The sequence below is a fragment of the Lactuca saligna genome, chromosome 4, assembly GCF_052625555.1.
Source record: "Lactuca saligna cultivar CGN05327 chromosome 4, ASM5262555v1, whole genome shotgun sequence".
NCBI classification, from domain to species: domain Eukaryota; kingdom Viridiplantae; phylum Streptophyta; class Magnoliopsida; order Asterales; family Asteraceae; genus Lactuca; species Lactuca saligna.
This window is the reverse complement of record NC_136420.1, coordinates 123,572,891-123,644,979: the sequence shown is the minus strand read 5'-3', so window position 1 is coordinate 123,644,979 and position 72,089 is coordinate 123,572,891. Positions and strand designations below refer to the sequence as shown.

General features: G+C 35.7%; 4 protein-coding genes across 5 annotated transcripts in view; all 4 read right to left on the bottom strand.

Moving 5' to 3' along the window:
• LOC145042733 (V-type proton ATPase catalytic subunit A) overlaps positions 1–5,234 on the bottom strand; it is a 5,339-nt gene extending 105 nt beyond the window's left edge. The window contains exons 1-20 of the mRNA XM_078991202.1: positions 4,851–5,234; positions 3,640–3,766; positions 3,468–3,523; positions 3,322–3,378; positions 3,075–3,186; positions 2,949–2,986; positions 2,744–2,845; positions 2,588–2,644; positions 2,407–2,478; positions 2,225–2,326; positions 2,054–2,116; positions 1,811–1,943; positions 1,637–1,743; positions 1,362–1,556; positions 1,190–1,276; positions 986–1,090; positions 813–910; positions 479–557; positions 311–399; positions 1–208 (exon numbers count right to left, since the gene is read on the bottom strand). The exon at positions 1–208 is cut by the window's left edge and continues 105 nt beyond it. Coding sequence (XP_078847328.1) covers positions 94–208; positions 311–399; positions 479–557; positions 813–910; positions 986–1,090; positions 1,190–1,276; positions 1,362–1,556; positions 1,637–1,743; positions 1,811–1,943; positions 2,054–2,116; positions 2,225–2,326; positions 2,407–2,478; positions 2,588–2,644; positions 2,744–2,845; positions 2,949–2,986; positions 3,075–3,186; positions 3,322–3,378; positions 3,468–3,523; positions 3,640–3,766; positions 4,851–4,928 — 1,872 coding nt within the window. The 5' untranslated portion in view covers positions 4,929–5,234 and the 3' untranslated portion in view covers positions 1–93. The remainder of the gene's footprint in view (positions 209–310; positions 400–478; positions 558–812; positions 911–985; positions 1,091–1,189; positions 1,277–1,361; positions 1,557–1,636; positions 1,744–1,810; positions 1,944–2,053; positions 2,117–2,224; positions 2,327–2,406; positions 2,479–2,587; positions 2,645–2,743; positions 2,846–2,948; positions 2,987–3,074; positions 3,187–3,321; positions 3,379–3,467; positions 3,524–3,639; positions 3,767–4,850) is intronic.
• Positions 5,235–25,246: 20,012 nt separating this feature from the next.
• LOC145042732 (uncharacterized) lies at positions 25,247–27,298 on the bottom strand. Its single transcript, XM_078991201.1, has 8 exons — positions 27,009–27,298; positions 26,430–26,542; positions 26,265–26,336; positions 26,123–26,158; positions 25,975–26,020; positions 25,806–25,893; positions 25,597–25,654; positions 25,247–25,455 (listed from the first exon to the last, which is right to left on the bottom strand). The coding sequence occupies exons 1-8, from the start codon at positions 27,085–27,087 to the stop codon at positions 25,405–25,407; spliced, it is 543 nt and encodes a 180-aa protein (XP_078847327.1). The 5' UTR covers positions 27,088–27,298; the 3' UTR covers positions 25,247–25,404.
• Positions 27,299–33,409: 6,111 nt separating this feature from the next.
• On the bottom strand, positions 33,410–35,635 carry LOC145042731 (uncharacterized). Its single transcript, XM_078991200.1, has 8 exons — positions 35,387–35,635; positions 34,548–34,660; positions 34,383–34,454; positions 34,241–34,276; positions 34,114–34,159; positions 33,944–34,031; positions 33,772–33,829; positions 33,410–33,613 (listed from the first exon to the last, which is right to left on the bottom strand). The coding sequence occupies exons 1-8, from the start codon at positions 35,463–35,465 to the stop codon at positions 33,563–33,565; spliced, it is 543 nt and encodes a 180-aa protein (XP_078847326.1). The 5' UTR covers positions 35,466–35,635; the 3' UTR covers positions 33,410–33,562.
• A 4,967-nt stretch (positions 35,636–40,602) lies between these two features.
• LOC145042730 (DEAD-box ATP-dependent RNA helicase 15-like) lies at positions 40,603–44,486 on the bottom strand. Of its 2 annotated transcripts, XM_078991198.1 has the most exons (12): positions 44,305–44,486; positions 44,079–44,204; positions 43,087–43,187; positions 42,658–42,830; positions 42,339–42,570; positions 42,114–42,232; positions 41,937–41,993; positions 41,561–41,745; positions 41,320–41,464; positions 41,132–41,215; positions 40,968–41,031; positions 40,603–40,860 (listed from the first exon to the last, which is right to left on the bottom strand). In XM_078991198.1, the coding sequence occupies exons 2-12, from the start codon at positions 44,192–44,194 to the stop codon at positions 40,850–40,852; spliced, it is 1,287 nt and encodes a 428-aa protein (XP_078847324.1). In that variant the 5' UTR covers positions 44,195–44,204; positions 44,305–44,486; the 3' UTR covers positions 40,603–40,849. The 2 variants fall into 2 exon arrangements, with proteins under 2 accessions (XP_078847324.1, XP_078847325.1); XM_078991199.1 differs by lacking the exons at positions 44,079–44,204; positions 44,305–44,486 and having other exon boundaries at positions 42,658–42,945.
• Between the last annotated feature and the right edge of the window lie 27,603 nt (positions 44,487–72,089).

Here is a 72,089-nt window from a genome sequence, read left to right as displayed (position 1 = left end):
CTTATTTCAACACAACCCCACTCCCATGCCGCTTTACTGTGCACATAACTTAAATTCTGTGTTGTGTGTGTTTGTGTCTGTGTATGTGTCGGTTTACCGGGTCTCATCCTCCAAGTTGCGGAAACCAGCAGTCAAATCCTCATATAGCTTCTTAAATTTCCCAACCAGCACATCCTCTCCTTCAGCCGGATCCTCAAACTTCTGAGACCTGTTTATTCAATATGATTAAACCCACCATTAAGTTTTAACAAACAAAATATATTATTAAAAAAAATAATAATAAACCCATTAGGAGGAGGAGGAGACTTACACTAAACGATAAAACAAATCACCCAACCGATGCTTAATCAGCGTATATGTGATCTTCTGCCCATCCATACCAGCTCCTCTCTCCACCGACTGTATTGTATATTTGTATAATATCATATATTTTATGTGAAATAATTATTATAACACTAGACACTAGTAGTAGATATACCTGATTGGCCAGATTATAGAAATGGATTATGTTGCGCATCATCCACACAGACTTGTAGAACGGGCAGAATTTATCATATCTGTCATCACCAAAACAATCTCATTCTATAACACTTACGTACTCTTTCATATCTGCTAACCTAAAGGAACCAGAAAAAAAAAACTATGTTTGCTTGCCAGGGCTGATTTTCATTCATTCCACTGAGAAACTGTTTTTTTCATGCCTTCATGGAATCGAATCATATATCATAATGTCATTTTGTTTTATAACAAACATGTTTGAATGACTAATTACATTCCATACCAAACAAACAAATGAAAGGTACAGTACTTACGGTGTAAAAGCATTCTGAGCAAGATAGTCTTCCCTCAAAAGTTTAGCAGTTTCCAAGGTTATTTTATCCGTTTCAGCCAATGCATCTTTACCCACCAGCTACAATCACCATCATCACCATCATCATCATCATATACATATATTCATATAATAAAAGTACCAACATAGTCATACCTGGACAATCTCATTCAGGTCATCTTCTCTCTGCAACACCTCACGAGCTTTTGTCCTAATGTTGATGAAATCCGAATCAAATTTCTCATAGAACGATTCCAGAGCCTAAACAAGAAACAGTTTTTTTATTTGCAGATATAAAAACAAACAAGACACAACTAACCTTTAAAAAAAACCAACAATATTTTCAGATAAGTTGCTTACCGTTGAGTATTTTGAATAGGAGATAAGCCAGTTAACAGAAGGAAAATGTTTCCTCTGGGCAAGTTTCTTATCAAGACCCCAGAAAACCTGACAAAATATTCAGTCACCTTAGCATTACATATTTATTTATTTATTTATTTAAAAAAAAAAAAAAAAAGGATCTAGAAAGTACCTGAACAATGCTGAGGGTGGCAGATGTAACAGGATCAGAGAAATCTCCTCCAGGAGGCGACACAGCACCAACAATTGTGACACTGCCAGTACGTTCGGGCCCACCAAGACATTTTACTTTGCCAGCACGTTCATAAAAGGATGCCAGACGTGCTGCCAGGTAAGCAGGATACCCACTGTCAGCAGGCATTTCTGCCTAAAAATAAAATCAATATTATTATTAATATTAATTTATTTCTCATAAAAATTGTGTCATATCATTATCTGAACACTTACCAATCGACCAGAAATCTCACGCAGTGCTTCTGCCCAACGAGAGGTGGAATCTGCCATCATACTCACATTGTAACCCATGTCTCTGAAGTATTCGGCTATGGTAATTCCTGAAAGCAACATCAAATTAATTAGAAACATAAACACCAAATCTGTTACTCTAACAATTCATTTTACCTGTATAGATTGAAGCCTCACGAGCAGCCACAGGCATGTTAGAGGTGTTGGCCACAAGTGTTGTACGTTTCATCACAGACTCTTCACGCCCATCAGGTAATGTCATTGTCAATTGAGGAAAGTCCATCAGAACCTACACAGTTTGTATAATAATAAAAATCCTCAACATCATTAACCATATATATATGTATGTATATATACAACACTAAAAAAGAAAAATAATAATGGAAATGGAAATTATACTTCTGCCATTTCATTTCCTCTTTCTCCACAACCAACATAGACAACAGTGTCCGAATTTGAGTACTGCATAACAATTAATGGTGGGAGTGAATATAATAATAATAATAATAATAATAATAATAATAGTTTCAGAACATAATATTTAAAATCAGCAATTGAAAAATAATATACCTTGGATAGAGCTTGACTGATAACAGTTTTCCCACAGCCAAAGGCACCAGGAATGGCACATGTGCCACCAAGCACCGAAGGGAAAAGGGCATCAAGGACTCGCTGACATAAAAAAAATAAAAAATTAGAAAAACATGCAACCAGGGACTAATATGCGATAACATAAAAGATTTGAAACTTACCTGTCCAGTGAGAAGAGGGGTATCAGCAGCAAGCTTGGAAGCAACAGGCCTTGGAGTACGTACAGGCCAAGTCTGCAAATCAAAAGTGCATCAAGTATAGAAAAACAGGGCAACTGATATTAAAGAATTGTTAATCATTAGAAAAAAAAAAAAAAAAAAAAGAGAGAGAGAAATAGAAAACCTGGAGCATAGTGAATTGCTTTTTGACACCTTGGAATTCAAGTTCCAAAACAGTGTCCTGAACAAGTTATGTGTTAGTTGAAACAAGTCTCAAGATGACAACTTTATAGAATTTGGATGACAAATCAAATCATGTTATTTTTTGTGAAGTATAGACCTTTAATGAATAATGACCAGCTGGAGCAACGTAGGTTATCTTTCCCATAGCATCGGGAGGTAAAGCAATGTGATGTTCCACTAGACTGTTCTCAAATACAGTCTGCATATAAATAAATAAGAAGAAACTAAAAACCAAATGATTTGATTATGTATAAAAGTACTCTAGCATTTCTATAAACAATCAAGAATATTGAATGACTTACAGCATATAGATCACCACCTGTCACAAGGTCTCCCTCACCTGACACCAAAACATCAAATTATAACTAATAAATATCTGCATGATCATGAAGATGAAACCTCTGGGAAACTTTATAACTGTAAATCACCTATTTTCCTGGGTTGAAATTCCCAAAGGATGTCCTTGTCAAGTGCTGGGACAGATACACCACGTGGGATGTACACATCATTTGATATTTTTGCAATAGTCTTCAGGGGCCTCTGAAGAAATGAGTTCATAAAAGGTATATATGAGTAGAGTTAGAACTTAGAAGCTGTTAGAAAGATTAAAGATTTGTTGTGCAGTAAGTGTAACAACTTTCAAATCATCAAAAAGAGCAAACAAATATTACAAACCTGAATACCATCAAATATGTTCCCCAAGATTCCAGGACCCAACTCCACTGACAGAGGCTGAAGGTAAGTGAATAAGTGAAGAGGTTAGTGCAGTTGATTTCCAGATTATCAACATCTTAAAGCAAGTTACAATATGCAATAATTACCTTGTGTGTCCGTAAAACAGGATCATTCACAGTCAATCCAGCTGTCTCTTCATAAACTGAAATACAATGGACACTTTATTCTCAATGTGTAGACACTTAAAGATCCTTCATGCTGTGTGTGTGTGTGTGTGTGAGAGAGAGAGAGAGAGAGAGAGAGAGAAGACCAAAAAACCTTGGATTGTAGCAGAATCTCCTTCCAAACGAATTATCTCTCCAATAAGGTTGTCATGTCCAACACGGACAAGTTCATACATAGCAGCACCAGCCATTCCATCTGCAATGACAACTGGTCCTGATACCTGTCACATTGCAACCAGCTTAAGATTAAGATTATCAGATACTCCTGAAAGCACATGACATGGACAATCTTTGTTCATGGTAATAGCATTGTTTTTGAAGTAAGAAGCACTGTGCATAAAGAACATAACCATGCCCATTGACCATTTCACACTCTTCCAAAAATCAGATATGACAAGGAAAACACAGGCAACTTGACACAACAAAGTTGATGAATGGGGCAACACTAATAAGGACATAAATAAGAGTAGAACAACTATCACTGGAGAACACTGAGGGTGACAATTTAAATAAATTTAATAATCAACGAGAGTAGAGGAAGGGGGAACAAGAAAAATGTAGACTTTGAATCAATGGATTGCTCAAGGGGAGGGGCAAGAAAGACATAAGCTCTTGAATTCAATGAAACTTGTTGCTGGAATACCTTAAAGCTCACCAGAATGATCCTAACTGACGAAAGGTAGCCTTGAATTGTAAAGATTTACTGGTATGTGAAACTATTTTGTTTTAGGATATGGTAGTTCGTGTAAGCCTGGGTGGATTATCTTCGGGCATACAACCAAATTGAAACATGTAACTACTAAATTTGCTCGAGAAAGAAATAGCTTTCCAGAAACTAAGTGTTGGTTTGCATTTTTTTTTTCTTTCAAAAAGTCGTCTAGGAAAACACAATCGAGCTACAGAATCCTTACTAAGTTATCTTTTAGGTATGTAGTTCTTTGCAAATACAGTTACTAATAAGAACCACTCGGGATAAAAGAATAATAACAAAAAAGTACTAAATTATCATGTCAAGTGAGGCAGCAGATGATCCTGAGGCATGGAGTAGATGATTAACTGTCTGAAGGGTTAGATTTTAAAATAGAAAATTAGAATTCAGATAGTGCTTGAACGCGAATTGTGAAGAAGAATCGGAGTACATATAAGTTAGCGAACAATCAAATCCACATCAAGTAACTGAGCAGATAAAAAATGGTAAGGAAAAAAGCATGTCAATCCGATCGAAGTGGAAAAGACTAATAAATGGTTAGACCACAATTAACTAAATGGAAGATGGGGAAACATAACAGATCAACGAAGGCTCACCTTGCGGACGTAACCACACTCGCTCTCCTTCTCAGAATCTTCGAAGGTTGTCAACCGAGCTCCATACGCCGATGGCATCTTTGATCGTGGTTGCGATCACAGATGAGGGAAACTATGATTGGTTGAATGCAGGGATATAATCCAAATCTTTGACGACAAATCCAATCAGGTAGAAAAACGCACTAGGGATAGAGAGAGGGGGTTCAGGTATGCGAAGCAGCAAAGAAGACGACGAACAACGTGATGAACGTGTCGTGTGATTTGTGAACAGATATGAATCTGCTCTGTTTGCTTGGGCCTCTGGGTTTGGGGTAGTTACCATATGAGATCTGTAGCGATTAAATCGCTGCCGCATGGAGCATATTTTCGAATGACGTAATTGCTGAATCACTGATAATTAATAATCACCCCCTATAGTTTTGTAAGATCGTCTCGTTCTAACCTTATTAATATTTTAAACGGTTAAGAAACTAAAAACATGACGGGGTTGGTTTGATTATTAATATATTGCCTTAATGAGTAAGGTAAGGTCGCCAACCTTTTAGATTAAGGGGTGTTTGAAAAGGAAAAAAGAGATTGTGTTTATTGCTTATTGTTTATTTTCATCTTAATAAAATAAATTTAAATGTTTAGATAAAATCCTTAAAAATCAGTTTATTGTGTTAGAAATAAGCTAAATAAACTAATTTTAATAAGCATCTCTCATGTTGTTTATTGCTTATTGTTTATTTTCACTTCAAATAAGCTAATAAGCTGATCCAAACCCCCCCTGAATCATTAAAATGTTTGTATTTGTAAAATAGAAACAAATTTTTAAAAGAAAAAAAAATCAAATATAAAAATGATATAATATGCCATTTTAAATTTTAAGGGAAAAATGACGCAACGGCCCTACTATATATTCCGACTTTACCATTTCAATCATCAATGTTATTTTCTTGTTCTTTAAGGGAACAAAGTTGATATCGATCTGTTTTTTTTTATTAGTGAGACTTAATATACCATGTTACCTTAATTCTTCATTAGAATCCTAAGTTTTTAGGATTTTCTCAGTTGATGAGTACTTGGTATTCTTGGTTCATATTTCACTCAAATCTAACTTTATAAAATCGGTTGAATATGGTTTTATGCCCTAAAATTGTTTTCTATTTTTTATAGTTTAATCAGTTTTGTGTATTTCCTATCGAAATTGTTTTAGGATAAAATTTATGAATCAATGATACACTTTGAAATTTCACACATTCCACACACATAGAAGTCGCACATATACACACAAAAGTTGGAGGACTGGCAAATTCATCGTAATGTAGGAAGGAGGGTCGACATCTATGGTGACAGAGGAAGGTAGCGGCAGCGGAGGAAGGATGGGGAAGTCGTCGAACACGGTGGCTGATCAACAAAGTTGTGTTATTCTTAGAAACAAAGTCCACTGCCATCGTCGTTCCCTTCGTACACAGCTTGTCATCTTCATCTTTCCTTAGCCCATCACATCTCAATTTTGTCGTCACTACCACCTCTCTGAATCTCAAACAGTGCTCCGGCAACCATGTAACACTGTAAATTTTCAACTAAAATTTTCATTAACAAAATCACATAATTCCAATTATCACATTTCAAAAGAAACACAATTGTTTAAAATTATCAAAACACAAAGTCACAAACCAATAACTGTTTAATAATCCAAGATCCTCTAAAAACATAAACTTCATCTCGTGTGTACAATCAAGTCGGCGCCTTTCCGTGATCCTAAGAAGTATCTGAAACATATAACACATAACACGGTAAGCACAAAGCTTAGTAAATTCCCCAAAATACCACACACATCTCATTAGCCTCTCATGGCTATATATCGACAGAGACCCTCCGATCAATGTGTCTCAGTGGGGACCTGTAACACTCCGTTATTTTCTACCTGTAAGGTTAAATTAAATTTTATTCTATCTTAATTAAGTTGGAATAATGTTTTATAAGTTTTTACACCTTGTATTCAAAGTGTTATTGGTTCAAGAAGGGAGTCATTTAGAATCGAGAAGCTTCATATTCTTTTTCTTTCTTTTCCCTTTGGTTGACAGCCTCACAACCGTGAACAGGATCGAGAACTCTCGGACCGTGAACGAGGCTGTGATCAGGCTTCAAGCCGCAAACACAACAAGCCTTATCGCCTCGGAAAACGAGCCTTATCGCTTTGGAAATCGAACCTTATCATCTTGGATTGTGTTCTCGGCCGCGAACCGCCTTTGACTGTGAACCCTTCGGACCGTGAACCCTCGCACATATATACATTTCAGTCGATTTTATTTCATTTTCTACACTTTTACACAAAATTCCAACCTTTTTCTCTCAAGTATCATCAACCAAGAACAACCTCTCTCCTCAAGAACATGCTAAATCCATCCTTTCTCATCATATTCAAGTGATAATCATTACTTATTCTTAAGATCTAACATGTATCATTTCTTGATCTTGTTATCATGTCAAGAACATCCTTTAATCTTCTTATACTTAGCTAAAAACCCGGTAATTTCACTAGTTTACGCGAAGAACACACAAAAAACACGAAGAACACCCGATTGAAAACCTTTGAATCTTCTTAGAAAGTTGCTTAGGATCTTCAAGTGTTCTTCACTCATCAAGAACACAGGGTCGTGAACTCAAGAACATCGAGTGTTCTTGGGCCGTGAACACCCCCTCCTGGTCGTGAACCCATTTTAGCTTCAATTTTAGCTTCTAACACTTCTATTTGTAAGTTATACTTACAAATTAGTCCAATGTCCAATCATTCCTATGATTGTTTTAGCTAATTGGTTGCATATATACTATACAAATTGCTATATAGGACTTGTTTTGCTGCGGGATTTCACTTGTGGAAATAAACAACCTATATCAAATCATCGTTTGAATCACCCTCTAAAAGTTGAGTTCATACCCCCCGTATTTTCTAAGTTTTTACAATTTTAAGGTGTGTGTGTGTGTGTGGGGGGGGGGGGGTCATCATTTGAATCACCATCTAAAAGGTGAGTTCATACCCCCATATTTTCATAGTTTTTACAGTTTTAGGGTGGGAAGGGGGGGGGGATACAAGTCTAACACAAGAATTTTATGTTACCAACAAATGGTTTCAGAATATATCACAAAAAAATGGATTTCAATTAACTTCAAATCAAATGGTTTCAAATTGTGTTAAAAATGACATCAAGTCGCTAAAAGTATTTCAAAATATTAAATTCTTCAAAATATTTTATAAATTTATATTTTTACCCAAAAATTATATATATATATATATATATATATATATATATATATATATATATATATATATATATAAGATTTAAAGGGCTTAGGACTGATAACTCACTTTATTTCCTTTTCCTTGTTTGGATGTGGACTTAGGGTAACGGTTATTTGTCTGAATGTCGTTCAAATTTTACTTATATATAATTGTATATGTATATAAATATAAAGATTATTTCATTCAGTTTCAATACCCTTTGTAACATGTCAAGCAATGAGTTACATTTATGAACAATTAGTATCAATACAGAAAGTACATATAAATTATAACAGGTATAATTTATGATTCAAGAACACTAACTCACGAGTCAAGTATACTAGAGTACACTATTATACAAGAACATGGGTTAATACTATTATACAATAACATGAGTTTACACTATTATACAAACATGGGTGTCACACCCCCAAACCAAGGATGGCGGAAACGCTCGGGGGTGGAGGGCTTCATGAATAGTGTCACAACCACAATGGCATTAGTAATTCAAGCAAACACAACCAACATATATATATATATATATATATATATATATATATATATATATATATAATTGAAAGAGTTACATCATTGTATGAATTACATGTATCCAAATCAATTACAATATGTTGACAAAATATGAAATGTTGACGCCTTAACATCCCATCTTCAAAATGCACTTTGTTACCTATTTAGTGATTTTCTGAAAATACAAGTTGTTTGAAAAGTGTCAACACAAAGATTGGTGAGTTCATAAGCTTTTGTTTTAAACTTGATAAAAGCCTTTCTCTTGTAAATGTCGTTTTTGTTCCAGAAAAATCCGATATTTTCCTTAAAATGTGTAATGTAGTCTTATATCCGAAGACCGAAATGTATAAGTAAACTTCTTACTTATAGAAAATAATGTAAGTTTAAATCGACATAAACACGTTTGAATTCAATGAAATTCCCGTAAATTATTATGTTTGTTAGTACTTTATGTGAGTTATTATAACCATGCTATGACCTAGTTGGCCTGAAACGACGTTCTTCAAACGTCGAAAATGTTATGACATTTGTCACCCAGACCTGCCGGTCTAACTGTTGCATGCAGTTAAGGTGTGGGTTTGTCAATCCCAATATAGATCTATATACAACTATCACGCTCTCCCTCCAGGAGACTCTGGTTACAATACAAGACTTATTGGTAAATGTGAAGCGAATGTCTTACAAAGTCATTAACGAATTTACGTGTAACGTAGTGAAAATCCCTTTTTGTATAAATGTACCCTTTTTGTATGAGTGTGTTATGTAATGTATCACAAACTATTGTAATATCCCAAAATTCAAGTCCAAAAAATTTTCATTTTTAATTAATTAACTCATAAAACATTCACTATAAAATATTGTATAAACACATCATCTCATAAAATCAAATATCATGTTTGAAACCCACAACATAAACAAATATCATATCAGAGTACAATCCCAGAAATCGTTGTGCGGAAAATCAGATGTGTGTGTGTGTGATGCCATGCTACGCTGTTGGCTCTTTCCCCTTAGACGAAGAGGTACCTGAAACCCAAAACTGAAATCGTAAGCACAAAGCTTAGTGAGTTCCCCCATCATACCACATACCATACAATACCATCGGTATCTTTCAACCGGTAATCATCATCGGTATCTTTCAACCGGTAATCGTCATCGGTATCTTTCAACCGGTAATCATCATCGGTATCTTTCAACCGGTCACTGGGGACTATTCCACCCCTTACCACTAGCATACAATAACAAGATATAAGCATACAGTCAAGCATATTCGGGTACTAATCTATCCCTTGGTCCTAAGGACCACTATCCCTATCATGCACGTAACATATCATACAGATATAACTCATAACCAAGCACATACCAGACAAAGATAATTATCACAAAGACAATCATCTTCTAAATACTCCTCATTGGTGGGTCGGTATTGTGGCCTTAGTCCCACCACTACTGGAAGGTAACTCACCTCATACATGTAGCTGCTGATAATCAGTGCGGGAAACCTCCGTCCGCTGCTGCTCCGGAAATCCTCCGGCTACCAACCCCACAAATACTCGGTTAGAAACTAATTTCTATACTCTTAGGGTAAAATGACCATTTTACCCTCAACCAAGTCAAGTCAAAGTTAAAGTCAACTTCCAGTTGACCCGACTCGCCGAGTTGGGACAACAACTCGCCGAGTCCTTCACTCTCTACTCGTCCTCATCCGCGACCCTACTCGACGAGTTCTTCTCTCATCCGAACGCCCCATGAAAACTCATCCGACTCGCCGAGTTGATGAACAACTCATCGAGTTGGCCTTCATCTGGAAAGCAGCAAGGTTAAATTGGTTGCGTGTACCTTTGCTGATAGAGCCCTAGCATGGTGGAACGACTATGTTAAGTCACTGACTCTGGTAGTGGCTAACTCGATAAGTTGGGAGAACGTAAAGTCAATGCTGATCCGGGAATACTATTCGCAGGGTGAAATACAGAAGCTCGAACAGGACCTCTAGGGTCTTACTATGGTTGGTTCAGATATAACAACCTATACTAATAGGTTCAGCTTGTTACGCGTATGGGTCATGTGGTTTCAGTAGTACGGGCCCATACTACCTTCCACACCTACCCATATTTGTATCAAGTATCGTCACACCACCCTAACAATATACATAAACATGGCGAGTGCTTAATCCTCACTCCTAGAGGAATGCTAAATATCTCATACTGGCCTACCAACCTCGCACAACCCACCCATGGAACTTCCACCAACCTTGCAGCACTCGTGTATTCTAGTCATACATAACGCTGGACCCTATAAAAATTCGAATACTCGATCCTATTCTATGCCCACAACCAGAAAAGGAACAGAAAATAAAGCTAAAACAAATATTCTCATGCTATAAGATCTTAATTATGTACAACCTGTGATGCATACACTAAGCAACTACATAATTATGTCAATTTCATATAAGGGAAAACCCTAGGCTATCAGGCATCATATAATCAAGCAATTATATCATGCAATTTCTGAAGATCCCTATCCTAGTACCAGCATGTTGTTCTAACATATCACAAAATAAAATAATTCGTAAGGTATTTTGGGGTTTATTCACGAGCTCCGGCTGATCGTACACTTGCATCCTCCTTTAGTATTTGAAAGCCATTTAAAAAAAATATTGTAAAATCTTGTCCCTAGTTTGAGACTGAAGACACGCAAGTGTTTCCTCCAATTCACTCAAACCAAGACTCTGATACCAACTTGTAACACCCATGAAAATCAAGCAAATTTAAATCATTCAAAAACCGATAATTATTAAAAAGATTGTTTCCAAAATGGTTTAAAGTTAAAGTATCCCAGAATCAAATCATAAAAACATACGGAGGTGCACGATCACGTCTTCGCCTTCCTACGATCATCAGAAGTACCTGAAACAAAATCAACAACTGTAAGCCTGAAGCTTAATGAGTTTCCCCAAAATACCAGCGCCATACAATCATAATCATATCATATAAACAAACAACATACATAATGAGCCATCAGTCTGACTGGACCGCCTCGCAGGCCTGCAGTCTATCTGGACAACTTTCCAAGCCTTCGGCACGTCTGGAACGCCTCTTAGGCCCTTCAGCCTATCCGGACCGCTCACCGGGCCTTCAACCTGACTAATATGCCCTTTCGGGTCTGTAGTCTATCTGGTCCGCTCAGGGTATGTTGGCCTTCAGCACAAAGCAGGTCCGCCTCAACCCAAACCCAATCAAAAAATCATGTGCACATAAATATCATACACTAGCATGTATATAACAATCAAATCGATCTCACATATCACTAATCACAGCAACATCCTATAACCAGGATACCGACCTAACCGGTCACTAACATAGCATTATCCTATATACTAGGATACTGACCTAACCGGTCACTAACATAACATTATCCTATTTACCAGGATACCAACCTAACTAGGTCACTAAGCATATCACCATCCTAACTACCAGGATGTAAATCAATAATCATATCATGCAATAAACCCGAATACAAATCCAAAAAGGGCCGACATTGGTGCCTTCGACACTGTTAGTATAGTGAGGACAACTCACCTCACAAGTAGCTCGGAATGATAATGTCAAACTCCTCCCAATACATCTCCAACTCTAACACCTACAACCACCAATGATCCACTTCTATAAATTCCTAAATTACTAAAATACCTCTAGAAGTCAAACTGGTCAACCCTTGGTCAAAGTCAAAGTCAACGATCAAGGTTAATAGTCCATGTTGACCCAACTTGTCGAGTGCGATTTACTGGCTCGTCGATTTCTTATAGAACTTGAGAAATTGTGAAAACCCTGATTCACCCGTCGAGTTTCCAGACAACTCGTCAAGTCCATGTGTGTCTAAATGTCGAGAAAACCTTAACTGACTCGTCGAGTCACCTTACCTGATGGGTTTTAGCCATAAGAACTTTCCTATGTGCGCATGCAAAACCCTAATGCTTGGATCTAGGCTTTCTAATTAAACATGCTTTGAATCCAAGACTTCTAATGGCTAATTAGGTTAAATAACAACATTGAAACAGATCTAGAATCATACCTTTGAGTTCCTCGTTGATCTTGTTGTCTTGGAGCTTCTAGAGTCACAAATGTCACTCCTCTAATGGCTTACAAACACCAATAGCAAGCAAGATGATTTAGGAGAGAGGAGAGGGGAAGAATTCAGCCAGAGTATCTCTACTTCAGATGGTGTGTCGAATTCCCTCACCCCTAGGGTCTATTTATACTTGTAGACTCCTTAAGGGTTACGACCTAAACCCTAATTGGATAACTTAGACTTTAAGGTGATCCATATCCTTTCCTTGATAACCCTATGGACGATTTTGGCTTATCCAAGCCCTAGAAATTGTCTATCCTATCTAGGATAAGGATTTATAGTCTAAAGTGTAACTATCAAACAATTGACAGTTTATACCCTCTTATTTAATTAATCTCTTTAAGTCACCAAATTAATTCCAATTAATCTATGACTTATATTAATCAAATAACCATATATTATTCCTTATAATATTTACTCTCTCTTAACAAATCATCCATCAAGTTGCTATGGTGAAGGCAACCCAAAAGGACCATGCACAACCGGATCAAATACTTGCCTAATATAGTTGCAGCCTTAGACACTATTCCAACAGTCTCCCACTTGGATAAGTCTAGTAACTATACAAGTACAATTCGGTTTGCAATCGTAGCTCTCAAAGACGCTGTCAACTCTGATCTAATCAATCTTGTCCTTTAGATAAGGGATCTTACAGTCCTCTGTTAGATATCATGCTGACAATCCTATGGAATGGTTAGTCTAGCATTCGATTTCTCGATCTTCGATTTATTTGACATAGAACTTAATCAAACACATCAATTCAGTTCTGACCGGGCCCGGCACATAAGTCAAATCAAATCATCGAGTGGCCAAGATATCTCTTCTACCCTCTTAGGATAAAATTTACAGATAAACTTCGACTCATATGCATTTACTTATTCATTAACCAACTATACACAACAATGCGTTTTATAACACCGAATTACTGATGCGTTTTCGCATTAGCAATGTACAATCAATTAACAAATAATAAACCATATATCTAGGTTTTAAGACTATATGATATTATCGTCTTGCGATCACCTTTTATATCGTATTCCATAAGGTGATTCCAGCAAGCGCGGGTTTATTCCAATGCTCAAAACTAGTTCATAAGCACTCATGAACGTTGCAGCAACCCTTGCTATGTCTAACACCATTTAGACATTCTACACACCAATTCATGACAATCTTCATTCATATCTACTCCCAACATATGAACGATTGTGGACCATTTGAATAATTCGATTATTCCTAATAAACTCAATTATTCTGGAAGTCAAAACATGCAAAGTGAAACAATAGTTAAACAATTAACATGTGACAGTAACTTTACTCATAAATAAAACTTCTTTATTTAATCATCAAATGTTAATTACATTTATCTATTATACGTTTCTAATACTATCTAATCTATACCAATATCATCCTTCAGCCCAATACTCCTAGCATGCTGCAAGTGCTTAACCCTACTCAGTCCCTTCGTAAGCGGATCTGCTGGGTTATCTTCGGATGATATCCTCTTCACTACGAGTTGTCCTTCTTCTACACGATGTCTAATGAAGTGATATTTTCTATCGATATGTCGAGATCTACCATGATCCCTCGGTTCCTTGGTCAAGGCAACCGCACCTTCGTTATCACAGAAAATCTCCATGGGCTCCTTTATGGCTGGCACAACTCCAAGATCACCAATGAAGTTCTTTAGCCATATTGCCTCCTTCGACGCTTCTCTCGCTGCAATGTACTCTGATTCGCACGTTGAATCAGCTACGGTTTCCTGCTTGGAACTTTTCCATGTCACTGCTCCTCCATTTAAGGTAAAGACCCAGCCCGACTGCGAACGATAGTTGTCCCTGTCGGTCTGAAAACTGGCGTCACTATACCCTTGCACCTTCAAGTCATCACTCCCTCCAAGGACTAAGAACCATTCTTTCATCCTCCGAAGGTACTTAAGGATGTTCTTCACCGCAATCCAATGTGCTTTACCAGGGTTCCCTTGATATCTGCTAACCATGCTCAAGGTGAAGGCTACATCAGGGCGAGTACAAGTCATAGCGTACATGATTGAGCCAACTGCGGAAGCGTATGGTACTCGGCTCATTTCTGCTATCTCAGCTTCGGTACTCGGACTTTGAGTCTTACTCAACTTGGCATTTCCTTGTATCGGTAGTTTTCCCTTCTTTGAGTTTTCCATACTAAAACGTTTTAGTACCTTCTCTAAGTAAGTATTCTGATTAAGTCCAATTAGTCTCTTACTTCTTTCTCTTACTATCCTTATTCCCAAAATGTAAGAAGCCTCTCCGAGGTCCTTCATAGTGAAGCACTTCCCGAGCCAGGACTTAACCTCCTGCAGAGTCGGGATGTCGTTCCCTATGAGTAATATGTCATCGATATATAGAACGAGAAAGCTTACTATACTCCCACTGGCTTTGACATATACACAAGATTCGTCTTCGCTTCGTTCAAATCCAAACTCTTTGACTTTCTCATCGAAGCAAAGATTCCATCCGCGAGACGCTTGCTTAAGTCCATAAATGGACTTCTCAAGCTTACACACTCTATTCGGATGCTTCGGATCCACAAACCCCTCTGGCTGAGCCATGTAAACATCCTCAGCCAACTTTCCGTTAAGGAAAGCGGTCTTGACATCCATTTGCCAAATCTCATAATCATGAAATGCGGCAATTGCTAGCATCACTCTAATAGATTTAATCTTCGCAACTGGTGAGAAGGTCTCATCATAGTCAACTCCGGGAGTTTGAGTAAAGCCCTTCGCGACCAATCGCGCTTTATATGTGTGTACGTTCCCATCCACGTCGGTCTTCTTCTTGAAGATCCATTTGCACCCAACGGTCTTACGTTCGGGCACATAATCAACCAAATTCCAAACTTGGTTATCGTACATGGATTGGATCTTGCTATCCATTGCCTCTTTCCATTTCGCAGACTCCGGGCCTGCCATGGCTTCCTTATAGCTATTAGGTTCATCAAGATTTACTAGTGTACCATCACTAATATACGTGTCCCCTTCGGTAGTAATATGAAAACCATAAAACTGGGGTTGAACTCTAAATCTATCGGAACGTCTGAGAGGTAAGGATTCGTCAATCGGTTCAACCGGAGTTTCCTCCTCGGGTTGAATGCCAGCGGTAGAGGTTCCTTCATCTATCGACTCTTGAATCTCTTCAAGTTCGATTTGCCTCCCACTGTCTCCTTGGCTTATGAGTTCTCGCTCTCGGAAAACTCCTCTCCTCGCAACAAAGACAACATTGTCTTTCGGTCTATAGAAGAGATATCCAAAGGATGTTTGCGGGTAGCCGATGAAAATACATCGCTCACTTCGAGGTTCAAGCTTGTCGTGAGTATCTCGTCTTACGAAAGCCTCGCAACCCCAAACCTTGATATGTGCCAACGAGGGAGCTTTCCCCGTCCACATCTCGTGAGGTGTTTTGGCAACCTTCTTAGTAGGGACTCGGTTAAGGATATGGGCGGTAGTCTCTAAGGCATACCCCCAAAAGAAGATAGGTAGTGAAGCACGACTCATCATAGAGCGAACCATATCCAATAAGGTCCGATTACGCCTTTCTGCCACACCATTCAACTGCGGTGTCCTAGGAGGCGTCAATTGCGAAACTATTCCACACTCCTTGAGATAATCGTGGAATTCAAGACTTAGGTACTCTCCTCCTCGATCGGATCGAAGCATCTTGATTTTCCTGCCCAATTGATTCTCCACTTCATTCTTGAACTCTTTGAACTTTTCAAAGGTGTCTGACTTTTGCTTGATTAAGTAGATATATCCATATCTACTATAGTCATCGGTAAAAGTTACATAGAAGCGGTTCCCATCCTTCGTGGTTGATCTAAAGGGTCCACATACATCGGTATGTATTAGGTCCAATAGCCCCTCACCCCTTTCACAAGTACTCGTGAAGGGTGATTTAGTCATCTTTCCAAGTAAACAAGACTCGCATGTGTCATCTTCCCTAAGGTCGAATGACTCCAACACTCCATCCTTTTGGAGTTGGGCTATGCGTTTCTTGTTGACATGTCCAAGACGGCAATGCCACAAGGATGATTTATCCATACTAGTGGAAGAATCAATATTCAAAACATCATTTCCTAAGTTATCAACAATCATAACAGTTTCATATATTCCATTACATGGTATAGCTTCAAAGTAAAAGACACCATTTAGATAAGTCAAAATAGAACCATTCTCATTATTAAAAGAAAATCTAAATCCTTGTCTATATAAACCATGAAATGAAATGATGTTTCTAGCCATTTCTGGCGAATAGCAACAATTGTTCAACTCTAAAACCAAACTATTCCTAAGCACTAAAGAATACACTCCAATCTTGGTCACAGGCGACGATCTTCTGTTCCCCATGATTAGATTGATCCTTCCTTGCTCTACATCCCTACTTCTTCTTAGTCCCTGCACATTAGAACAAATGTGATAACCACAACCGGTATCAAGAACCCAAGAAATAGCATGATTAGAATCGTTAGATTTGATTGTGTATATACCTGCGAAAGATGGCTTGATCTTTCCTTCTTTGATTGCTTGCAGGTAATCCGGGCAGCTTCTCTTCCAATGTCCTATCTTGTGGCAGTGGTGGCACTCTGCCTCCTTTGGGTTGGAGCAGGGTTTAGCGGGATCAACTTTTGTCCCACTAGAAGAGGCACCATCTCGGGCTTTCACCTTGCGATAGTTATTCGATGAAGCTTTCCTCTTCTTTCCCTTCCCTTGACCAATAGCCAAGACAGGAGCAGCGGACGGATTGGGAGTTGGTGCAACAGACTTGTCCTTGAAGTTGCTCTCAGCGACCCTCAAGAGACCTTGGAGTTTGCTTAGGGTGACCTCTTCTTTGTTCATGTGGTAGGTCATCCTAAATTGGTTGTACATCGGAGGCAAAGAGTGAAGCACCATATCGATCGCCAAGTCTTCACCGAAGTCAACATTTAACTTGCGAAGGCGGTCGACATACCTTTGCATCTTTTGCAGGTGCACGATAAGAGATTCTCTATGACCCATCTTAGCGGAGATCATGTTAGTGAAAATCTCATAACGCTCTTGTCTCGCGTTTTGGTGGTATCTCTCCAACAAGTCTTGATGCATCTCGTATGGATACATGTCCTCGTAGGACTTTTGGAATTCGGAGTTCATGGTGGCGATCATGATGCAATGTACCTTCGTTGCATCTCGCTCATGAGTTTCAAAGGCGGTGATTTCTTCGGGAGTAGCAACTTCGGGGTTGATTTTCTCGAGCTTCTCATCGAGGACATACTCTTTATCCTCATAGCGAGCAATGGTGCGAATGTATCTTATCCATTCGCTAAAGTTCGCTCCATCGAAGGTGACCTTTTGGCAAAGGCTCATCAACGTGAAAGAACTAGCAACAACGTTGTTTGCGTTCGACATCTTCAATTAGAAAAGGACAAAGATAGATTAGAATAAGAATCCCTAATTATCACCCAATAAGAAAAATTAGGGCTAGGATCGAACAATAACATTTACATACTAGAAAAGGGATGCCGTAATCTAACATGCAAATAAATTGAAGGTAAGTGAATGACGAGAATTCCTAGGTTCGGATGAGATTCATTGAACTATTTGTCCTAAGTGTTTTTTGAGAATTCCTAGGTTCGGATGAGATTCATTGAACTATTCAATGACATGTTTAAATCTCGATATGCCCCTCTCGTTTGTGACTGGGATGCTGAGGATCACAAAGCGGGTGTGAATTACCATGCAAATTCACATGGTGCCTTCATTGTAACGATCACCTATTCGATGTGCCGGTAAACCACACACGCTCCATCGAACTATGATAAACAATGAATCACCCTTTGCCACCTTCGCTTAGAACCAATTAGTGTGCCGGTAAACCACACACGCTCCACTAACTTCTTAGCAAGGTGCAAAGTGTAATTTCATGGGATTGCATCAATTCACTTTTCCTAAAGTAACTAAGATTGGGAAAAAAAATTAAAACGTGTAGTTACTTTGTATTTCTTATTATACTTTTAATGAGAAGATGAGGTTGCCCTATCCTACCCGTTCGGCTAACGACCCTCCACCAATCAAGCAAGCGGTGGGTGTGAGTGTACACCCATTAAGCGCCATTTTATAGGCCGCAACCTTATACCCACCTTATAGATCGGCTTCGTGAATGAGGCCAACTAACGGTAAGACTAGCATTTAGTTATACATATATATATTATTCTAGTAATATCATATTAGTATAGGGTTGTATTTTAAAACCTTTTAAAATCTAGGGTTTGAAATTTAAGTTGTCTAAATTAAAACTTTTAATCACAAATATAAATTTCAAAACTTTAGGGTAGGTTTTAAACATTTAAAACATGAAGGATCAAATAACAAATAATTCCGATTAACAATTAATATCCTGATTATCTTTATTTGATTTATCCAAGATTTCTTTTAAGATAATTATCAAAATAATTAATCATTTATCACATAAGGAAATTAAATATTTTATTAGATGATAAATATCTTTAATTAGATCAAGATAATAGTCATATATATCAAAAAATCGAATTAGGGTTGATCTAATATGATTAAGGTAAGTTTCCATAAGATAAACATGAAAAAATCCTGGTTTTGCCTAATCCAGACGCTCGGACTCGCCGAGTACAGGACTACTCGCCGAGTCCACTTTGGAACTCGCCGAGTACATGACTCATAAACCCAAAATCGAATTTTGCAGGTTTGTTTCAGTTAATCAAGCAACAATTTAAAGAAAACCAAGCTAGGCTCTGATACCACTGATGGGTTTTAGCCATAAGAACTTTCCTATGTGCGCATGCAAAACCCTAATGCTTGGATCTAGGCTTTCTAATTAAACATGCTTTGAATCCAAGACTTCTAATGGCTAATTAGGTTAAATAACAACATTGAAACAGATCTAGAATCATACCTTTGAGTTCCTCGTTGATCTTGTTGTCTTGGAGCTTCTAGAGTCACAAATGTCACTCCTCTAATGGCTTACAAACACCAATAGCAAGCAAGATGATTTAGGAGAGAGGAGAGGGGAAGAATTCGGCCAGAGTATCTCTACTTCAGATGGTGTGTCGAATTCCCTCACCCCTAGGGTCTATTTATACTTGTAGACTCCTTAAGGGTTACAACCTAAACCCTAATTGGATAACTTAGACTTTAAGTTGATCCATATCCTTTCCTTGATAACCCTATGGACGATTTTGGCTTATCCAAGCCCTAGAAATCGTCCATCCTATCTAGGATAAGGATTTATAGTCTAAAGTGTAACTATCAAACAATTGACAGTTTATACCCTCTTATTTAATTAATCTCTTTAAGTCACCAAATTAATTCCAATTAATCTATGACTTATATTAATCAAATAACCATATATTATTCCTTATAATATTTACTCTCTCTTAACAAATCATCCATCAAGTTGCTATGGTGAAGGCAACCCAAAAGGACCATGCACAACCGGATCAAATACTTGCCTAATATAGTTGCAGCCTTAGACACTATTCCAACATTACTGACTCGCTGGGTCCATGTAGAAACCCACCACAATCAATCTTCACCTGAATCGTCGAGTTTACCATGCAACTCGTCGAGTCCCTTCACTCCATTTCTCATTCAGACGTTTTTAAGCTACCCTAAAGCTCCAAAATGCAGATCTAACCTCATAGGGCATGATTTCCACGTAAAGTTGCAAACTTTACGTACATGCATGGTCCTAGATGCCAAAACCAAGTTAAGGGAAAGGTTTAACCCAAAGAGAAGGTCCTAATCTTGCTAAATCTAGTAACTTTATGGCTATAGGGACTTATATGAGTCAAGATCTGAAGTTGCAACTTCAGATCATGCCTAATACCTGAAACAATCCTCAACCCAATAGAAAATGGCCCTAAGCGTTTGTATGAAGAGATATAGCCAAAGATAAGTGAAGGTAACGACTTGTTATCTTCAAAATGATGTCAAGCTGAAGTAGAGTCAAATCCATAAGCTTCTCTTTACTCCAAGCTCCTTAGAATTCAAGCCTTCTTCACAAAAACCACTTTCCAAGCTTCTTTACACACAAAAATGGAGAGTATTCAAGATTAGGCTTTTCTGATCTCAAAAGGAACGATAAGGGAGGTTGATAACCCTTTAAATACGGTGCAAAACCCTGGAAATTAGGGTTTCATTTCCCAGCTCCTACTCGTCGAGTTGAGGTCCTCCAACTCGTCGAGTAGACCCCTTAAATGCGCGAGGTCTGAATCGTTTCTACATGACGATTTGGGGCATCCAACTCGTCGAGTAAGTCCAAGAACATGACTAAAAACTTTAAACTTTATACCTGGGAGTCGGGATGTTACATAATTAAAGGAAATTTTTATGTGTAGGAGTCTAAGAGAGTTTAATTTCAGAGCAAGAGTCTTTGCAGCTATACCCAATTATCGAGGTGAGTTACCTTCCAGTAGAAGTGGGTCAAAGGCACCAACGCCGACCTACTAGTAGTTGTTATATTTGAGATGATTGTCTTTGTGATAATTGTCTAGTAAACCACTATTTGTTATGCTTTATGTGCTAGGATGCTATAATATTATGTGATAATGGTAGGAGGGGTGGAATAGTCCCCGATTACCAGTTGAAAGAGACCAAAGGGGTAGATAGTACCAATAGATGTCTAGCAATATGTTTATGATATGTTATTATGTGGTAATGGTAGGGGTGAAATAGTCCCTGTAAACGGTTAAGATAAATTGGAGGGTCGGTTGGATACCCAAATATGCCTAATAGGGGTAGGTCGGAGACCCCGATATGTCTGACAGAGGTAGGTTGGGCACCCTGGTATGCCTAACAGGGGTAGCTTGAGCACACTGATATGCTCACCAGGGCAGGTCGGGCACCCTAATATGCCTGATAGTATGTTTATTGAATAGCATGTGGTATGATGGGGGATCTCACTAAGCTTTGTGCTTACGGTTTTCAGCTTTTGTTTCAGGTACTTCTTCTTTGAAGAGAAAAGAGCCAACATGATTGCAGCGCATCACACCACTATTTTTAGCACTATGATGTTCTTGGGATTTGTACTCTGTCATTATTACGACTTGTTTTGAGACATATGGCTTATGGTTTTTATGATATGTGATAACTCAATGATGTTTTCAACAATCTGTTTTATGAATTATTAAATTAAAAATGAAATTTTTGGTCTTGGATTTTGGGATGTTACATGTGGTATGTGGTATTTTGGGGAAACTCATTAAGCTTCGTGCTTACGATTTTCAGTTTATGTTTTAGGTACTTCTGGTGCAAAAGGGAAGAGTTCAGGGTGATTGCAGTGCACACACAGTAGTATTCCACATTTCATGATAACTCTAATATTTTATGATGTTTTGATACATTTGTTCCACTTGGGATTTATGGTGATGTTTTGGGATATTGTTTTATTAATTGAAAAATGAAATTTTTCGATCTTATTTTTGGGACGTTACAACAACCTAGAAGAGGGTACCCCATTAACCCTTACATATAATCGATGCCCCAGATGTCCATCTGTACTGCCACTGACATCTATCACCCTTTATGCCACCCCATTTCGACCTTATAGCGAGACGATAAACTCTAACCCCATCCCACTGCCACTATCAATGCCAACATCACACCATTCACAGGTACCACTAACCCTCAATTTCATCCATCATTGCTACCAAACCTCACACACACTAACAAGAAAAAATCCCCCATCGTAAGTCGATTCTCACTTTCCCTTTCTCATATACTACAATTACACCAACAACCAACACCACTCATTTTCCTCCATTACACCACATCTCCTAATACGAACCCCAACACGATTTGCCATCACTGGATTAAAAGTAAACAAATACCTTCGAAGGTACTCCATGTAACATTAATTGTTTAGTAAATTTACATTTTTTACCCTAAAGTGAAATTTTCTTGCAAATTAGTCCCATTGCTCCCTTATATGGTATGCATGTTTTTACATGTATGCGAGGCATACTCATGCATACACCGATGTACGTAGTTGATGTCCAAACCCTCAATCGCCGCTTGCAAACCCTAATCCTTTGTGTGAGCCTTTTTGAGCTTGAGAGTGTATTTTTTTTGTGTTCTTGGAGGAAGGAGAAGGAAGTGGAATCATCTTGGAAGCTCAAGGAAACCTAGATCCAGGAGTATCTCACCCTCAAGCATCATTTGGAGGTATACAGCTTGGAACTTGATGAGGTATTTGCTTAGATCTTGCTAGTCTAGAGTTTGTGTACATTTTTGTTCCCATAGTTTTGATATAACGGAGTATGAGCTACTCCATGTCCTTGAAATATAGTTTTCTGTAGTTTTGGAATTTTCAAGCAAGTTGAAAACTTGTTAGGTCATATCCATAATTTTTTACAAACCATGATGATCTATTTTACAATTTTGTCTATAAATTTATACTTACCGGGTCTATCATATGTAGACGCATTCACATCACTAATATTAAAACAAATATAAAGATATATGTATACTATTTAATGTTATTAAATTTTTTATTTAATTATATAATTTCTTTGATCCAATATAACATGCCATCAATACTAACGATTTTATGGTGCAATTTTAATTTTGAATTTTGAATTATGATGTTTATTTTATTATTTTAAAATATTTTTATTTAAAATTGTATGTTTGTTTCATAAAGTATGAATATATGTAATATATTAATAACTATATTTCATTCACCAAAAGCATATTAAATCGTTTTCATTGCATACACATTTGGATAGATTCATTTGGTGTAGATTGGTTTTTTTGTTTTTACATTTTGATTTGTTTTATAAATATATATTTATGCATTTTTTAAAAGCAAATATTTTATAAATTACTTTAAAGAAATCCAAACTGTATGATAACATGTTACAATGTTGATGCATTTCTAAAAAAAAGAAATGACTTACAAGTCCAACGAAGTTTTCAAACCGTTCAAAAAACTTCAATTATGTTTTGTCTGTTAAAAAAACCCAACAAACTTAACATTTTGTCTAAAAAGCCTAACCAAGTTACACTTTCCTGAAAGTCAAATAAGAGAAACAGATGATGTGACTTATTACCGTATCGGAAAAATGACTTGTTAGACCAACGGAGTTTCCAAAACGTTTAAAAAACTTCAATCATGTTTTGACTGTTCAAAAAAACCCCGATGAACTTAAACAAAACAAAATTGGGACTTTTTGAACGGTTTGGAACTCTGTTGAACTTTTTAAACAAAATGTTAAGTTCGTTGGGTTTTTTTTAAATAGATAAAATATAATTGGGGTTTTTTGAATGGTTTGGAAACTTCATTGGCTTTTTAAGTTATTTTCCCTTCTAAAAATCCAGATTAGGAAGCTTCATATGTATTACTTTTTACTTTTTATAATTTGATTTAAAATAACTAGTCACATGTAGTAATGACTTGATATGAGTTTATTTTTTTTTAACATTTTGATATTTTGTATTCTTCGATATGTAAATAGGTTATGACGTATTGTTTATTTGCAAGTCATTTTTTATGTACCATTATTTTTAAATTCGATGGTAAAATGAACATTTATTTAAATATTGACAATTGTGTTCATTATAGACATTGTCACAAACCTTCACAAATGTGTGTGTGGGTGGGGGGATGCTTATTGCTTATTGTGGAAGGAATAAATTAAATAAACTAATCAAACACATTTTAAAAAACTGTTTATTCTCACCACAATAAACTAATAAGCTAAAAACATATTTATCCAAACACCCCCTAAAATGGTGGAGTAACATGTAAATATTTAGAAGATTATCAAACAAAAACAGAATGTCACAAACCTTCACAAATGGTTAAACCTTTTCAAATGTTTTTTTCCCGGTAAATTAACTTATTCTCATTATCTATTTAAATGTTTTATAAAGTTTCTCAAATAATTTGTCATTTTATACATACGAAAAATAATATTAATTGGCATTAATATCTAAATAAATGTAAAAATGGATGTAGCACAATGTTTTTTTAATCTTTCATATTTGTGTTAGTTTGAAAGTTATGACAAGTACATTTTAATTATATAACTTTTTATAAATATTTTTTATTTTTAGTTTGTTCATTTACTTAAATAGATTAGCTAATACAAATAATTTAGTATCGAGTTATAAGTAAGGTGGAAAATGAAATGTTATTAAATGTAAAAGCCAAAATAGATACTTTACCAAACGGTATAACCTATTAAAAAAAAGCTTTCATTTTCAATGGTTAAAAACTATCTAAAAACTTTTTCAAATAGTAAAAAGTTTTGCCAAAAGCTACCACTAAAAGTAGTCTTAGAATATAGAACCTCGCTTCTTACATGTGTTTTGAACAAACTATAATGCCAAGTGGAATTGTTTTTGAATAAAAATATTTGATTGTTAACTAAAACTTTAAAAAATCTTTATAAAGGACACGTAAAACCCAACAAATTTAGCTTTCTTCAACTTGAATGAAAAAATGGACAGCTATAACATAACATCCAACCTCAAATGACTGGTTTTATTTTGTTGATGTTAAGATTGAATCTATTCAGAACAACTATTCTCAACTACCAATTAACCTCTGATAAATATGTGTAAAGAACTGGAAACTTCTGGAATCTTGGTTATCAATCTTTAGATGTAAGAGCCAGAAAACCCAAAGCACTGATAAGAACATACTGCAAGATGCCAACATCAATCAGAATTGACTAAATGCAAGAAATAGTAATGTACTTTCTGTTTTCTATGTTTTATAGCATTATTACTTAATTTTTTATTATTACAACTTTATACTTTCAAAAATCAGAAAGTATACATACCTTTATAATGGGTTTTTCAGTCATTACGATTGTAATATAACCAACATAAGGTAAAAACCTGCAAATAAATGGTGTTTTTAGATCTTGAAACAAAGTAGATATCTTGGAAATAGTATAAAAAGCCAAAAAGATAGTTGACTGGTTGACTTTTTAGTATGACTTCCAAATATTACTGAATCTAAAGCATGTGACAGATGTTTTGCTCATACCCAACAGCTCTACCCATGATATGCTGCCTTTGAAGCCATTGCTGACCTGGCGCATATAGACCTCGGTCATTCGTAGGATTATTATCCCCTGAGAGAGAGAGAGAGAGATTGTCATAAAAGAGCACTTAACTGAGAATTGGTCTAAATTTATAAAAAAAAAAAATAATACCTTTTGTAAGAATATCAATATCTGATGTATCATTACGTTGATGAACCTGTAAAAAGAACCAATAATATATACACTTTAAATTAGCAGATGAATAAAAAGAAATTCCATGTTACTTGGTGGAAACTCAAGGGTTATAAAAATGTAATACCTTGATCACACGATGAACAATGGGAATCTCACGACGCTGAATGAAATTTATTAAAAAAAAATGAAAAAGTTTAGAGATTAAACAGAAAAGTGATAAAGAGTCATAAAGGATTAGGGTAACAAAAAGAAATTGGAAGTCTTACATCAATGTTGAACACAACAATTTCACCTGCTCGAATAGGGTCTTCACCCATTCGTAAGAACAGAATATCTCCCTGATGATATAAAATATAATTGGGCATCGGTTTCAAGAAAATATATGAAGAAGAAATTAAAGAATTCTTACAAAGTTAATTGGACAAACTTACCCTTTGGAATGCAGGCTCCATGCTTTCAGAAAGAACAACTACAACAGGTGATTCACTACCAGTCACACACATCAGAAATTTCCATAGAATTAGTGCAGATGAAACAATCATACCTGAAGTCAAAACCAAAATGTATCTTGACTTAAGTAATCTGATAAAAAAAATAAATGTATCAAGGCGCATTTTACATTGGCATGTCACCATTAAGCTTGAATCTAGATTGTTGTCTACACCATTAAAAAATTAACAATCATTCGTTATTGAGTTGTTTTAACAAACAATCTTGATTAGAACCAGAGCTTCATTCACAGATATAAAAACTTAAAATTATGAGTTATACAAGAGTGTTGATGCTTTCTCTTCCTAATTTTATACAATAAGAATGCTCTGAAACTTCTCCTTCAATGCAAATTTAGGTTTTCTCCATAAGTATAAAAAATCTGAGAACAGAAGAATCGAAATACATGAAAATTTTAATTCCCAAATTCTCGGATCATATGCAGAAATCAGAAATCAGAAATGAATGAGTGAAGGTATACATCTAGGTTACATGTTGTAGAAAGAGATAGGATACCGTACCCAGGGTGATGGCCTGCTCTAATGCTTGTCTGACATTAATGGACTTCAACGAACCGATCGAATCTCCGATGAAACCCATCGTTTTTAAAGTTTCGATCTTTCTAAATTATAATCTGCTTCCGACTTCACTTTGACTCCGATTTCATAAATCAAACTTTAACAGGGGTTGGGTGATTGAACGTCTATGGAATTCTTAACAATTCTTTTTAATATTAATATTTAGATTACACATTATATAAGTATAAAAGTCACTAAAGTTTTGTCTAAGATTTCATAACAATTTCCATTTGCTTCCGTTTTCAACCTTAATCGGGCTGCCATCCAGTTGCATCATTCAGCAAGTCATCTCTTGCCACGTGTATGTACTGCTCACGGGATTGCCCACTAGGCATCCCACTTCGCCGATTTTTAAAAATAATGTGCTATATTATTTAGAATTCGTATTTTTTAAATTTGACCCTTTAACTATTATTAGTTTGGTATATTGTCAAACTCAATATTAATAATTAAGTAACCATTAGTTGTCTATTTCTAATTAATGATTATTACTAGTATTATTTTTATTTTTTCATTAATAGTTACTTGCTATTTGTTTAAAAAGAGATGTAAGATCTTATGCAAAACATGTTGACGAGAGCTAAAGAATAGGAGTGGTTGTTGTATTCCTTATTAATAGGTTGTAGATAAAAGAGTTAGTTGTTAATACTTGTATAAATGTATGTACTCATTTTCAAGATCAATTTAATTGAAAAACGCAGGAATTATTCATCCATACGAATTCTGCTAAATCTCTACATGGTATCAGAGCGAAGCAAAATCTGATCCTTCGAAATATTGAAGCAATATGGGGTCTGGTGACGCAGATACAGGATCCTCTACCCCTGTTATCGTCCAGAATGTTCAGGACGCCCCTTTCCCCACCGGAATCATCCTCGATGACACAAATTTCCCGCTGTGGTCCCAATTAATGGAAATGCGAATTGGTGCTCGCAACAAATTAGGGTTCCTCACTGGTACAACGAAGAAACCCACAACGAATGAAAAGGCGATTGAAGTATGGACGACAGATAACAATCGAGTGAAGAGTTGGTTGATTGACTCCATGAGTCCAACCCTAATGCGCAGGTTTATTAGATTAAAGACGGCAGCAGAAATCTGGAATGCAGTTTCGAAAACGTTTTATGATGGAACCGATGAAACTCAACTCTTTGAGTTGAATCGAAAATCGTTCAACACCCGCCAAAACGGACGTCCACTTCCAACTTACTACAATGAATTAGTGAGCCTTTTCCAGGAAATTGATACACGATTGGAGGGAGACGAAGAGACAGTTGATGAAACGGTTGTGGCTAGCAAGATGTTGTCAAGGTTCCGTGTCCACATCTTCTTAGCTGGATTGGATTCTGAATTCAACCAGGCAAGAAGCAAATGCTTAAGGAAAGACCCACCACTCAGTCTTGAAGCATGCTATGCTTACATCAGGAAAGACTCCAGTCAGCGACAAGCCATGGAAGACACACCGGTTGAATCAGATAGTGTGGTTCATGTTGCAACACGAAACCGAACTGCGAAAGGAAAGGGTTCTAATGGAAAAGGAGGAGGAGGAAACACCTTCAAATGCACTCACTGTGGAGAAGAAGGACACTCTAAAGCCAAGTGTTATGAGATAATTGGCTACCCAGATTGGTGGGATTTTTCAAAAAGGCCAAGAAAGAAAGTCGGACAAGCTTCAGTGGCAACCTCGACCTCGGAGACTCAAGAACTAACCCCTCCTATGGCAGCACACACCTCCACTAGTTCTGGTAAGTCTCAATATAAAAATACTCATAGTAATGAGTGGATAATCGATACTGGAGCCTCAGATCATATGACAAATAACCTTGACAACTTAACTGCATCACATACCCCTAAACAAATGAACATCTATACAGCTAGTGGTGAAGTCGAAAATGTCACAGCTGAAGGCACTGTAAAAGTATCTAGCTCTATGGAGCTTAACAAAGTCTTAGTAGTTCCCTCGTTGTCTTCAAATTTACTATCAGTTAGTCAGATTACCGAAGCTCTAAACTGCTATGTTACTTTTTGGCCGAATAATTGTGTATTTCAGGACATTATGACACACCAGATTCGTGGCTATGGTACTAGGAGAGGGAGGCTATACTATCTGGAAGAAGACTATCGAAGTCAAGCAAATCATGTAGGAGTAACTCACGCGAATAAAGCCATGGCCATGTTATGGCATCGTAGACTTGGGCATTTATCCTTTAGTTATCTTAGAAAAATGAAACCAAATTTGTTTTTGAATGTATCAGATGATGAATTTAGTTGTAGGATATGTGAGTTATCGAAAAATAAAAGAATATCTTACTCTCCTAGTGATACTAAAAATTTGGTACCATTCATGACAATTCACTCTGATGTATGGGGTCCGGCACCAATCCAGACCCCGAGTGGTGCTCGTTACTTTGTTACGTTTACAGATGAATGCACACGCATGATTTGGATATCTCTCCTCAAAAACAAAGGAGAAGTATTCAAAGCCTTTACAGAATTACATAAGTTCATAAAAACTGAGTATAGGAGAGAAATTCATACTCTACAATCGGATAACGGGGGTGAGTATGTTAGTTGGGAGATGAAAAACTTTTGTAAAGAAAATTTGATACGACATCAAACTTCTTGTTCACAAACCCCACAACAGAACAGACTTGCTGAACGTCGAAATAGATCAATCCTCGAAATTGTTCGCGCTTCCCTCTTTGATATGACAGTACCACGCAAGTATTGGGGGTAAGCAGTTCGATCCGCTGCCTATATCATGAATCGTACACCTTCAAGGGTCATTGAATTCAAGACTCCTCTACAAAAACTACATGACCTCATAGAGATTGCACCAAATCAGAATCTTGAACCTCGAATTTTTGGGTGCACGGCCTATGTTCATCAAAATATAGGTAAACTTGAACCAAGAGCCATTCGATGCTTCTTTATAGGGTATGCGGACTATAAGAAGGGTTACCGGTGTCTTGATCCCCAAAGTGGAAAGGTATATGCCACTCGTGATGTGTCGTTCCATGAAACTATTCCATACTTTGACCATAAGGATCCGCTTCAGGGGGAGAGATGTCATGAAGAAAATAAAAATGAACAAAGTCCCAACCAGAATGAGTTTTTTGAAATCTTTGAAAGACAGCAAGATGGTAACACCAACCTAGAAATCGAAGATGCTGATGAACAACAACAAGCTGGTGACACCAACCTAGAAATGGAAGAGGTAGATACTCACGAAACCGAAGTCACCGAAGAACCGGTTATCGAACAGGAGCATAATCAAGTGATTGAAGATACTAATGAAACTGGTAATACTATGCCAGATGTGTCTGTTTTGCAGGAAAATGAACAGGGAAATGATGATATCTCAAACCTTGAAGAAGAAGATACTGATCTTGAAACAGGAGGTGTACAGAGATACCCTATAAGAAGCAACCGGGGGAAACCAAAGAAACAGTATCAACCAGATGTGAAGGCAAGAGGAAAATATGCAATCATTAATTATGTTTCGCAACATAGGTTGGCAAAACCACATGCACTCCTGGTAGAAAATTTAACCACCACATCAATTCCAAATAATGTACAAGAAGCCTTGAGTGACGAAAGGTGGAAGAATGCAATGAATGAGGAAATGAAGGCACTTCAAAAGAATGAGACGTGGGAACTTGTGAGACTTCCTAGTGGACATAAGACTGTGGGGTGTAGGTGGATTTACACTATCAAACTGGACTCAAATGGGAACATTAACAGGTATAAGGCCAGATTAGTAGCAAAGGGGTACACACAAAAGTATGGAATAGACTATGGTGACACGTTTGCCCCGGTGGCGAAGATCAATACCATTAGAATTCGTGTTTCAATTGCTGCAAACAAAGACTGGCCTCTTAAGCAATTTGATGTAAAAAATGCGTTCCTCAACGGATACCTGGAAGAAGAAGTTTATATGGATCCCCCACCAGGTATTAAATGTGAAGGGAAAGTGTGCAAGCTAAAGAAAGCCCTGTATGGACTGAAACAATCCCCACGTGCATGGTTTGGAAGGTTTTCGACATTTATGAAGAAGATTGGATATAAGCAAAGTGATGTTGATCACACTTTGTTTGTGAAAGCAAAAAATGGGAAGGTGACTGCCTGAATTGTTTATGTTGATGACATGGTAGTGACAGGAAATGATAATGTTGAAATGAAGAATCTCCAAAGAGCATTGGCCACTGAATTCGAGTTGAAAGATCTAGGAAGTTTGAAATACTTCTTAGGGATTGAGGTGGCAAGATCAAAGGCAGGAATATCAATGAATCAACGAAAATATGTGCTAGATCTCTTAGCAGAGACTGGGATGTTGAACTGTAAACCGGTAGATACCCCTATCGAAACAAATCACTATTTGGAGATACTTCCCAATCAAATTCCAGCAAATAAAGATCGGTATCAGAAGTTAGTAGGAAAATTGATCTACCTATCTCACACAAGACCAGACATAGCTTATGATGTGTCTGTGGTCAGCCGGTTCATGCATGCGCCAAGTGAAATTCATATGAATGCAGTATACCGGATCTTGAGATATCTTAAATCATCTCCAGGAAAGGGCATATTTTTTGGAAAAAATCAAGATCACCATGTTAGTGGCTTTACTGATGCGGATTGGGGTGGAGATCGAAATGATGGAAAGTCCACTTCAGGTTATTTCACCTTTGTTGGTGGTAACTTAGTCACATGGAGAAGCAAGAAACAAAAGGTGGTCTCAAGGTCAAGCGCGGAAGCTGAGTATAGAGGAATGGTTCATGGCATTTGTGAACTGTTATGGATAAAGCGGATTCTAAGAGATCTAGGGGTCTCATTAAGATCACCCATGCAGCTATATTGTGATAATGAATCAGCAGTGAAGATTGCTAATAATCCTGTACAACATGACAGGACAAAGCACATGGAGATTGACCGACATTTTATTAAAGATCACTTAGAAAGAAATATTGTGGAGCTTCCACATGTAAGCTCTGAGGATCAACTTGCAGATATGCTAACGATGGCAGTGTGTGGGAGAGTATTTCATAGCTCTCTTGACAAGCTGGGAATGAAGGATATACATTCTCCACCTTGAGGGGGAGTGTTGACGAGAGCTAAAGAATAGGAGTGGTTGTTGTATTCCTTATTAATAGGTTGTAGATAAAAGAGTTAGTTGTTAATACTTGTATAAATGTATGTACTCATTTTCAAGATCAATTTAATTGAAAAACGCAGGAATTATTCCTCCATACGAATTCTACTAAATCTCTACAAAACAAGGGTTTTAAACATGTATGTTGGCGTGGAAGTTTATAAATTCTACTGGTACAAAAAGTTATTTTTTACTAAATAATTAATACTAAATATTATTTCCTACAAAGATTAAAGATATACAATTTTTATATTTCCTTGCTATTATCTATAGACCATTTTTGTAATTTTATTTATACTATTTCAACATAATGTAGACTATTGGAGGTCGAAATGAACATCTCAACCATAATAAAGGATTATGGTCACCAATACAGTAAGTGAAGTTTATCGATTTTTCAATGACCATATTCATTCCCCTTTTGATCGTAACCATTAATTTTTTACTAGTTTTACTGCAAGTGATAGAATCTAGGGGTGTTCGTTTGGATGAATTAGTTCGATCCAATCCAATCAAGTCAATTTGGTTGGATCGGTTTTTATTATTCGGTTTTTAAAAACTAAAACATTTTTAAACGAAATATAATTATAAATATTATCGAATTTTACACAAGAAGAAAAAATAAATTATTTAGTTACGATTTGAAATTTATAAACAACTATTAAGAATATATATTATATTTTAATAATTTATAGATAATAACTTTTAAGAGAAAACACATATTAATATTTTTTACTAGATGAAACTTTTTGAGCCTATTTCAAAAAATAAATTACAAATTAATAAATAATTATAGATATATATTAAAAATAAATAGATTAAAAACTGTTATTTGTTTTTTTTGGACTATTCGGTTTTTATTTTATAAACCATAACCAATCCGAAATCCAAAATAATAATTCAGTTTTGTCGAAAACCAATCCAAAAATTTGAATATCCGAACCAAATTGTCCAATCCAAATTGTCCAATTGAACAGTTCGGTTTTATCCAAATACTGATGGAACCCACTATACTTGTTTGTTACTATGGGTTCTTCTACACACATACATAGTGTGTGTGTGTGTCTATATATATATATATATATATATATATATATATATATATATATATATATATATATATATATATATATATATATATATATATATATATATATATATATATATATATATATATATAATGTCCAAAATCAAATGGCTGCAATTGTGATTTTCATGATGCTAGGATTGAATCTATTCCGAACCACTATTCTCAATTGACAATTAACCTCTGATAAATATGGGTATGGAAAAGAAAAAGGTGTGAATAAAAGGAATTGTTTCTGGAAACTTCCGGAATCTTGGTTTATCAATCTTTGGATGTAAGCGCAAGTAAACCCAAAGCGCCAATAAGAACATACTGCAAGAAGCCAACATTCATCAGCATTGGGTCTAAAACCAAGAAATATCAATGGACTTTCTATTTTCTCCATATTTTATAGCATTGTAATTATACAATCGTTTTTTACTATAACAAGTCACAACATTATACTTTCAAAAATCAGAAAGTATACATACCTTTATAATCGGGTTTTCAGTCATTATTATTGTTACATAACCAACATAAGGTAAAAACCTGCAAATAAATGGTGCTTTTAGATCTTGAAACAAAATAGATAGTTGACTGGTTGACTTTATAGTATGACTTCCAAATAAAATATATTACTGAATCTAAACGTGTTGATCTTACCCAATGGCTCTACCCATGATATGCTGCCTTTGAAGCCATTGCTGACCTGGCGCATATAGAACTCGGTCATCCTGATCATTATTATCCCCTGAGAAAGATTCAGAAAGAAATTGTCATAAAAGAAGACTTGCGTTGTGTGAGAATTGGTATAAATTTATACAAAATAATACCTTTTGTAAGTACATCAATATCTGCTGTATCATTACGTTCATGAACCTGTAAAAAGAAGCAATAATATACAGTTAAAGAAACATCATGTTACTTGGTGGAAACTCAAGGGTTATAAAAATGTAATACCTTGATCACACGATGAACAATGGGAATCTCGCGACGCTGAATGAAATTTATTAAAAAAAAATGAAAAAGTTTAGAGATTAAACAGAAAAGTGATAAAGAGTCATAAAGGATTAGGGTAACAAAAAGAAATTGGAAGTCTTACATCAATGTTGAACACAACAATTTCACCTGCTCGAATAGGGTCTTCACCCATTCGTAAGAACAGAATATCTCCCTGATGATATAAAATATAATTGGGCATCGGTTTCAAGAAAATATATGAAGAAGAAATTAAAGAATTCTTACAAAGTTAATTGGACAAACTTACCCTTTGGAATGCAGGCTCCATGCTTTCAGAAAGAACAACTACAACAGGTGATTCACTACCAGTCACACACATCAGAAATTTCCATAAAATTAGTGCAGATGAAACAATCATACCTGAAGTCGAAACCAAAATGCATCTTAACTTAAGTAATCTGATAATCAATGTATCAAGTCACATTTTTTACTTTACTTTGGCGTGTCTTACACCATGTTAATAAAAACAACTAATAGTAATTCAAGTTATTTCAAGAAACAATCTTGATTGGAGCTAGAATCCCACTCGCAAATATAAAAACTTAAAGTTGTGAGTTATACACTAAAGAGTGCTCTGAAACTGCTACGTTAATGCAAATTTAGGTTTTCTCCATAAGTTTGAAAACCAAAGAGCTCAAACCAGATGATGTCAATACAATAAATTCAATGAAATTAGTCGATGAAACCAAAGTTTGGTTTCTTGACTTCTAATGTCGATTGCTTGTAAGGATTTTCATTTCACAGATATATATATAAGATACTACGGTTGATTGCATTTCCCGATTCAAACGCAAAAAACAAATTAAAATCCTTTCCTCTTGATGCATTCTTTCTGTTTTCATCCACGTTCCCTTTCATATTAACCTTGCACATTTTCGGGAAGATAAGAACCAGCCCTAATTCGGAAGCAACATTCTACTCCGATACAACAAAGGGTATAAAAAAAATCTGATCGAGATATTGAGAACGGAAGAATCCAGATAATGAAAATGGGGATAACAGAATTCTCATATCATATGCAGCAGAGATCAAACAGTAAAGCTATACATCTAGGTTACATTTTATGGACAGAGATAGGTAGCTTACCCAGAGTGATGGCCTGCTCTAAGGCTTGTCTGACTTTAATGGATTTCAACGAAGCGATCGAATCTCCGATGAAACCCATCGTCCTAAAGTTTCGATCTTTCTAATCTACTTGCGACTTCACTTTGACTCCGATTTCAAAAATCAACCTTTTAACTAGGGGACTGAGCGTGATTGAACGTTTATCGAATTCTCAACAAAACTTCCAACAGTTCTTTCCTTATATCTTGCTATATTTTGGGAAAAAATAATATTTGTGGGGCTGTTTGTTTCTAACATCTCTTTTGCATTTAATCCTAATATTTAGATGTCAGTTTCTAAAAAAGATTTCCAAATTAAAAAAGAAAAATATTGACATCGTTAACTACTTTCACTTTTTTTGTTGTCTTTTAACCAAAATTAAAGTAACATTTAAACTAAACTTATTAAAAGTCGGTTACTGATTATTTGGTTTATAATCAATATATATATATATATATATATATATATATATATATATATATATATATATATATATATATATATATATATATATATATATATATACTATCTTATAAAAGAAATCTAACTATTTCTAAAAATAGATTGATTATAATAATAATATTTTTTTAAGACGTTCAAATGATAAAGCTGATAGTACAAGTAACAATTAATAAAATAATATTAAATTTTAACCACATTTTGATTTCAAAAATTTATCATCAAATCTCCTTATATTTCTCAACAATTTGATATGGTTCCTTCAAATCCCGAATTCATTTAAATTTTGAACCCTTTTAGATATTCTTAAATTTAGCATGTTGATTCAAATATCCCTCTAATCGCATATACTTCTTTGTTCCCTCGTCTGCTATAAAGCCCACCGTCCATGAACAAAAAATGACTTCATCTCCCAAATAACACCATAGTTTGATTATTTTGTCATCGATATGTACTTTCTTTTGTAACATAACATTTTTGTAGAGGAAACATATCACCGAAAGAATTTACACGCCCCGCCGCTTTGCGCGGGTACACTGCTAGTATATATATATGGAAAAATGAATATACCCTGAAGGGTATATAAGCTTAGGTACTCAAACCTACTTTAATTAGTTGTTTTGTTTGATATATTCATTATAATGTTATTAAACTTCAACCTTAACTTGATTTATTTTGAAGATTTTTGAAATTTTACTATTGTTTTCCTCTTATATCACATCTTTTTTCAGAACACCTATTAGGTTATATATATTAGAGTTGAAAATGAAAATTATGTAAGAGGAAGATAAATGTGAAATTTATAAAAAATTTATAAGTAAATCAAGTTAGAAGTTGAATTATAAGAATATTAGACAATTACAATGTATACATATTATACAAACAACATAGTATGATGACTTTGGGTACCTAAGCTTATATACTCTTAAGGGTATATTCACTTTTCCCATATATATATATATATATATATATATATATATATATATATATATATATATATATATATACTTAAGGAAAATTATTTTATTTAAATCTTAGTGTTAGAAAAACTTTTTTAAATTCAAAAAAAATTAGTTTATTCGAACAACTTGCAAACTATAAAAAACTGATATTTTTTTTCTTGTTGACTGTAAAAGTTTAATCTGCATATGTCTACAAATATAATCTACAAACTCCAAATATTTTACCTCTTAGATAATAAACAACACATTAGTATAAGTCTCAAATTCATGACATCTAAGAATTAATAATTATGGGGAAAAAAAGGGGAAAAGGAAAAATGTATAATTTTATTTATTACATTCAACCCTTAAAATTATACTTACCGCCATCTCATTTTTTGGTTTTTTGGTTTCTCAACAAATGTATCACTATATATGTATAATTTTATTTACATGTCCTGAGTTTGAGAATTACACTAGGTATTTTTACTGCATTGTAAGATATATGTAAACATTAAATGCAACAAAGATGATAATACAAAGAAAAAGAGCTAATGGCTTACTAACTAAAATGTTGCGCAACTCAAAAAGTTGTACTTTCGAATCTTATATTCAATGCCTTTTTTTTTCCCTTTTTTTTTTACTTTAAGCATTACGTTTTAAAAAATCTATGGCTAAAATGATTTTTTTTAAAGATAATGGCAAATGCCAGATAGGAAACAAAAATATATTCAGGCAAAACACAAACTGAGACATAAAAGTTGAGATCAAATGAAAAAAGAACGGATAAACTAACATGTCATCATAACAAACAACAATGATATAACAATAAAAAAATCAAAATTACAATGATACAAAAAATAGAAGTTAAAACAAAATAAGACATATAAATAATGTTTTTTTTTGTTTTAACTATTTAATGTGATATTCAAGGATTAATAAAATAAAAAAGTTTTTTGTCTCAGATTTCACAAAATCTCAATTCTCAACTCTCCATTTGCATCCAATTGCATTATTTAGTAAGTCATCTTTTGCCACATGAAGATACCCCCAATGTGGCTTGCCGATTAGCATCCCATCTCTGTGATATATATATATATATATATATATATATATATATATATATATATATATATATATATATATATATATATATATATATATATATATATATATATATATATATATAAAAGCAATCACCATCATCTTTCACGTAATAATAAAGCATCTTCTAAAGTCTTTTGTCTTCATATCATATTATCTTCATATTATCATTGATAATGTCATGCATGCATTTGATAATAATTTTGATAATATTTGTTTATACTCTATACATATATATATATATATATATATATATATATATATATATATATATATATATATATATATATATATATATTATGTCCTTGTTAAACATCTAAATATCATACTTGCTCTTCTTAATGTTTTTTAATATCATATATACCCAAATACATTTATTTGATAATTTTTGTTGATTTATAATTATTTTACTTTTTTAAAATTGTTAAAACTAAAAACAACAACCAAATGGACAAATGGACAATATTGTCCTTAGTTCTAAATTGTAGGACTATATCACGTGTTTGAATTTAATTACGATCACAAAGGTTTCTTCCCTATCGCAACCTGCCTTCTTCCAAATCGTAATCTCTTAATACTTACGTGTAGCCTCCTATTCCCCCTTCTGATCTAGTTGACATCATCCACACACACATCCAACGCAAACATACTCTTCATTCAGGTGTAACACTAGTTTGTGAGCCACAATCTAATCTAAGGTCCTCTTCTTCGTTTCATAGCATTGATTGAGGGGTAAATCGGTTTTGCTTCTTGGAAGTGTTCATCTGAAAGTGATATTTGGGGTAAATCAATTTGGATTTTTGGGGTAAATTAATTGGATTTTGGAGGGTAAATCGATTTGAAATTTTGGTTATCATCATAAAAAATGTTGGTTTTGATGTTGGCTTATTCTTGAAAGTAGATGGATAAATATGGTTTGCTCTTTAAAGTTCAATTCTAATGTTTGTTTTTGTTGGATCAAAATGAATTAATGCAAGAAACTTAAGGAACCTTTGAACAATAAAAAAAAGAGGTTTTTATGTGTAGTAAATGCAAACTTTATTAACCATCTATCATTTTTTTTACAAAGAAACTTTACTAAGTCATATATACACCATGAACCATCACAATGTTTACTATAGCATTGCAAAGTTTCATGCACTAATCGACTATTATACCCAGTTGCCCCTATTAACCATAATTAACTACCAAAAGATCTTTTGTCTAACGGTAAGGAGTGATACTCTCAAATGAAATGTCATAGATTCAAGTCTTTTAGGAGATATAAGTGATATTTAGAAGTAGGTTTAGATAGTTTGTCGTTTCAAAATAATAATAATAATAGCTAACTAACTTTAATATCTAACTTAACTAATTGATTATAACTTCCATCAACCAATAACTTAACTAAGCCATATATACATGATGAAGCATCACTTAGTAAACATTGCAAAGTTTCATGCACTAATTGACTATTATACCCAGTTGCCCCTATTAAGCATAATTAACTTGACTGTTATACCAAGGTTCTAAAAAGTTCGCCATGGCTCCGTGATGGCGCGCCACGACTCCAAGGCTTGCACCTGCCGCCAAGCTTTACCAAAATACCGCTTTAACTCATATATGTGTATAAAAATAAATAATAGTTGAAAATACACATAAAAATATTAATTATAGAAAATTGCCGCCTTAACTCATGTCTTACAAACGTTAAGGCTTAACGTTGCCGCCAAGTCATGTCTTACGTTATTTAGAACCTTGGTTATACCCAATTGCCCCTATTAAGCGTAATTAACTAAACGTTATTTAGAACCTTGGTTATACCCAATTGCCCCTATTAAGCATAATTAACTAACTTTAATATCTAACTTAAGATTATAACTTCCATCAACCAATAACTTGAAATGCCTAGAGTACCCTTCAACAGTTTCAACTCATTGCTATGTGTTTTACTTTTGAAGTTATGGAGCTTTGGCTGGTTTTGTTTCCGAAAATTCAAGCCTATATTGGATGATGTAATTAAATGTCCGAAAATTCAAGCTTATATTGGATGATGTAATTAAATGTATTAAGAGGCTGCAACTGGTAAGAATGCAGGCTACAATGGGAAAGAAGCCCCTGCAACCGTAATTAACTTCAAACACACACACACACACACACACATATATATATATATATATATATATATATATATATATATATATATATATATATATATATATATAATAAAAAACATTTGGTGTAATTACAATATTAAGAGTTCAGGTTGGACAAACACAACATTTAGTTGTTTAGCAAGAGTATATATGAAATTTTGCCTATACATATGGTTTTCAATTCCCTACAAATAGAACATAATATTGATATATTCTTATATATTTTTGAATATTAAAAAAAATAAGATGATGTGGTAAGACCATTTCTTATCAATTTTGTGTAGTGAAAGAAAGATATTGAAAATGATGTAGTGCCGACGTGACATAAAAAAATGTGGTATCACACACCGGTTTAAGAAAAATCAAATATCTTTTTACTTTTTCTTCCTACTAACTAAATCGAGATAAGTTTCAAAATCAAAATAATAATTTAAGAGACCTAATGGATTCTACACGTGATCAACCATAAATTAAAGAATTTTTTCTTATATTTTACAAGTCATACCAACCAAAAGATAAACTCACATGTGATCAACCATTTGTTTTTACCCCATAAACAAAGATGCAAAGTTGATGTCCCCATTTTAAAATTCAATTACCAATTAATACCACTTGTACAAGAGAAAGAGAAAGAGAAAGAGAAAGCACAAACAACTAACTAACTTCCAAAATCTCAACTGCTTTTAAAATTCCAATCCAAAAACTCAAAGTCTGCAAGAAAATATTAAATACCATTCGTTCAGACAATGTGAAATTTTGCTCATAATCATATCATCCATCCATCCGCAAACTCAACCAACCACTTCTTATGCCGGCACTGTTACAAAACAAGGATTCAGAAACAGAGCTTGTCTAGAATATAATCACCAAAACAATAACAATTAAAAATAATAATAATCATGAATACTGCAAAAAAGGCCATACTGTATGTTGAAGTATCAATTTGTTCCGGAAGCTCCTTTATGTCAACCTCAAACCTTTCCTGAACCTGCAAGCAACATAAAAATTAAAATTATGATATAAAATCAGACAGATATTAAAAAAATGTACTTTTTATGTTAGGGTGCAAAAGTGCAACAGATAAATACCTGGTTAAGAACATCAGAGTCTGAAGCAGATGATACAAAAGTGATAGCAAGACCTTTTGTTCCAAATCTGCCAGCTCTTCCCACCTGTACCAAAACAAAGCATCACCAATTAAGAAATCAGTTTACATTAATTTAAATAATAATAGTCTTTACTTGTTTTTATATAAAACTAAATGAAAGAAACAAACCCTGTGGAGATATGTATCAGCAGAATCTGGCATATCATAATTAATGACAATATTAACACGCTCAATGTCTATCCCTCTTCCAACTAAATCAGTTGCCACCAGGATTCTTTTCAGCCCTTCCTTGAACCCCTTGTAGCGTGTCAATCTAATACAATTAAAAAAAAAAAAAAAAAAAAGTCAACTCCAACAGAAAATGATAAAAGCATATTATGAAAACCAGTGAGTTGGTTTAGTTGGTTGCCTTTCTTCTTGAGACATTCCAGAATGGATGCATATAGATGGGAAGTTGCATTCCACAAGTAATTTGTTAAGCTCTGCTGCTCTACTCACACTCTTGACAAAAATCACAACTTGGTTGAAATCCAAGGCATCTAGAAGGTCATTCAGCTTCCGATTCTTCTCCATCTCACCCAATTTTATGTAATGCTGACATCACATCACATCACATCACAGGAAATAAAAGATTGACAGGAATGAGGTTTGGTTGAATAATTTTTCATATGAAATCTTTTTTACATTTTCATGTAAATACATACAGTCATCTCATTTTCAGGAAATAAAAGTAAGTGAAAAAGTTAAAACAGGAGTTAACTTGGCTTCTTCTTAGAGTTGAATACCTGGACCAATCCATGAAGAGTTAACTTGGCTTCATCATCAACATAAATTTCCATCGGCTGAAAATGGTAAAAAAACAGGAGTCAAGAAACTGTTAAGCAAATTACAAGACACAAAGAGTTCAATTACACAAGAAACAATCAACAAAAAAGTATTTGTATTGTATTACTATTACATACATCTTGCATAAACTTCTTGCAAACAGGTCGAATCTCCTTGCTTAGTGTTGCAGAGAACATCATCACTTGTTTGTCATGAGGGGTCATTTTGAAAATATCCTGCACATCTTTTCTCATATCTGTACACAAGTAAAACATAATTAAACATACATGCCAAAAACTAAAGCATACACTATAAGTAATAAGACAACCATTAAAAAAAAAAAAAAAAAAAAAAAAACATACCAAGTGACTCAAGCATTTTGTCACACTCATCAAGGATAAAATGCCTCACATTCTTCAATCCAAGATCCTTATCTCTAGCAAGCCCTAGTATTCTTCCAGGTGTTCCAACAACAATATGAGGACATTCATTCTTTAGCAGCTCCTTATGGGTCCTTATGTTGACTCCTCCATAAAAGACAGCAACTTTGAGATCAGGCAAGTATCTACTGAACCTTTCAAACTCATGACAGATCTATATGACCACAAACACAAAAAGAGTAAGACATGGGTGAAAATTAACATTTTCAAATTGTTGGAGGGTTACAAATGAAAATCTGACCTGATAAGCTAGTTCCCTGGTGTGGCAAAGAACAAGTGCAGCAACTTGACCTGCTACAGGCTCGATTTGCTGAAGTGTAGAGAGAACAAAAACAGCAGTTTTCCCCATTCCAGACTTGGCTTGACAGATGACATCCATTCCTAAAATAGCCTGTGGTATGCACTCATGTTGCACTGATGAAGCGAATGAAATCCTTCGTAAGTAAAAATCACGGCTTCTTCCCGAAAATGGAAAGGTTTACCAAACCAGATATCTGGCTGAAATGATGAGCATGGAAGTAATATTTACCTGGAAAGAAGGAAATAATAATAAAAGAAGTATAATTAGTTGAAATACACATGTATAAAGGAAAAAAGCTTGGGAGAAAAAGTAACAGATACAATCTATAACTAATACTGAATGAAAACAAACAGAAGTATAAGACTTTGCCTTCTGAAGGGTGTTCAAACCCAGAATCTACAATGGCTCTAAGAAGCTCTGGTTTCAGCAAGAAGTCTCGGAACCCGGAACTGTGAATTCCAACATAGCCCCTGCAATATCAAGTGAATAACATATTATAAGTTTAGGTGTGACACAAAGATGAATTCAAGAACCTAAAATCAGAGTCACGTGTGAAAAATAAAATCTAACAAGTCTAATGTTTATAGCAATGATGCATATTTGCAGGTAATATAACTAACTTCCTGATACAGAGTGTATAACAAACTCAAATCATTCTTTTTCTTGCTTTTTGTTCAGCAGCACAAGTAACAATAAGAAAAACTAATGTACCACCATAATACCACATATAGGAAGGTGACATCAAACAGAAGGAGGTTAAAGCCTTATTGAAATAGTATAAAATCTCAACACTGTTGAGCATGTATAGATAAGAAGAGAATAGACGTGTTCTGGTTCTCTTTGTTTGAACAAGTGAGAGTGATACGTTTAAGTTTCATAATGAAAGTTTCTTGGTGGTAGCTAGATCCACAATCAAGTGATGAATAGTTTCTTTGATGCAAGGATCTAAGTTAACGGAAGTGTATCTTGTGTTCAACTATGTAGTAGATTAATACCAATTTTTATACTTTTGCCAATAAAACTCACTTGTAAATAACTCATTTAACGATATAAGTAATGTACTTGAGACGTGGCATGTTTAACACTTTCTCCAAGTCCGGTTATCATTAGTGTTAAATAGTTATACCCTCAATATTTTTCCCTCACTGTCATATATGATTAAATTAATGAGAATCCCCCCTAAGTGTAATTCTGCACTGAATTACCAGCTAAACAGTTCATCGAGTTCAAACAAAGGATTCAATTTAAATTAACAAGTAACAAGACATCACATGCAATTTGCAAACATAAACTAACATCACTCATAGAAGTCATACAAACTCTGCAAAAAAAAAAAACTAGATCAAAATACTGCGGCTTACTTTTTGACGGTCTCGGAACCAGGTTTCCCGTTGATGGCCTCGGGGGCTTTTTCATCTTCCTCTTCATAATCGAGAAGCTCCTCCTCGTAAGCGTCGTTATCCTTTACTTCCCCCATGACAACTCCTCTGCACAACGATACTACTTTGTTATAATCAATTAATAAAGATCAATCAATCCATGTTCAAAATAAAAGAGAGAAATCTGCGATTTAGGGTTTATGTTTACCTTTCTTCGAGCAAATACTAAACTCGCTTGCGGCTGAAGCGCGTTGAAACAGATCGAGATCAAACAACAAGCGTTGTGTTAAGAGCAGAGATTGAGGGGTAGAACACCTGAAAGAGATTAAACAAAAATCTAGGGTTTTCGAACGAGACGAAGACTAGAGAGGCAGATACAGTTAACGGCTACAGTGAATAATTTATAGACAAGATATCGTGTACCGGTAAATTACATCCATACCCTTAAAGTGGCCGCTCCCGTCACACCTATCATACTACGTACAGAAACTAATCCAACTAGGGTTATACCGTTGTCGACAATATTAGTGTATTTAAATTAAATGTTTTTATATATTTTTTTTTTTGACACTGATTCAATTTTATATTTTTATAAATAAAAAATTAAAAATGATATATAAATAAGTCATTGATCGCAAGTGATCACCAGCCCAGCTGTTTGTGATGCATCCAGGTTATAGGCTCCAGTGGATAAAGTCAAGAGTTCGACTCCTTGGCCGAATACATGTGGGGATTTTCCCTAAATTTGTGTGGGTTCGATCATTCGTTCCCTCTTGAGATGAGTGGTGGGCCGTCAGGTATTCCTGATACATCAGATCAGGTTACCTTCTAACTGTTGTTGGTTCTTAAAAAAATAAGTTTATATATATATATATATATATATATATATATATATATATATATATATATATATATATATATATATATATATATATATATTGGTTAAAATGAGAACTAAAAAAATGTTAAGAACCTTCATTTGATTAGTAAACATGGATTGTGAGTATCACTAAATAAGTTAAAATCATGATTTTGTTTTTTTCATAAGAAAATGACAAAATCATAATTTATATATTATAATAATTTCATTCATACATTCATTTATATTTTAACATAAAATTTATATAAAATACAACTTTATACATGTCATTTACAGTTTAATACATAAAAACTTCACAAATTAATATAATATATTTTACACAAATTCACAGATTTAGAAAAATCAAACCCAAACTCTTCCGCTACCACCAACAACCACTTGTGTTAATGTCGCGGTCATCTTCTTTCCAAAACAAATCATCAAGTCATACATTGACAACTTAAATACTACATTCACAATTTAACAAAACTATTAATTTACTCATTTTAAATTTAATGCAAAACAATTATAAAAACTAATGATTTGTTACATACTTATACACATAAAAAATAAATATATTTACAAGAAAACTAGTACAAAAATCCATACATGAATCATTCATATTTTAACACAAATTTATAATAAAAAACACAACAAAGTAGTGAGTTCACAACTTAATACAATTAATTATCATTTAATACATAAAATTCATACCTTAATATACTAATTAATAGTTTAGTGCAAATAATTACATATTCTTAACCTAAAACATACATTTGTACTTTATATCCAGAGGGTAGCTCTTATTCAAAGTTTAATTTAATAATATTCATAGTTTAAATTGTTTGTAATTTATTTAAAATTAAAGAATATCATATATATTTATAATGCTTCTTTCCTCTCGTATAATCAAAAACAAAATCCATAAAAAAATTACAGGTTAATACAATCAATTTAAATTTTAATACAAAAAATTCACAACTTAATACGATAAATTCATAGTTTAATACAAATAAAAATATATATTCACAACTATATCCTCAACTTAAAACTTACATGTATACGTTGCATTATGTGTATTAAATTATGAATTTATTATATTAAGTTGTGAATAAAAATTCACAGCTTAATACACAAAATTCATAGTTTCATACAATACATTCAAAACTCATTTACAAGTATAATATCATATTTCGGTGTACTAAACAACTCATTCACAATTTAATATATGCATAAATATCTCATATTTCAGAAGCCAACATAAAAAAATATACATGAATCATAAAAAATGATAACTTATCAGAAATCAACGACGAAGATAAGTGAGAAATAGAAATATCATTACTCTACCACCACCAGCAGAATCAAGACCACCGACTACCATATGCCGCCATCAACCATCACCACCACAAACAATTTGTGCCAACACCGCCAACATCCTTCCCTTAAAAACCAGATATAGATAAAAAATATATATATAATTCACAATTTAATACACAATTTCAGACACTAAATCACATATTAATTCAATATTTCAGATACTAATTCACAGCTTAGTGTATCAAAAATCACACAGCTTAATAACTTAAATATTTACAAAATTAATACATTAAAAACACATATTCACAATTTAATAACTTACTAAATTTAGTTTAGGCATTTCATTAAACACTTTGTGTGCACCACATACATCATATCCATAATCACCATAAAACATCATACCTGATCAGATCTATAAGAGTCACGCCATCTCTGACATCAGGTTGCATTGTTTGGTTCTCTAGAGAGGTTTGACATTTGTGGTTTAGTGGTGAAAAAAGATTCGGGTCTTGATAGGAAAAAAAAACAAACAATTTCAACATATCTAAGATTAAGAACACAAAACCAGGTATGCAACTTGAAGAACACAAAGCCAGATATCTCTAGAACTCCTTCAATCTCACTAAAGCTCGCAAATCTGAACATTGATGGTGGCGGAAATCATGGACCTGGACCTAAGCTTGCAGATATGAACGTCGGTGGTGGTGTAAATCATACATCTGCACTGAAGCTCGCAGATCTAAATGTTGGTGGTGGCAATAATCACAGATCTGAACTTGAGCTTTCAGATTTGGATGACGATATGACAGATCTAGTGGTTGACGACGAGCATCGGCGATGGTGTGAGGTTCTTAAGGTGACGATTGGAGGTGGTCGCAAACTTGGAGGCGGAAAAAGAGCTTTGTCAAAGTAGTGGTAAGAAGTTTAAGGTTTTCCGGTAGATCTAGACAGTTCAGATCTGGAACGAAACATATTTGTACACTGGAGAAAACCGGTGGTGTGGTTGTCCGTGACAGTGTTATTGTTTCGGTCGGATAAGTCATCAACAACTAGTTGAAGCTCATCAGAAGAAGACAGTGACGATGGTAGGTAGTAGATGACGTATGGCTTCAGATCTGAGAGACTGGAGGTGATGTTGGTGAGTTTGGTCGGCAGTTTGAGGCGGTGGTAGAGCGGAAACTATGGAGGGAGACGAGGGTTGTAGGTGGCTTCGGCAGGTTGTAGTGGAATATGGTGGAGGTAGGTGGCGTTGATAGGTAGAAGAGGTGGTGTTGGGTTTAGGAGTTCTTAAAGCTAACGAGAGTGTTGGAAATAGTTTGAAAGTGTCTTTGAAGTTTGAATCTTTCAGATTTAGTGTTTAATGGTTGAAATGTTAGAAATGTATGTTGGTAAAAATTAATGGTTCTTATGGTTCTTAACATTTAGGGGTTCTCATTTGAACCTCTCTCTCTCTCTCTCTCTATATATATATATATATATATATATATATATATATATATATATATATATATATATATATATATACTAGCAGTGCACCCGCGCAAAGCGGCGGGACATGTAAATTCTTTCAGTGATATGTTTCCTCTACAAAAATGTTATGTTACAAAAGAAAGTACACGTCGAAGACAAAATAATCAAACTATGGTGTTATTTGGGAAATGAAGTCATTTTTTGTTCCTGGACGGTGGACTTTATAGTAGAGGAGGGAGCAAAGAGGTATATGCGATTGGAGGGATATTTGAATCAACATGCTAAATTTAAGGATATCTAAAAGGGTTCAAAATTTGAATGAATCCGAGATTTGAGGAAACCATATCAAATTGTTGAGAAATATAAGGAGATTTGATGATAAATATTTGAATTCAAAATATGGTTAAAATTTAATATTATTTTACTAATGATTACTTGTACTATCAGCTTCATCATTTGGACATCTTAAAAAAATATTATTATTATAATCAATCTATTTTTAGAAATAGTTAGATTTCTTTTATAAGATAGTAAAGATATATATATATATATATATATATATATATATATATATATATATATATATATATATATAACCACGTAACTACATTTTAACATTTGGATCGGTATGCGAACTAATTTGATTAAAAAGGATGTAGCAATAAAATTACATATGCATAATAGGGAATCACAAACCCCAAGGGCATAATAGTGTTTATGTGTCTACACAGCTACACCACCACGTAAGCTATCTAACTCTCAAATCTATCCATCAAAACTTACTAGAGTATCCTATAGATCCGACCTCAATCCGGAATCCACTGCCTTCCTCCGTCGTGAACTCGTCTACCATCACCTCCCCTTACTTTGTTGTGAGCTCGATTCTCCCACTTATGCCATACTTCTAGATTCTTACAATGTTATTGGCACCTCATGCTACCTCATTCTCAAACATTCCTTCTCTTTCAAACCCTCAATCATCATAATCTAGTACTCCGCTTTGTTAACCTACAGATCACCTCATGTAAATCTCAAAGGAAGTTTGTTGTTTGAAACTCTTTTACGATTCTTTAGTCACTGTCTATTTAGTGCACTAAATCACATGCTATGAAATTGGTGAAGGCGAAGCATATCATTGACAGCAGGAGAAACTAACGATGGAGGTTGATCTTGTTATTGATGATCTCAACTCCGATGTACAACCGTCGTGATATTGCTAGCCACGGTCGTCTTGCTATCAAAAACTTACCATCTTCACGTTTATTCAATGAAGCGACTCACATTTGATGCATAAGTACTTCTTTTTTGGACCTTCTTTTGAATTTTTTACAGTTAAACCGTCTTTAATTAGTATTATTCTACCTGATGTGTCTTTTACGAATATCCAACATTGAATTTGGGTCTAAGAACCACAAATAAAGAAGGTTAATGATGGATTTTAACCCTATGGTCCTAGGTTGTTCACGAGAACATGTACGTGATGTTGGTACTACTATATGTTGCCGATGTGACTTTGATCTAGCGCTATTATTTACATGAACATGAGACATAATCAAGATTAAACTATCATCATTTGTATAATGTCCCATTTTCACAACTATAAATTCTCATTTTATTTAAGTAAAGCTTACCATTTATAAATCCATCTTGAAGAAAATTGTTTATTCCAAATACATTTATTGAAATCAGAGTAATATTAAAACGTGAAATCTTCATTGTTGTTGATGAATGTGTACAGTCACGCCTTTGCATTCCCATGATGACCAATGATACCTGAAACAATAAACAACTGAGTAAGCACAAAGCTTAGTGAGTTCCCCCAAAATACCCCATACGATAAACATACAAGCATGCATCGGGTCCACTTAGCCATCGGGTTGAAATACCCAGGGTTTGTTGGCCTACCGCTTCAACCCAACCGTTTTTGTCGAGCCTTCATGCATACGACTTATAGTCGGCCTGCACCGGGTATCCTGGCCTACCTCACAAAGCAGGACCGCCTCAACTCATTACTACCATATGTCGACATATAAATAAGCAGGATAAAGTATGCACATAATACATGCAAACAATAATCATACAAGTCATTACCGCCTACTAGTCCTCATACCGCACACTCTCCCACTACCAACTATCATCCATGAAATGCATAACCATAAGTAATCAGAGGTGAGATAGCCACCCGAACAGATGATCCTACTCTAGAGTCACAACCAAACAAGGAACATTCAAGAAGGCTTAGATCAAGAGTTCTCATGATATCTTACATGACCACATACAGTCCCTATGGAACCTCGCTAGATTATAAACATCAAGTACATGTAAACATACAAATCTACGTATCACTACTGCATAATAAAATCCTACATACTAGGATACATATCTAACAGATCACTGCAGCATAACAACATACTAAATACCAACAATCCAAGTATTGCATAACCATATATACTCAGAGGTGAGATAGACACCCGAAAAAGTGATCATACTACGAAACCACAACCAAAGAAGGAGCAGGTAAAATAGCCTAGATCAAGAGTCCTCGGTCTATCCCACATGACTATAAAAATCGATCGATCTTAAATTCGATTTATGGGGTACATATTGTTATGCCAAACCTTAGAAAATCATAACTTCCTTTAATGAAGTCAAATCTGGACATTCTCTATATGCACGCTCTCGGTTTAACGTATACTATGACTTTCTTTTAGATCGCTAAGGCTAAAAAGTATTTAATCACAAACTCACTTTTTACGATACACAACATCGCGTTGGTTTTGTCGCAAAACTTCGACGTGTCATAACTTACTCGTTATAAGTCAGATTTCAGAGTTCTCTATATCTCCAGAATCTATGTCGCGACCACTTCACCTTTATTCATAGACATTGGGCCCATTTATTATTTTATTTTTGACGTATATTTTATTATTATTTCATTACATCGTTATAAGCACATATGTAGCACATAAATCGCATAAGTCACATAATACTCAAATAAATCCTCTACATTACTTCAAAATATGTTATGATTGTCAACCCTAACTATTACATCATAATATTATATGTGACAACCCGTAATTTAAATATTGTAAAAGTCAAACTTGGCCAACTAAAGTCAAATTTATCCAATAAATGTCAAACTTGTGCTTTGATGTAATTTTATGGTTAGATTAATGAGTCATAGGTGTATAGACATTGTATTCAAAGGTGTTGTGTGTTTAAGGAGGGAAACATTTGGAACGAGGACCTTCACATGAGCTACAAACCCTCGCATGGGCGGTAATCTCTCGGAATCGCTAACGGTTTGCAGTTGTAAACCTTCGGTTCGCAATCATAAACTCCTTCGGACCGCAAAATCTACCCTATATATATATATATATATATATATATATATATATATATGTTTGACTGAAATAATCCTCACTTCTAGCCATAAACTCAAGCTTTTTCTCTCAAGATCTTCAACCGAAAACCCCTAGTTTTCTCTCAACTATCATCTGAGGATCATTTGATTCACCTTTGGATCTTGATAAGAACATATAGTGTTCTTCTTTTCATCCATCAAACACCCTTCATTTTTGGGTTTACAACCGTAAACCCTTAAATCACCTTGGTTTCACCAAGAACACCAAGAACACACACATGAGTTTACAGCCGAAAACACTTGTATCTTCAAGTGGCCGTGAACCATTTGCGGCCATAAACACCGAAGCCCAGCCGTGAAATCCAAGTAGTCACTCGATTTCGCTTCTAACACTTCTTTTTTAAGTAATCCTTACATACTAGGTTGTTTCCTTAACACCTTTGAGGTTTTATTCATTAATTTCATGCCAATATGTCACAAGAATTGCTATTTAGGACTTGGTTTTGTCCCGGGAGCTAACTAGTGGAAACAATTTGTTAGATGCCATTTTATGCATCTTATATGGTAGTTTTTATTATCATTTTAGCCTCGTATTTTTTACATTTTTCATGTCATTTATTTAAATAATGTTCAACTCATATATTTTGTTAGAATTCCCGTACTGCTCATGTTTTTATGTCAATTTCAGATAGTTTAAGTGGAGCAGTCCTTTGGGAGCAGTTGGATGTGCGTTTGGAGCTTAAAATGGAGCTTAGGACTTATGAAGGATTATGAGGAATGCTTGCAAGATGCTTTAGTCAAGAAACATTCGATCGAATTAATCGCATGAAGATAGAATCTGCAATCTAAAGTTAAAGGATGTTGTTGGCAGCTTTGACCCCCTATCAATATTTGACCATATCTCATGAACCGTAACTTCGATTAACACGATTCAAAATTACCTGAAAAGTAGAAGAAATTTCGGATGTCTTAGGTATAACATGCAATCGCAACTATGGTCCATGCGATCACATGAAGCCTTTATGCGATTGTAGGTTTGGTCGCAACTTGTCTTCGATGTTTTTTTGTGCCAAAAAATCATACGGGAGTGAAACTTAAAAACATGCGATCGCAGGTTGTACCCATGCGATCGTAGGTTGGTCAAATTTTCTCGAAATAGTATTGTACTTCATTTAAAAGGCCTATGACGCGTTTTCGGTAATACATGCGATCGCAGGTTGTCTATATGTGATCGCATGCACGTCGTTTTTGATGTTGGACGTATATTGACCCTGATAGCATTTATGTAACCTAAGTTGGCGATTCCAGAGGTACCATACAATGGGAATACGATTTTGGAGGCGTTTCTTCTCCGATTTCAATGATTTATGAAGATATGAAGATTATGGATCATCTCCTTCAAGTATATTAGTAAGATTAGTTGTTTTACGTCTCTTTTCATCTGTTTTGATCATATTTTAGCCATGTCAGGCTAAACCTTAGTTTTATGTTTTGCAAAGATGAGTACTTTTCATGTGATTGGTCATTAGATCTGGTTTTTGATATGTGTTTCTATCTAGATTTTTCACTTTTGCTCTTAATGAATGTTTGATTTTGATTATTGTTAGTCTGATCACCTAGCTAGGGTTTTATCATTCTAGTTAATCAGTTATAGAATATGTAATCATTCCACTTAATCAGTTAATGAATGTTTGGGATTTGACTTTATTATAAACTGTAAAAATCATATTTTACACTTCCAATCTTGTGAGAAGTATTGGGTATTGCTTTGAATTTTACAAAGAACTTAATGCAACTTTTTTCATCTTAATTAAGAGCTTGTTTGATTAGACAGTAAAAAGTTAGGGTTAATTGAAAAGCTTGTTTTGATTAACTAGTTTAGGTAAAAGAGAATTTACTAGAGTTTTTTAGTTTTTCTCAGTACCAACTTAGATAGAATGCATCTCAAATAATCAGATATGGATCAGTTACATGATTAGGAAAGTTGCATTAAAACTGAAATCATTTTTATATTAATTTTCGTTTAGTTTAATATCACTGCAATTTTAGTTTTTAGTTTAATTCAAATCCCCCTTTTATATTTTCTATTTTTTGACTAGATTGTGCCTGATGCAAAAGGCATTGACCATTAGGCTGTGTCCATGAGGATTCAACCCTGCTTCCCTATGTTATATTTTTAGTGTAACCAGCTGTGATAATTTATTGCTTAATACGCGCACGGCATCATGTTAACAAATTGGCGTTGTTGCCGGGGACACGATGCTTTCTAATAGTTTTATGCCAATAATTTTTCGTTCAGGTACACCTTTAGTTTTTGATCCAGATGTCGAGCGAACTACAAGGAGACTGAAAAAAGAGGCAGCAAGAAAGAAATAATAAGCTGGTATGTTTGGTTCATCATCTTCCATACCCCCAAAAACCTCCATACCACAAGGCACTCCCTTGTGGAACGAACCAGGTCCGATTTTTCCTAAAGTACCCCCATCTTCTCCTCAAACAACCCTTATAAAACTTATTCCCCACCTTCATCCATTAAATCTGAAACCACAAACTCTTCAGAAACCAAATCTGAAGAATCAGACATGAGTGGAGACGATTCTGAAAAGACTCTTCGTGAGTAGGCAACACAAGAGGTTACCCAAAAACCTCTATGTATCACTTTTCTAAAATTCCAGAACTTCGAACTTAAATATGGGTTGATTCATCTTCTTCCCACATTTCACGGACTGGAAAACGAAGACCCACATAAATTCCTCAGGGAGTTTCATGTGGTTTGTTCAAGAATGAAGCATCATGCTGTCACTGAAGACCAGATAAAACTAAAGGTATTCCCTTCTTCGCTTAAAGATTCAGCAAGGGAATGGTTATATGAACTCCCATCTGGTTCCATCACCACTTGGACAGAACTCGTGAAGGTGTTTTTAGAGAAATGATTTCCAGAATCGTGAGTTTCTAGTCTCATAATAGAAATCCTTGGGATCAAACAAGGAAAAAGAGAAGCTTTACATAGTTACTGGGAAAGGTTCAAGAAGCTTCTAGTATGGTGCCCACAACATGGTATCAATGATTATCAACTTTATAATTGCTTTTGTGAAGGTCTCACACCCATGGAGAGGCACCTGATAAATGCTTCCAGTGGTGGTTCCTTGGGTGATATGACACAAACTGAAATCAGAGAGTTGATCGAAAAGTTGGCGATCGAGTCCAAACATTTCGAAAATGAAGATGAGTGGTATCCAGATCAGCCAAGGGGTGTCAAGGAGATCAGTAATGTTCATTTGGAAGCTCAGATATCTGAATTGACGAAAGATGTTCTGCTCCTAACGAAAGAAAAAGCAGTTGTGAAGAAACCATCTGTTTGAAGGCGGAACATCCAATTGATATATGTCCAATTTTACAAGAGGATGTTGTTGCAGTCAAATTTGTCGCATGATACCAGCAACAGAAAAACTTTAATCAGCCTCCAAACTATTATCAAAATAATAATTATCAACCAAGACAACAATTTCAGCCACCACCAGGTTTTTAGCAGACAAATCTTCAGCAAAATTCTCACTTTCAGCCCAACTTTCAGAACCCGAATTTCCAGCATCAACCTTCAAATCAGCATCCCAATAGCTCCAGTGTGGCCTTAGAAGATATAGTGAAGAGTATTTCCACGAGCACCCAAGCATTCCAGACAGAAACTATAGCGAGCATCAAAAATATGGAACTGCAAGTGTCTCAACTTGCCACTTCTTTGGTTCGACTTGAATCTCTAGGAAAGCTACCAGGGCATATAGAAAACAATCCAAGGTACAATGTGAGTGTCATTTCCTTGAGAAGTGGAAAGACTTATGAAGGCCCGATCTTATCTAAACCAGAAAACAAGGCTGAGGAAGAATTTGAAGAAGTTTTGATGGAAGGAGATGTGGAAGGGACAGAAAAAGAAACTCCAATACCAGTGAATCCAGATCTAAAAGAATATAATCCTTTGCCTCCATTCCTATCAAGACTGAAGAATACGAAGCGTGAAAGAGAGGATGAAGACATCATGGAATTTTTTCGCAAAGTTGAGGTAAATATCTCGTTACTTGATGTTATAAAACACATTCCTCGTTATGATAAGTTTTTAAAACAATTATGCGTTTCAAAGAAAAAACTGTAATTTAATGAGATTTTAAAAGGCGGCAAAAATATTTCTTTAATTTTGCAAAAAGATTTGCCTCCAAAGTGCAAGGATCCGGGGATTTTCTCGGTTCCTTGTAAATTGAGGAACCTTGATTTTCCAAAATCTATGGTTGATCTAGGAGCTTCAGTCAATGTCCTTCCGTATTCTATTTTTGAAAAATTCAAAATGGGAACTTTATAAAAAGATCAGGACAATTATATAGTTGGTTGACCACTCGACAGTACACCCAAAAGGTGTGTCGGAGGATGTTCTTGTCCAAGTGGATAATTTGATTTTTCCCGCTGATTTTACATTTTGGACATGGGAAACTTGGAAACTTCATATACAAACTCTATTATTTTGGGAATACCTTTTATGAAAACTGTAAAAACTAATAGTGATGTTTTTAATGGAATGGTTTCAATGGAGTTTGATGAGGAAGTGGTTAGATTTCAAATTAATAATGATGATTTTCCTTCTGAAAATATTTATGTTAATTATATGGGTACCAACAGTCCTTTATTAGAGGGCTGTTGTGGGTTTTCTAATGTATATGTGCAAGAAAGATTTGCAGACAAGAATTTATCATACGCATCAGAGGAGTTGGCTAAAGATAAGCTTGGGGAAAACGATTAAGGGAACTTTCCTATCGAAAAGGAATTAGTAGAAGCTGATAAATCTGAGAAGAAGTTATCTGAAGGAGATGAGATGGAGTTAAAAAGAAACAAACTTTTGGAATGAGAAGAGGAAAAAGTGATGATTTATGTTGAGGCGATTTTAGATACGAATTTGAGAAAAAGAAAGTTTGAAGAAAAGGAAGAGAAGACTTGTGGGAAAAAAAGAAGATCAGAAAGAGGAAGAAGTTTAAAAATCTACAAAGCTTACCTGAAGACAATCTAAATTCTTTTCAGTTTGCTAAATAAGTTTCAGATCCACCCATCTTTCCATATTTGAAGGGATCTGGAGTCACACGAAAAAGAGCTGAGCTTTAAGGAAGCCCCAACCACACCAGTTCATAAATCTTGTTGGGCAAAGTCGAGCCAACGACTTTAAAAATGGGCGGCTTTCCGGGAGGCAAACCGATGATTAATTTTTAGTTTTTATACTTTCAATAAAGAGATGGTCGCTGTTACAAGCAAGCTTGGGGAAATCAAAGGATCTTCAGAGTTGCTGAAATCCAGATTTTTCGTGAACATTCATCGTCAAAATCAGATTTCTGCAAACTTATCAGGTACATTCTTTCCTGGCTGCACATTTTTGTTTATTTTCTTTATTGAGCTGTTAAGTATTAAGGACAATGCATCATTTCAAAGTTGGGAAAGGGGTTAGTGTAAAAAATTTGCATTTTTGTAAATAAATTTAATTTTTTAGTTTTCCATTTAAAGTTTTCAAATTATTTTTCTTTTTTCATTTTATTGTATTGAATTTGCATATAAAAATCTGAAAAATCTGAAAAAAAATATATGTTATGTTTTTATTTTTCTACATTCACAATAAAAAACCCAAAAAGATTTTTATTTCTAGTTATTTTTTATTTTCTGTATATCAAAATCCAAAAAAATAATAAATAAATAAATAAATTATATTTTACATGAGACGAGGATATGTTTTTTACATCCGATAGCTTTGTTAAGATGAAGTGTGATAGTTACAAAAAATAACAGTCTCATTACTATCAATTTTAAGAATTATCTTTTCAAGTGCTTTAAATGTTTTCAATATGAACCAACATATGAGCCATATAATATTTCAATGGAAGCGTGGGTTGAAAAAACGAAGAGTGTTTTGAAAAAAAATCATTGAATGCCTTAAAAAGAATATAGATTTGATAAGCCTTATCATACCTTGAAGTACTGAACCCTATAGTTTTTTGTCTTTTAAGGTTGGGAGGGAACTCTTGTTATACCCACAATTTATCATCATTTTTGAAGTATTGAAGATATGGTGGGCCTCAAAGTAAAATTCACATCCAGTCAATAAATATGTTAGAAATGGTACATCAAGCAACTTGAAGAAATCTGCAATTCAAAGTCAAATGCAAGTCAAGTTCAAGTCGAAATCAAGAACCAAACAAGTTAAATCTGAAGAGTTGATCAAGCGAAGAAGATGTGTGGTATAATTAGATTTATCCCTCGATAGTGGAATCATAGAGGTAAGCTTGAATTTTCTATCCATAATGGAGCTTACCGCGTTTATTAGACGAGTTCGGAAAAAAAGGAGGGGTTAGTCAAGCTAAGTTTTTATAAACGAATTTTCGTGAAATTATTTTTAAAAATACACTGTTTTCACAAATTTAATTCGGCGTAAAAATTATTTCCTCAAGCTTGGTTTGACTTATTAAGTATGAAATATGAATCGTTAATATAAACTATTGAGATTGCTGTCTAGGTAGTGATTTCATTGGAGCTTCCTCGTTGTGAAATCTGATCATTTGAACAAAAAAAGAGTGAAGTATGGGTGGCTCTTCCGGCTTCCCGTGTGTCTCCGGCAACAGCAATGAGATGGTGCTCGTTGGTGAGGCAGCTGACGATGGCCACGTCTGGTCGGAAGAAGAAGAAGACGAAGAAAAAAGGAGATGACAACTGATGAAAGTGTTCCATGGGTGGTAGCGGCTGCATACGATTCTCTAAGGGTTAGGGTTATCATGGGTGGAGTAAGGTGACAGGTTTAATACCTGGTCACACAAACTCAGTGTCCAAATAACAACTTTGGTCCCTCCATCCCGTTTTCTTTTCAAGATTGGCCCATAATTTACCTTCTAAACCCTACCTCCATAAATCCTTTACAAATTAGATCCAAATTTTACCAAGTATCCCCTGATTCCATAATTTCATTTCATTTTTGGTCTAAAACTTACCGAATAGCCCCCGCTTTCAGAAATCTTTACAAAATGGCTCCAAAACTTACACTTAACCGCACAATTCCAACAATTATGACAATTAACTCCCATGGCTAACATCCTTAAATTATTATGGATTTAGGGCTCAAATAAAATACTATAAAAATACATTTCTCTTCCCGGGATTCATTATTTAGTTAATTTAATCTTATTTATTTGTTTAATAATCGAGGTGTTACAGATTGTGTATAGATCTATACGGGATTGACCATCCCACACCTTGCTGCTAGCTACAGTGGGACCTGCAGGTCTACTGGTGACAAATGTCATATCATTTTCGACACCTAAAGAACGTCGTGTTTTGTACTAGTCTATCAAGCATGGTTATAACCTAATCACATTTTAACCTTAATTAACCAGTTTGGTTTCAAGGCAGTTAATGCATCAGTAGTGTATTTTATACAATACTACTGTAAATCTTTATTTTTCCATTACATTCATACAGTGATATTCTCACATGAGAAATACATAGTATTTTTCTAGTAAAGATAGTTACACAAATATGGAAAACATACATTTATACTAATTCAAATACAAACATACATTTTACACTATTTTCAAGAGAACAAAACATACAAATAGTTGAGTCTTGGTAGAAGACTACTTTTTCATTTAAAGCAAAAAATAGATGGATTTTCTGGGAGGTGTACAAACATTTTCACTAGACAATACAAACATTTTCACTAGACAAATACAAACATTTTCATGAAACAAAGGCAAACTTTTGAAGCTAAAATACTTATGAACTCACCAACTTAAATTTTGATAATCTATTTCAAAATAACTTGTATTCTCAAGGAACCAGTAGACAGGTACACTGGATCGGGTTTTGAGAAGACGGAGCATGTTCAAGACTCGTCTTTTATTTTGTTATACATTTTTGATGTCTTACAGCTATTCACATAATGCACATGTATTAACTATTCTATTAATGCAATGGATGTTGTTGCTTGTTTTACTATTGTGCATTGTTATGATACTGTACATGACGTAATTCCCTCTAACAGGGAGATGGTGTGACAACCCGTAATTTCAATCTTTTAAAATTCAAACCTAGTCAACTAAAGTCAAACTTATCCAATAAAAGTCAAACTTGTGCTTTGATGTGATTTTATGGTTAGATTAATGAGTCATAGGTGTATACAACTTATATTCAAAGGTGTTGTGTGTTTAAGGAGGGAAACATTTGGAACTGAGGACCTTCGCATGAGCCGCAAACCCTCGCATGGGCGGTAAATCCTCGAACCGCAAACGGTTTGCAGTCGTAAACCTTTGTTTCGCAGCCGTAAACTCCTTCGGACCGCAAACTCTTCCCTATATATATGTTTCACTGAAATAATCCTCACTTCTACACTTCTAGCCGTAAACTCAAGCTTTTTCTCTCAAGATCTTCAACCGAAAACCCCTAGTTTTCTCTCAACTATCATCCTAGGATCATTTGATACACCTTCGAATTTTGATAAGAACATCTAGTGTTCTTCTTTTCATCGATCAAACACCCTTGATTTCTAGGTTTACAGCCGTAAACCCTTGAATCTGCTTGGTTTCACCAAGAACACCAAGAACACACACTTGAGTTTACAGCCAAAAACACTTGAATCTGCAAGTGCCCGTGAACCGTTTACGGCGGTAAACACCGAAGCCTAACCGTGAACTCCAAACAGTCACTTGATTTTGTTTCTAACACTTCTTTTCTAAGTAATCCTTACATCCTGGGTTGTTCCCTTAACACCTTTGAGGTTTTATTCACTAATTTCCTGCCAATATGTCGCGTGAATTGCTATTTAGGACTTGGGTTTGTCCCGGGAGCTGACTAGTGGAAACAATCATCCTATATCGAACATTTCCATCGAATCACTCACTTAAGGTGAGTTCATACCCCTATAATTTATATTTTTAAATGCTTTTTATAGGGGATGGGGAATACAAGTAGAACACAATATAATTGTGTTAATCATTTACATGTAGAAACAAAAAAACAAAAAGGATTTCTTATGCTTAAATGTTGTTTAAATCACTTTAAAACTCTTTTTAACTGTTTTTAGATTTTTGTTTATATTAAAATCATATTCGTGTACATATTTATATATAAGTATATTTTAACGGACTTAGGACTATTGCTAGATACCGTAACTCCTATTCCTTGTTTGGTTGTGGGCTTAGGGTAGGATCACTAGTCCGACTGTCGGTTAAATCATAGTTATACTTGCTAAATATATGCATGAATATTAAACCCCATTTTCAAAGGAACATACTTAACTCAGTTGCATATGTTGGGCAATTGAGTCTTTTCTCCAAATCAGTAATAGTTCAAACAAACATGCTAGTAAACTATAATAGGTATAGTTTAGAGGATCACTACATATTATTTCTAGATCAGAGAAACAATACATGAGTCAATACATACATACTATTACTATTCATTACAAAGTATACTATTCATTTACATGAACAAGAAGAAACTTACATACTATAACAAGAACAAGATAACTAAAATGTGAGATACGATTTCATAGCATAGCAATATTCTTGCTATGTCACATTTTTTTAACCAGAGTCTGCTAGGAGGGAGAGCGTGAGTTTGTGTATACATCTATACGGGATTGAGCATCCCACACCTTGTTACTAGCTACAGTGGGACCTGCAGGTTTACGGATGACAAGTGTCATATCATTTTCGATGCCTGAAGAATGTTGTGTTTTATACTAGTCTATCAAGCATGGTTATAATCTAATCACATTTTAACCTTAATTATCCAGTTTGGTTTCAAGGTTGTTAATGCCTCAGTAGTGTATTTTATACAATACTACTGTAAATCTTCATTTTTCCATTACATGCATAAAGTGATATTCTCACATGAGAAATACATAGTATTTTTCTAGAAACGATAGTTTTGCAAATATGGAAAACATACATTTATACTAATTCAAGTACAAACATACATTTTACACTATTTTCAAGAGAACAAAACATACAAACAGTTGAGTCTTGGTAGAAAACTACTTTTCATTTAAAGCAGAAAATATAGGATTTTCTGGGAAGTATACAAACATTTTCACTAGACAATACAAACATTTTCACCAGACAATACAAACATTTTCACTAGACAAATACAAACATTTTCATGAAACAAATGCAAACTTTTGACACTAAAATACTTATGAAGTCACCAACTTCAATTTTGATACTCTCTTTTAAAATAACTTGTATTCTCAGGGAACCAGTAGACAGGTACACTGGATCAGGTTTTGAGAAGACAGAGCATGTTCAAGACTCGTCTTTTATTTTGTTATACATTTTTGGAGTCTTACAACTATTCACAGAACACACATGTATTAACTATTCTATTAATGCAATGGATGTTGTTACTTGTTTTACTATTGTGCATTGTTATTATACTGTACATGACGTCCTCCGCCCCCCAAACGTTTCTGTCGTTCCGGTTTAGGGGTGTGACATTATAGCTTAGCCAGAAACGCAGGCGTTACAAAAACCTTAATAAAGACGATCCAATCCATGCAATTGTAGATGAAATACATGCAATTGATCACTAACATGGGAAAAACGAAATAGAACTCAATCGAAACATATACGTAACTCGATCGAAATAGAACTCATCAACAATAACCACAAAATGTGATTAATGATTCTCGATATTCCATCTCTAAGGGGATTGCTGATTCCCGGTACTATCATTAAAACTTTTAATGTGGTGATTGCAGAAGATGGAGAGGACGTTGATGGAGTAGGTGGTCGGTGTTAAAGAGGACGACGGTAGACAAAGGCGACATTGGAAGGGGATGACGTGTTGGTCAGAAGATGAAGGAGCAACACAAATGATGTCGCAAATATCAGAGGTGGGAAAGGAAGAGGAGTGAGGAAAGGAGAAAATGAAGGGAAAGGAGACTTTTTTTTTCTTTCAGTCAACGACTTTTTTTGGGACCGAGTTAGCTCTTCAAGACTGAGTAAGAGACAATACATGAGAGTAACGAACACACTTATATCAAACACACTTAGAGGTTGTTTTTTTTTAAAAAAAACCTCTTTCGACCACTTATCATTGCACCGCATAGAACACGCACCGCCGTTGGGCTTTTGCAACTGTTTGACTTTTAAAAGGTTTCTAAGTAAAAAAACCTATGCCAGTGTTGTAACGTCGTAAATTTTAAAACCAATTTTTCATTTTTGCAAACATCAAAACATCGATTAATATTTCAAATTCAAACGTAGACAATATTGTCACAACCGAATACATCACAAAGATCATAAAAATAGTTTTCCCCGATAATGTGTACGATCACGCCGGCGCCTTCCTACGGTCCTCGCTAGTACCTGAAACACATAACACAACAACTGTAAGCATAATTGCTTAGTGAGTTCCCCAAAATACAACCTACGCACATACTCCTTTCCAGGCCCTGACCTTCCGGTCCATGTGTCTCAGGGGACTTCCGTCCCGACTGGGTAACCCTTCCGGTCCTACCCACGTCAACCTTATGGTCCATATTACAACACCTTCTGACCCATAACATATTCACCTTCCGGCCCATAACATAATGCCTTCCGGCCTATATCAAGCATATCATACATGGCACATATAACGATTAGCTTATCACACATAATGCATATATCTGATATCATATTCGATCTTCCGGTCACACAGTCAAACCCTTCCGGGTACAGTATAGTGAGAAAACTCACCTCGTGGAAAGTCTAAGATCTCGTGTCCTCGCTATCACCGAATCCAACGACGGCTCAACCTCGCCTAAGCATAAAAATATCATTTAATACACAAAGACTTCCACTACTAAAACTTTTCCCCTTATCATCCTTCCTGAAAGGGTAAAAGACCATTTTACCCTTCCTTGACCTAAAGTCCTCATGTTGACCAAAACCCTAAAAGTCAACAAAAGTCAACCATGAGAGTACGTGGGGCGTACTGCTAGATGTACGCGGGGCGTACATCGCCAACTCCCCCTGGATCGGGGTCTCCACCCAGTACGCGACGCGTACTGGAAGTTACGCCCTGCGTAACCACCAGAATCAGCCACCCTCCATTCTGGTCTTAATCGGTTAAGTCATTATTCCAACTTCCAGATCCGACTCCCTTAGTGTGTCTAAACCCATAAAGTCGAGACCTTTAAGCCTTGGCATGGCTGTAAAGGCTCCAACATCACCTAACAACCTTTTATTCAAACTCAAGGACCTAGATCTCATGCATGGTGAAATACCCACGTCCAAGATGCCATTTTTATGAGTCTACAACTCCAATAGATCAGAAACATGAAGCATCTAAGCTTATGGAGGCCATTTGCACAAAAGTCTCCACCTTTGGGACTTAAACTCTAGAAAATGACATCTAAAGCATACAACAAGAACCAAGTGTCAAGATCCGAACTTTTACCTGAAATTGAAGCTTTAACCCTTGCAAAGCTCAGATCTACACTTGAGCATCACTTCTAGCCTCTCCAACAAGCTCTTCTTCTCCTTTGCAACCTTAAAATGGAACTACCAAGCTTAGAATGCACACACAAAGGATTAACGACGATGGCACGCACTATTTAGGGTTTCACTCTGAGGGGTGGTGGCTGAGAAGTCCAGCCACACATTCCTTTTATAGCCTCAACAAAGGAAATTAGGGTTTGGGTCTGAATGAGTTACGCCGGGCGTAACCTTGGGTACGCCCCGCGTACCTGAGGGGGAACGCATCCAAATGAGGCGCGCGAGTATGCGCAGCGTACACCTTGTACGCCCAGTGTACTCGCCTACCATGAAAACCCTAAACCATTAACTTAATCAAGATGCAAGGCCAACAGAAGAATACCTGGATTTCGGGCTGTTACAAGTGTGCTTCTTGGTGCAAAATTGTACCAAACACTTCAAAACTCTTTTCAACCCTAATAAAAAAGGAACATACAAAAAAATCACACATGCCGCTCCATCATCTTCCCTCGCTCAATCATTCTTCCTTCTCCAGATCGTCGACCACAACCCCTTCGTCGGCCTCAGCCCTTCGTCGACGTACCTCCTTTCTCGTCAGCGTAGGCACCATTGCAACCCTCAGATCGTCGAAAAGGTATGTTGATTTTTTGATTTCTGGTTACATGATCATCGACAGACATCATGAAATTGATTGTTGTAATGATTTTTCTGGTTTGCTGAAATGTCGTAGATATGCTGAAATCGATTTTCTGATTTGCTTCACCGTTCAAAGATTTCATGGGTCGAAGATAATTGTTATTGAATATGAATGTAACACGTAGTTCCGTGTAACACCATAATTTTCCAAACAAAATTTTCATTTAAAAATCACATTAATTTCATTAACACGACCACAAAAACCTCCAAATATCGAGTTTTCAAAAAACACATGTTCATAAATTGTTTAAAACATAACCCTTGATCCTCCAAAACATATCTCCAACTCGTGTGTGTACAACCAAGTTGGTGCCTTCCCGTGATCTTGAGAAGTACTTGAAACACATAACACGTAACATAGTATGCATAAAGCTTAGTGAGTTCCACAAAATACCACACACATCTCATTAGCCTCTCATGACTATACTCAAGTAAGACCCTCCGATCAATGTGTCTCAGTGGAACCCTTCGATCCTATAACTTGGGTGGACCCTCCGGTCCTAACTCGGTAAGCTCAGAATAATACACAACATAAATCATAATGACATAATGCAGAATGTCACAATACTCAATATAAGCACATAAGACCCTCTGTTCACATAAAGGTTACCACTCTAGGTAAGTATAGTGAGAAGACTCACCTCGTAAGCTAGCAAATATCCTCGTACACGAATCTCGAACTAGCATCCTGCCTAACACATAGGATAATTATCTCTAGTTAACACTTAAATCAGGACTTTAAGTAAACTATGTTATTTTCTCTCCCAAACTCTTGGAATGGATTAAAGACCATTTTACCCCTCCATGGTCTCCATAATCCATGCCTTGACCAAACCCTCAAGTCAACAGAATTCAACACTCAAGTCAACAATCCATGTTGACCTGACTCGCTGAGTGCATCTATGTGACTCTTCGAGTCCCCTCGTTTCCTCTTATATGTCACGATAATCCAACTTAACTCGTTGAGTTGTCTCGTCAACTCGCCGAGTTACCCATGTCTAGACTCATTGGAGAAAAACGTAGCTGACTTGGCGAGTTAGCTTATTGACTCGGTGAGTCCATTCAATCTACTTCCTCATTTAGACGTTTTAAGTCAGATCTACAACCCCAAACTCTATATCTAACCTTCCAAGGCTCAAATGTTATGTAAAGCTGCAAGCTTTAAGTTCATGCATGACACTTAGAAGTTAAAATTCCAAAACCACTCTCATTTAGGGTCTTAATCGTGAAGGCTCTTTTATTAGCTGGATAAAGCTGGGACCTTTGGACTTTAGAGACCTCATAAGGTCCAGATTTGAAGTCTAAATCACTTGGTACACACAAAGCCTCAAGAAGATGGAATAAGCCCTAAAACTCCATAAAATGAGATCTAATCAAACTAGTGAGCAAGGTATAGACTTTTTACCTTTAACAGAAGCTCTGGATGAAATAACACCAGATCCCACAGCCTATTCTTGTCACACCCCAAAACCGATAACAGCGGAATACATTTCGGGGTGGAGGATGTAGTGTACAGTATCATCACAATTGTATTATAATAAACAAGAAACATACAACCATTTCATTTAAATAGTGAGTCTAATTACAAGTGTGTTTTGTAATGTTCAACAAACACCAAAAGTAATACAAAAATAAGATATGGATCTTGTATGCTCCACCTTCTCCAAAATGTTGCACCTGTACCTGTCTATCTTTGACCTGAGGATACAAGTTATTTTGAAAACGAGTATCAGCATAAAGCTGGTGAGTTAATAAGAGTTTAGTGTGAGTTTTCGTATAAAAAGCATTAGAACCGATAGTATTAAAAGCTGAAATTTACAGTCATAAGTAGTAGTAAAACCTAGAAAATCCTATATTTTCCAGATATGCATAGTAAGTGAAAACCTTTAAGAAATATGTCATTTTCATCTTTGAAAACCATTTATCGTGAAAGTATAATAGTGACTCACCAATAAGTAATGCAATATGGTAAGTTATACTTGAAGTCAATAATAGTGGTGCAACTTCCTGTAGTATTAGATACTTGTTTACTTCAGGATATTAACTTTACCTTTAGTTTAGTGTTTTAGTGCGGTTATAGTGTATCTCTTGTATGTTACCAATAGTGTGAGTAATAGCGGACCCCATGACCTTCCCGGTCATGCACAGTGTAGTGGAGTAGTGGCATCCCTGGACCTGTGTGGCTCGGACTGAAGTTAACAGTCGGGATGTAATAGCGTCTGCCCCGTATAGATCTATACATATAGCATCGTCTTCCTATCGGAAAACTCTGGGCGTAGTGCGTAGCGAATAGAGTATCTCGTAGTGGGTTAATGTGTTATCTCATGATTAGTGCTTTCTCTTGTATTATAGTGTAGTAGTCTTATGTATAACTCGTATTATATTCTCTTATTAGTGTATAGTTTCATAATAGAGAGTATTATAGTGTGTAGAGTAGTAGCTAAAGCGAGTAATAGAGGCCTTAACTATACCTATTATAGTTAACTTAGTGTGCATGGTTCTTATCAGGTTAGTGATTTAGGCATCCAATGAAATAAGAAATACTCGTAATCCATACTAATATACAAAATATATAACTAAGAAATCAATGACATTCAGACGGATAACCACTACCCTAAGCCCACAATCAAACAAGAACAGGAAATAAGGCGAGCTATCGGTCCTAAGTCCTTCAAGTCTTACTTATATAAATATATCAGTGTGGTTACATTTTATAAGAAGATTTGTTTAATAAAAGTATTGTCCAAAAGAAACATTTAAATACTTGTTTGTTTATCCAAAATAGTTTTGAAAACGAATAATCTATTTATAAGGCATAGTGATAAATCACATGTGATTTGAACTACGGGTAGTGAATCACATGTGATTAATTTCCGTAACATGAATAATTGTCTTGTATAACTTTCCATAAACATGTATAATCAACTTGTACCCCCCCTAAAACATATAAAACATTTGAATGGTTCATTAAAGGGGTATGAACTCACCTGAAATCGCGTGAATCGGGTAAAAGTGTCGGTTGAGCGTTTTGTACCAAATAACGACTTGTGCACCCTTTTAGGACCCTAATGTCATATGAGATATGTATTTTACAAGAAATTAATCATTTTATGCTTTTCATCAAAGTATTTAGGCATTCTAGCATCAGTTCGGGGTTTTAGGGCCTAGAAGGGGTTCCCGGGAGTGGTACAAGGCCAAGAGAGGTTTACGGGGGAGTCCATGAGTTCACTCCCTTGGAGTTTACGGCCCAAATGCCACTCCTTGGGAGTTTACGGCCGTAAACCCCCTAGGCTTGGCCGTAAACTCATGTGGTCCTCCAAAATTGCAAGTTAAGGCCTTATTTCACTTCCCTAAATTCCTAGCAAGTGTCTTGGACTAATTTGGAGGATTAAAACCCTCACTTTGTGACATTTTGGGGAGTTTACGGTCCAGGATTGTGCTTGGGCCGTAAACTCCGTTTTGTTCTTCAAAATGATGTGTTAAATGGTCCAAAACACTTCCCTATACCTTAGATAAATTTTTGAAGGCCTTAAGTGGAGTTTTAGGGACATTTTGGCATAATTATTAGGTATTTACGGCTCAAGCTTAGGCTAGGCCGTAAACTCCTCTTTTTGACTCCAAATGGTGTTGTTTAATGGCCTTAAACATTTCCTAGGTTCATAGCTAAATTACTACATGCCCTAGATGAGTTTTTGGGACTTTTATCAAAGGTTTTTGGGTGTTTACGGCCTAAGCATAAGCTTGGGCCGTAAACTCCTTTTTAGGCTTCAAAGTCTCAAGTTTTCATGTCCAAACTCACCTATGTAATTCCCTTAATTAGTACCCAAGCTTAAAGGAAGGAAAAATGGGGCTTTTGGCAAGGTTTTAGGTGTTTACGGCCTAAGGGGCTTCCTAGGCTGTAAACTCCATTTAATCCCCTAAATCCTATGATTTTTGGCCTCTAAATGTTATGGACTATGATTAGAACAAGATAGGGAAGCAACCCTTACGTTTGGAAGCCGGAATTCGCGGTTTTGGAGTCAGGTTCGGATCTAGAGAGAGAAAGTAGTGAGAGAGAGTGAATGAGTGGTAAAAGGCTTAAAAGTGGTGTTCATTTGCTTATATATGTCTCGGGTATTGCACCCGGTACACGGCTACCCGATGCTAAAGTTTAACGGGGTCAAAACTTTTTACCTGGGTGAAGTGGTTGAAAATTAATATAACTCTATTTAGTTAAACGGGGTTAACACTTACATGTTATAACTACTTATGATAATAGCGGGACATATAAATAACTAGATATTTGTTTATTGACGACTCCAACATTACGGAAAAATAACATATATCGACGCATTCCGTTAGTGAAGATGAGATTTGTAACGGCAACAGATTTAGGGTTGTCACACTTCTCGTTCCTCGCTTGATACGATTCTATTCTTCTTCACAAAGTGCACCAAAATGCCTGATGATTAGCTCTCTTTCTCTCATAGCTCACTACAAATGATTAGGGTTTCACACAGGGCAGTAGGGTGGTTGGTGAGTCGGAAATGAAGGCTTAAGGTCCTTTAAATAGGGACCAACCCCGAAGATTTAGGGTTTCCTCACACAACGCCAACTCGACGAGTCTGCTCTCTAACTTGTCGAGTTGGTCATTAAACCCACGTGGCCAATTCGACCCTACTCGACGAGTTGGGCATACAAATCATCGAGTTAGCTTAGAAAACTCAAATAATTGCATAAATATTATACCTGCGAGTCGGGATGTTAAAATTCTCCCCCACTAGAATCAAACTTCACCCTCGAAATTATGCTCCAGAAATAACTCTAGGTACTGCTCGCGCATCTCGGACTCCGGCTCCAAAGTCCACTCAGATCCTCTGTGGTGCTCCCACAGTACCTTAAACAGTCGCACCTCTTTGTTCCTCATGGTCTTAACCTTCCTATCTAAAATTGCTATCGGTTTCTCAATGTAGTTAAGGCTAACATCTACCTGAATGTCCTCTAAGGGTACCACTACCGTCTCATCGGCTGCACACTTCCTCAACCGAGACACGTGGAAGGTGTTATGAATCTGGCTCAACTCTGCAGGTAGCTCCAACCGGTAAGCTACCTTCCCCACTCTGGTAGACACTTTGAAAGGACCGATATATCTAGGACCCAACTTTCCCCACTTCCTGAATCGGATCACCCCTTTCCATGGGGATACCTTCAGGAGGACAAAATCTCCAATCTGGAACTCAAGCTCGGATCGTCGTCGGTCTGCGTAACTCTTATAGCGACTCTGAGTTGTCAGTAGCTGAATCTGCTAAGTCATATTAAGTACTATCTTAGTGCTATCCATCACTCTCTTCCCTAACTCCCCCAACAGATGGGAGTCCGACACCTCGTCCCATATAAGAGCTCAAAGGGAGGCATACCAATACTGGAATGGTGATTGTTGTTATAAGAAAACTCAGCCAAGGGAAAATACGTGTCCTAACTTCCTCCTAAGTCCATAATACATGCTCGCAACATGTCCTCAAGCATTTGAATCATTCACTCACTCTGCCTGTCAGTCTGTGGATGGTATACGGTACTGAAGTGAAATCGGGTACCCAATTCCTCATGAAACCTCTTCTAGAATCTGGAAGTAAAACGCACATCCTGGTCTGACACTATTGATGTCGGAACTCCATGCCATGCTACCACCTATCTCACATAAATATCACCCAATCTCTTTGTCGAAGTGCTCTCACTGATAGCAAGGAAGTGAGCACTATTTGTCAACCGGTCCACAATCACCTATATCGTGTCGACACCTCGCGCGATCCTCAGTAATTTGGTGATAAAATCCATGGAAATCTACTCCCACTTCCACTGGGGAATCTCTAGAGGTTGCACGGGTCATGTGGATGCTGGTGCTCCGTCTTAACCCGACAACAGTTCAAGCACCTCTCAGCTACCCATGCCACATCCCTCTTCATATTGGGCCACCAGTAATCTCTCTCCATATCCAAATACATCTTAGTGGCACCTGGATGGATTGAGAATCTTGATCAATGTGCCTCCTCCATGAGTATACGCCGAGCTCCACCTATATAAGGCACCCAAATCCGCCCACGGAAAGTCATAAGCCCCCGACTATTTGTCTTAAACTTGGAAACTTGTCCGATCACTCGCTCCCTCTTGAGGTTCACAGGCCTCAGAGCCTCCACCTAAGCCTCTCGGATGGTATCTAGGACTGGAGTCAGCACCTTCATCCTCATACATATGTCTCGGATTAGAGCACTCTCTGTTGTGCGGCTCAAGGCATCGGCTACCACATTAGCCTTGTCGGGGTGATATAAGATCTCGAAGTCGTAGTCTTTCACTACATCCAACCACCTACTCTGTCTCATATTCAGGTTGGGATGATCCATGAGGTACTTTAGACTCTTATGGTCCATGTATATGGTGCACCAGACTCCATACAGATAATAACGCCAGATCTTAAGGGCGAACATCACCGCCCCCAACCCCAAGTCGTGGGTGGGTGTAACACCGTAAATTTACAAACAAAAATTTCATTTTAAACTCATATAATTCTCATAACGCATTTCACAAAATTTCTTTTATTTAATTTACAAAACACATCTACATAATTGTTTGTTTAATAATCCAGGATCCTTAAAACATAACTCTTTTTCTGGTGTGTACAATTGAGCCAGTGCCTTCCCGCGGTCCTGAGAAAACCTGAAACACATAACATATAACACGGTAAGCACGAAGATTAGTGAGTTCCCCAACATACCACACACATCACATTAGCCACTCGAGGCTATAACTCAATTAGACCCTCTGGTCGATGTGTCTAAGTGGGACCCTCCGGTCCTATAACTCAGATGGACCCTCCGGTCCCTCAACTCAACATCACAATATAATACTCAAAATGCATAACACAAGTAAATAGCAGGATATCTCATTACATAGTTCATGCACATAAGACCCTCTGGTCACACATAAGGTAAGTATAGTGAGAAGACTCACCTCATAAGCTAATGAATGATAATCTTGCAATCGGGATCTTGATCTCTACTCCCGGGTCTAGCTCCCAGCTAATACATAATAATTATCCCTAATTAATATTGGCCCTCAAGAAGCCAAACTAACCCTTCTACAACTCACAGAAGGGTAAAAGACCATTTTACCCCTCGAAAGCTTACTACTCCTCAATCTTGACCAAAACCTAAAAGTCAACAGCAGGGAGTACGCAGCGCGTACCATCTCTGTACAAGTGATGTACCCCGTGGCTATCTAGAAACAGGGAACTCGAACCCTACATTGTGCGAACTGGGATTACGCCCAACGTAAGTCCCAGTTCCACACTCCTCGTGGTTTTTGGTCTGAATCGGCTAAGACATAAGCTCATATCCCATATATGGTTACTCTAATGCCTCTTAATCCATAAAGTCAGTGACTTTAAGCCTTTGCATGGCTGTAAATGTCACCAACACCCAAATCATAACACTTCCTTCCTTAAGAGACTCATAACTCATGCATGGTCAGCTCTTAATGACCAAGATTAGATTTTTATGGCTCTATAACACAAAATAAGCTAACATGGGACATGTCTCGGATTCTAGGGGCTTATCAACTCATAAAGCCAACAATTTGAGGACAAAAATCCCAAAACACCTCACACATAAACACCAACAAAAGAGTAGGAAAGCTTGGAGCTTTTTACCTCCCAATGAAGCTTCTCTCACTTCTAAGCTCAGATCCAAGTGCTTGGGCTCTCAATCCTTCTTCTCCAAAGCTTCCTATCCACTTCTAATGCTCAAGAACACACCCACAAG

Excerpts from the sequence above, each read along its gene's own strand:
- LOC145042732 (XM_078991201.1), bottom strand. The coding sequence starts at position 27,087 with ATGGGTTTCATCGGAGATTCGATCGGTTCGTTGAAGTCCATTAATGTC. Across the intron at positions 26,337-26,429 it reads TGGAGCCTGCATTCCAAAGG|GGAGATATTCTGTTCTTACG; the intron begins GTAAGTTTGTCC and ends TTATATCATCAG. Across the intron at positions 25,894-25,974 it reads TATTGATATTCTTACAAAAG|GGGATAATAATCCTACGAAT; the intron begins GTATTATTTTTT and ends TCTCTCTCTCAG.
- LOC145042731 (XM_078991200.1), bottom strand. The coding sequence starts at position 35,465 with ATGGGTTTCATCGGAGATTCGATCGCTTCGTTGAAATCCATTAAAGTC. Across the intron at positions 34,160-34,240 it reads TTGTTCATCGTGTGATCAAG|GTTCATGAACGTAATGATAC; the intron begins GTATTACATTTT and ends TTCTTTTTACAG. Across the intron at positions 34,032-34,113 it reads TATTGATGTACTTACAAAAG|GGGATAATAATGATCAGGAT; the intron begins GTATTATTTTGT and ends AATCTTTCTCAG.
- LOC145042730 (XM_078991198.1), bottom strand. The coding sequence starts at position 44,194 with ATGGGGGAAGTAAAGGATAACGACGCTTACGAGGAGGAGCTTCTCGAT. Across the intron at positions 42,571-42,657 it reads CCAGGGAACTAGCTTATCAG|ATCTGTCATGAGTTTGAAAG; the intron begins GTCAGATTTTCA and ends GTGGTCATATAG. Across the intron at positions 41,032-41,131 it reads ACTCTGATGTTCTTAACCAG|GTTCAGGAAAGGTTTGAGGT; the intron begins GTATTTATCTGT and ends TGTTGCTTGCAG.